General features: G+C 37.4%; 1 long non-coding RNA gene across 1 annotated transcript; it reads left to right on the top strand.

Moving 5' to 3' along the window:
- The first annotated feature begins 24,680 nt into the window (after positions 1 to 24,680).
- On the top strand, positions 24,681 to 42,689 carry LOC129635827 (uncharacterized). Its single transcript, XR_008706474.1, has 2 exons — positions 24,681 to 24,890; positions 42,327 to 42,689. It is a non-coding gene; the product is annotated as an uncharacterized LOC129635827 (long non-coding RNA).
- The last annotated feature ends 29,400 nt before the right edge of the window (positions 42,690 to 72,089 follow it).

Below are 72,089 nucleotides of genomic sequence, written 5' to 3'. Positions count from 1 at the left end.
TGCAGCCTACCAGGCTCCTCCGTCCATGGGATTTTCCAGGGAAGAGTACTGGAGTGGGGTGCCATTGCCTTCTCCACTAGGATTACTAGTTGCCAGCATTCAAATGAATCTCTTGATGAAAAGAATTACATATTGCTTTCTTCTGTCTTGGTATTTTGTTAGCTTTAAAATGATGTGTTAGGTTGGTAATTATGCAAAACATGAAAAGTGTGTTCTGTGGAGTCAAACTTCCTGAATCATACATTTTCCACTTTTTATTGGTGTCATCTTTAGCAGGAAATAGCATCTTTTATCCTCAGTATCTCTATGTGCAAATGTGGGTCTTTTTGGTATGTACGAAATTTGATGGTGGTAAGGACTAAAGATGAGAAATTATATAAAACATTTTGTAGTCTTCTCGGAGAATAAGCTATAAAACAGCATTAGATATTTTACTTATTTTGATAGAAAACAGTTAATTTAGCCTAAATTGCACAGAATTAAAATAGCCTATATTTCTAAAATATCCAAAATCTGCAAAGTGTTATCATTATTCCTTTATTTATTGTCTCAGAAAAATAAGACAGTACATGTATGAGAGTGATTGCAGGTATTATTTTGCTTAATTTTCAAATGAAAACTCAATTTTCTCAAATATTAAAGATTTATACACAAACATATGGAGGGGGGGTAGAGTTTGAGAGACCCTAAGCTGAACGAAAATAATTTTCTTTACCCAGTTAAGTGTACAAATTGGGTGTGACTTTCCACCTACTGCTTTAATGGCATTGAGCAAAGAAAATTTTTACATTAGGAAGGAAGAGAGAAAAGCCTTATTCTAAAAGAATATGAATAGTTACGTAGGATACACTTTGCTGTTTAATTATTTACAAAGTAAGAAAATTAGAGATACCAAGGGAACATTTCATGCAAAGATGGGCACAATAAAGGACAGAAATGCTATGGACTTCACAGAAGCCAAAAATATTAGGAAGAGGTGGCAAGAATACACAGAAGAACTATACAAAAAAAGATCTTCATGACCCAAATTACCATGATAGTGTGATCACTCACCTAGAGCCAGACATCCTGGAATGTGAAGTCAAGTTGGCCTTAGGAAGCATCACTACAAATAGAGTGAGTGGAGGTGATAGAATTCCAGTTTAGCTATTTCAAATCCTAAACGATGATGTTGTGAAAGTGCTACACTCAATATGCCAGGAAATTTGGAAAACTCAGCAGTGGCCACAGGACTGGAAGAGGTCAGTTTCATTCCAATCCCAAAGAAAACCAATGTCAAAGAATGTCAAACTACTGCACTATTGCACTCATCTCACTTGCCTGCAAAGTAATGCTCAAAATTCTCAAAGTCAGGCTTCAACGGTATGTGAATCGGAAACTTCCAGATGTTCAGGCTGGATTTAGAAAAGGCAGAGGAACCAGAGATCAAATTGCCAACATCCGTTGGATCATCGAAAAAGCAAGAGAGTTACAGAAAAATATATACTTCTGCTTTATTGACTACACCAAAGCTTTTGACTGTGGATCGCAAAAAGCTGTGGGAAATTCTTCAAGAGATGGGGATACTAGACCACCTTACGTGCCTCCTGAGAAATTTGTATGCATGTCAGGAAGCAACAGAACCAGACATGGAGCAACAGACTGGTTCTAAATTGGAAAAGGAGTATATCAAGGCTGTATATTGTCACCCTGCTTATTTAACTTATATGCAGAGTACATCATATGAAATGCAGGACTGGATGAAGAACAAGCTGGAATCAAGATTTCCAGGAGAAATAAATAACCTCAGATATACAGATGACACCACCCTTATGGCAGAAAATGAAAAAGTAGTAAAGAGCCTCTTGATGAAAGTGAAAGAGGAGAGTGAAAAAGTTGGCTTAATGCTCAACATTCAGAAAATTAAGATCATGGTATCCGGTCCCATCACTTCAAGGCAAATAGATGGGGAAACAATGGAAACAGTTGGAGCCTTTATTTAGGGGAGGGCTCCAAAATCACTGCAGATGGGGACTGCAGCCATGAAATTAAAAGACACTTGCTCCTTGGAAGAAAAGCTGTGACCAACCTGCTGCTGCTACTGCTGCTAAGTCACTTCAGTCGTGTCCGACTCTGTGCAACCCCATAGACAGCAGCCCACCAGGCTCCCCCGTCCCTGGGATTCTCCAGGCAAGAACACTGGAGTGGGTTGCCATTTCCTTCTCCAATGCATGAAAGTGAAAAGTGAAAGTGAAGTTGCTTTAGTCATGTCTGACCCTACCAGGCGCCTGTGTCCATGAGATTTTCCAGGTGCGAGTACTGGAGTGGGTTGCCATTGCCTTCTCCAATCTAGACAGCATATTAAAAAGCAGAGACATTACTTTGCCAATAAAGGTCCTTCTACTAAAAGCTATGGTTTTTCCAGTAGTCATGGATGGATGTGAGAATTGGACTATAAAGGAATCTGAGCATTGAAGAACTGATGCTTTTGAACTGTGGTGTTGGAGAAGACTTTTGAGAGTTCCTTGGACAGCAAGGAGATCCAACCAGTCCATCCTAAAGGAAATCAGTCCTGATTGGAAGGACTGATGCTGAAGCTAAAATTTCAGTACTTTGGCCACCTAATGAGAGCATCTGACTCATTTGAAAAGACCCTGATGATGGGAAAGATTGAAAGCAGGAGGAAAAGGGGATGACAGAGGATGAGATGGTGGGATGGCATCACTGACTCAGTGGACATGAGTTTGAGCAAGCTCTGGTAGTTGATGATGGACAGGGAAGCCTGGTGTGCTGCAGTTCATGGGGTCGCAGAGTTTGACATGTCTGAGAGACTGAACTGAAATGAAAAGCTAGGAGATATCTTAAAATAAGTACAGACAAATTTTCTCACCCAGTTTCATAGTGGAATTTTATTTAAAAAACTATCAATTATGAATTGCAAAAGTTGAAATACATTATAAGATGCATTTTAAATAATCTTACAAGCACTCTTTTTGATTCTTTATTTTTATTCCTACATCTCACAGTGTCTCACCCTATGAAAATTTGACAGAACTCCAGCTGTTCTTTGAAGGAAATAGAAGCACGTATTGGCAGAAAAAAAAAGAAAAAAAAAAGAAAAGCAGACAAAGGAATATGCAGCAAATCATAATATTGCATAATGAACATTTATGTAAGATTATATTGTTTTCATTATGCTATAGGGCGCAGAGAGTGGGTGAAAGTTAAGCACAGTCACAGTGAATTTCTTGTTTCCCCAACAACCTCTTGCTCGATTTTGGCTACTATTTATATCTGCTACTATATTAATGAATGTAGATTACACTAACTTTTCTGTTAGGTTTCATCATTTATTATGATAAAAAGCTTCATACCTTTAGCCAACTAATAATCTGGAAAGCACTTTTCCCTCAGTAAGAATATGGAGGGGTTAGTCTTCCTGTCAAAGTAGCCTTGATATTATCAGTCTTCTAATTACCTTCTTTGTCACCAGGTAAAGAATTCACTGACTGTGAATGGTAATTGACTGAAGCCTGTCATCAGGCTAATTGATTGTGGTTCAGAGTTTCTGTTTTAGTTCAGAGAAATGTATAGATAAATGATATAGATATATAGATAAATGTCTTTGAATATTCTATTGATTCATGTTACTAATAGTTTTAGGATGTGTATGTGTTTATTTCTAATATTCTTTTTGATTTGTGGTTTGAAACAAATTGGAAAAATTAGCTTTACTGTTATAATGAAGACCCAGTCTTCCTCTAGGGACTCTCCATCTCTTGCAGTCCCTGAGAATCTAAGGGACTGAGAGTCTGCATGGGACTCCCTGGGAGATCAAACTAGTCAGTCCTAGAGGAAATCAGTCTTAAAGGAAATCAACCCTGAATATTCACTGGAAGACTGATGCTGAAGCTGAAGCACCAATACTTGGTCACCTGATGCTAACAGCTGATTCACTGGAAAACACCCTGATGCAGAGAAAGATTGAGAGCAGGAGGAGAAGGGGTCAACAGAGGATGAAATGGTTGGATGGCATCATCGACTCAATGGCCATGAGTTTTGAACAAACTCTGGGTGTTAGTGAAGGACAGGGAAGCCTGTCATGCTGCATTTTATGGGGTCGCAAAGACTTAGACACAACTTAGTGACTGAACAGCAACAACAAATTAAAATATATCTCGAAACAGTTACATTTAAAAAGTCCCTCAAAGGCCATGCGCACCCCCTGTGCACCATGTTATTTCCATCAGGGCCCTGATACGTTACAACCAAAGGATGGTATGAGATGGAATCTATATAGTGTACATTACAAAAGCTTGTTTTTTCTTTGTAGATTGTACATATTTACATATATAAAATATAGAACAAATATATGTATACATATATAAAACTTATAATTTCTTCTTTTTATGCCTCAATCATGGTTTTATATTTTCATATAGGTGTAAGTATATCACTTTGGAAAGCATTCATTTAAATGGCCACAGTTGAGCTTTTCAAAGGCAAGTCCTACTATGATGGTTTATTATTAGACAATTTGGTACTCTCCCACAAATACAATTTGTAAAATAAAATATCAAGACTAGCTCATAAAAATATTTTTACCAGTATTTATTAAGTATACAAAAAATCAGAAAGATACCATTCTGTGATTTTTGTTTCTGAAGGTACTTGTTTTGGAAGAAACTTCTTAAATGAGTTGAATGAAGTTTGATTTGAAAATACCCTTTTGCTTTACTTGAAAAACACTATGGCATTCTTCACTTGTCCAAGGTCCTCTGTACTGCTTTCATAATTAAGGCCATCAATCTTGAACATTTTTATTGCTGATTGTGGTGCAGGACTGCTTGGCTAAGCCTTTGAAAAGTAAATGATTATGGAGTGGCAATTTCTGCTTTAACTTTGGTGTTTGGTTTCCACAGTCTGTTACCCATTACTGTGGATGAGAGACTTAAGAATAAAAAGTTTGGTGGTTACTGTGGGAACTTAGAAGGACACAAAGCAAGCAAAAACATAAACCAAAACTGATATTCCTAAGGTGCAAATAAGTAGACTTGTAAGAAATTATGCTCACATACTATATCTCCCATTTATTTACAGGACTGAGAACTGTCTGTTTCTCTAACTATGGCCACTTTATTAGGTTAAAAAAATACTTTTATAAATAGCACAAAAAATATTTCTACTTAGCTTCACTCTCCCAAGATACTAATCTCCTGACCACATTATCTCATTCTCACTAATAATCTCATTTCTTAATTTATAGGAAAAGAAAAATGTAGAGGAGTAAAATCTCTTCAATTTTCATACCAAAATTACCTAATACCCAAAGTACCCCCAGTCATCTTCCCTTTTCTTCTCTCACAGTGATCCCCCCAAATTGTCCTTAATTCCATCCCCTCTTCCCTTCTCAGATGCAGTAATCTTCTCTCTCACCTTTATTTCATGGGTGCTACTCCAATGCTTCTTTGATACAAATTATACTACAAGACATGTACCAGTTTGGGAAGTCCCAGTGACAGATCTGTTCAGCTGCCCCCTCTTTTTGCCGCTGAGGGTTGCTAACCCCTCTGATTATGTGGCCAGCTCAGTTCAACTCATTTCTGACACTAACAACCCATAGATAGCAACAGATTCCAGTTTAAGGACTCAGTCTTACAAGAATGCCCCCAAACCTCCCTCTGACTCCACACACACACACACACACACACACACACACACACACACACACACTCTTCAGATGCCAGTTGCAAGCCCAGATTATGATCCAAGCTTCTTACCTACTAGCTATAGAATGGTGATTCTGACAACCTTCTCCTTGGATTGGTTTAATTTGGTGGTGTAGCTTATAGAGCTCAAATAAATATTTTATTTACTAGGTCACTGATGTGTTACATAAGCATATAAACTCAAGAACAGCCAGATGGAAAAGATGCACAGAAAGAGGTATGGGGAAAGACACAGAGCTTCTTTGAGCTGTCCGAATGCATCCCTCTCCCAGATCTCCACGTGTTCACCAACCTGGAAGCTCTCCAAACCCTTTCTTTATCGGCTTCTATGGAGACTTCATAATATGGAAAAGGCAATGGCACCCCATTCCAGCACTCTTGCCTGGAAAATCCCATGGATGGAGGAGCCTGGTAGGCTGCAGTCCATGGGGTCACTAAGAGTCAGACATGACTGAGCTACTTCACTTTCACCTTTCACTTTCATGCATTGGAGAAGGAAATGGCAACCCACTCCAGTGTTCTTGCCTGGAGAATCCCAGGGACAGGGGAGCCTGGTAGGCTTCTGTCTGTGGGGTCGCACAGAGTGGGACACGACTGAAGCGACTTAGCATATAATATAGGCAAGACTAATTAAACCATTGGCCATTGGTTATCGATTCAACCTCCAGCCCCTCCCTGCTTGCTGGTGGTGTCCAGTAGGGATAGAGGGAACTGAAGTTTCCAACTCTAATCATAAGGTTCATTCTCCTGGCAACTCCATTCTTAGGTGGGGGTCACAAACTCACCTTATCAATATAACAAAAGATAGCTTTATCATTCACCTCACTTAGGAAAGGCCAAGGAATTTAGGAGTTCTGTGTTGGAAAAGGGTATAAAGACCAAATATTTATTTTTATCTTATAAATCACAGTATCACACATACAAATATTATGTGCTGTAATACAAATATGTTTGATTTTAGCAATAATGTTTTAAGTTAAAAACTGAATAAGAGGTAAATACTAAGTCAATATATATGTTTTTAACTTGTCTAATTTCTATTCTCATAAATGAGAGAGTGACATCTTTCTAGCTCTGTCTCTGAACTGAAACTGAAACTGAAATCTTGTAATATTTAGTATTCTTTTTAACCACATTTTAATAGTTTCCTCTAGTAGTTTTTCACTCACACTCCGTAATAATTGAGAAGAATGAACTGAAAAATGTTAAGTCATAAAGGTTGAAATTAAATGATTTTCTTTAATCATCCACTTTTTGGGAAAGTGGATCAGACCATCAGTTTCATTTCTGGAAAGCTGTTTAAGCACAGAAGGATGACAGCAATAGAATGAGTTTCCTTAAGTCTGTTTTACTGGTGTGAATTAATAAAATCATAATTTTTTTTCTTGTGTGAAAATATTCAACAATTTAAATGAGCCATGATTTCAATCACAAAAGTGTTCACCTGTGAACTGACTTGGAAATTTTTTCTTGATTGACACACATGGGTTCATTTTATTCATCAACTGCAAAATGAAAGAAAGAAACAAAACAGCTCTGATTACCCCAAGACTTAGACATTGAAAAGCAGTCCACTGTAATATATCCGATTGCATGAAAAAATTACTGATTTATTTTGGTTCTAATTCAAGATCATATTCCTGCTTTCAGTAATTACTGTATCAATACTTGAGGTTCTGACATTTTTGCCTTTTATTTTTTTCTCATTGTGTTTCAATATAAAGCTATTCCTGGTGAACGATGCTCTAAATAGCAGATATTCTGTATCCTTACAAATGTTGTCTCTTGTTCTTCTATTTCATAAGAAGTCTGATGTTATTGTTGGCATTTTGACTGGAATTTTTTCTCAAAATCATTTAGCAGATGTATATATAAAAGCTATGAATTTGAAGGTTGTAGCCTTTATTTTGCTGTTTTCATAGTCCTCATGTTTATTGCAACTAATTCCTATTTAAATATCTTGCCATGTAATAATGGGGATCTTCTAAAACCTCCCAAATAACTGTATTTAGATGAAAATACAAACTCCTTATAATGACCTTCAAAACCTAAATGATTTAGATCTTCCTACTGATGTCATCTTTTACCTTATATTCTCTTTTCTTGGTGTTCCAGTAACTCTTTCTTTTCTATCCCTGGACATATCAAGCTCATTCTCAAATGAGTACCATTACACAAGCAAGATGTTGATTCTTTTGGGAACATTATTTTTTAGTATATTAATGTGGACAGTACTTTCTTAGCATTAAATGATATTTATCACTATCCAGGGAGACATTTTCTGCCCAAATCAGAAATCACCTGTCTCCATTTGTGATTATCAAATGAAATGTAACTGCACGAGGGCAGAGTCCTTTTTTTCACCATTCATAATTGCATTTCTAGTTTCTAGACTCGGAGAAGGCAATGGCACCCCACTCCAGTACTCTTGCCTGGAAAACCCCATGGACGGAGGAGCCTGGTGGGCTGCAGTCCATGGGGTTGCGAAGAGTCGGACACGACTGAGCGACTTCACTTTCAATTTTCACTTTCATGTATTGGAGAAGGAAATGGCAACCCGCTCCGGTGTTCTTGCCTGGAGAATCCCAGGGACAGGAGAGCCTGGTGGGCTGCCGTCAATGGGGTTGCACAGAGTCGGACACGACTGAAGCGACTTAGCAGCAGCAGCAGCAGTTTCAAGACTAAGTCCCAGTCCAAACACATGGCAGGTTATCAGTAAGTATTCTTGAATAAATGAATATTGTATCTCTTTCCAATTTATTTAAAATAATAAAGATTTCAAAAGTAAAACTAAGGGAAATTGTAATGCCTGTTTTAATAGAACAGCTTTATCAATGGACATCATGTTGGCTGTTGATTTGGAAATTATGTACTTTTTTTCAAGTTTTCTAAAACTATCCTTGTATTTCTTGTGAACTAAACACTTTAATCTGTTATAGATAAGTGTCCATTGACTCAAGGCGACCTTCTAGGTGGTTTTCAGAAATCACTGGTCAAATAGCAACATTGAACTTTAATCCTGTCACTCTAAGAAAGTACAAGTTTTCAAAAATTTGTGGATATTATTTCTGTAAGAAAATGTTCTAAATTTCAAACATTTATTTATCAGCCAATATTAGAACACCCACCATTCATATATGTTCTTTTTTTCCCCCTTTGATAATGACCACCAGTAGTCAAGAAGAAGCAGAAAATTCACCAAAGCAAAATTATATCTTCACTGCATCATGTATATTAGAATTACCTTTTTTAGAATCTGATTTACCTTAGGATACTAGTTCACTGGTTATGTGTGATGTCACATTTAAAAAGAAAGAAAGTTTAGTTACATCACTGCCAGAGATTAGATATTTTAAACGTAGTACACAAATATAAGGGTTAAGGACATCAGACCAGAGATAGAGAAGAGAAACTGAAGGGAATCTAAGGCATATTTATATAGATGCCTCACCCTCCAGGCAACCTTCTTCACTTACTTGACTTGGTTAATCATTATTGTTGGAAGAACTCCAGAAGTACTGCCCCCGTCTGTCAAAATCCTCCCAAACTGCGGAAGAAAGTTTAGACTTTAACGTTGCTATTGACTAAGGCAGAGCTGCAAAGGAGACACAGATATAAAGAACAGATTTTTGAACTCAGTGGGAGAAGGTGAGGGTGGGATGATTTGCAAGAAAAGCATTGAAACATGTACATTACTGTATGTAAAACAGATGGCCAGTGCAAGATTGATTCATGAAGCAGGATACCCAAAGTCAGTGCTCTGGGACAACCCAGAGGGATAGAGTGAGGAGGGAAGTGGGAAGGGGCTTCAGTATGAAGGGGGAACACATATATGCCTGTGGCTGATTCATGTTGATGTATGGCAAAAGTCATCACAATATTGTAAAGTAATTATTATCCAATTAAAATTAATTAGAACATAAAAATATAGAAAGGAGAGATTATATAGAATATATAAACCATAGAAATAGTTTATTTTCACAAAATATCATCCTGAATATTGCTGTATTTAGGTTCTGAGAGTTAAATCTATTAGGCTTACTTCTCATAACTTACCCCCCCATTGCTGCTCAAGTGACACCTGAGGTTTAAATATTTTGTATAATTGCCAGCATTTCTGTTGAGAATCATTTATAGCAAACATGTTCACTCCTTCCATTAAAGTTTACACCACCGTGAGCTTGATGTACTATTGATCGGTTTTTACAGTGATTGCCAAAAATCTTTCTGCTAGAGCAATTTCCTGTAATTGCACTTGTACAAAAAGCCAGTGACATTTGGGGGTAAGGATGAGAATTAAATAGATAAAACATTTTTGAGGCTCTAAGTACTCCTGGCGATTTGATTATTAGCTGGTAACATTAATGCAAGACACTGTTTCCTGGTTTACAAAAAATTTCTATTATAAGCTTGTCTATAAAAGCAGACAGTCTGTTATTACTATTATTATTATTAAGACTATTTTGAGTAAAAATCAAAGTTGATCTACCTTTACTTCCCTGTGCTCATGATAGTGCTCCCACTGTTGACTCAATAAGCAAGATTTTTTTATATATACTGTCTAGTGAAGAATGATATAGTTGAAAATGAATCTGCTTCCTAATACTGAGTTCTAAAAGAGACTCTGGCAATGCATAAAAGAAAAGCTCTACCTAAGGAGGGGCTTCAACTTCAAGATTTAATTTTATTAAATATGTTTTTCAGCCCCATGGGCTGAGAATTTTGAAAACGTTGCCCCCCAAAATTCAGAACACAGAAAAAAGGGATAGTGTAGAATGATGTATGGAAAGAAAAGCCCTTCTTCAAAGAGGATTAAATCTAATCCAGCTGATGAGAAATGGATAGAGCTTAACCTGAGCTTCAATGTGTGTGTAAAATCTGTAGCTCCTGAATCTAGAAAGAAAATGAAAAAAAATAAATAAAAGAAACCTCCATTTATGTTTCTGGAATAGGAAATGGCAACCCATTCCAGTATTATTGCCTGGAAAATTCCATGGACAGAGGAGCCTGGCTAACTACAGTCCATGGGTTCTCAAAGAGTCAAACATAACTGAGCATGGGTCCGTTTATGTTTGGGAAACTCAGAATAGAGGAATTATCAACTCTCTTCTAAACACAGTCTCCAGAAAGATTGCCAGTGTCCTAGAGAGATCCATCGGAGAAGGCAATGGCACCCCACTCCAGTACTCTTGCCTGGAAAATCCCAAGGATGAAGGAGTCTGGTGGCCTGCGGCCTATGGGGTCGCTAGGAGTCAGACATGACTGAGCGACTTCACTTTCACTTTTTACTTTCATTCATTGGAGAAGGAAATGGCACTCCAGTATTCTTGCCTAGAGAATCCCAGGGGCGGGGGAGCCTGGTGGGCTGACGTCTGTGGGGTTGCACAGAGTTGGACACGACTGAAGTGACTTAGCAGCAGAGAGATCCATGTTCCTCAGAACTTCAGTCACTGAGCTGAGAGTCTAAATAATGGGCCTGAGAACCTCTTCAAATTTCCTGAACTTAGTAGGAATGTACACCTATCTGCACATGTACTCATAGACCTGGATAAGCTTTGGAGACAAGATTAGAAGAAAATCAAGTGAACGCTTTGGATACGAGGCCTGAGAATATAAAGACACGTGCATATTTCAGTCTGAGAAGTGTGTCGATTATCTACTGTGTTTGGCAAAGTTGTAACTGAAAAGAACATGAAGTATTTGTTCTGCCCATAATCCTGCAACTGGGAAGGGCTTGGAGGGCAGCCCTTCTCACCTGCACAGAGTAACAGCAGACGTAGCTCAGGAGACGTGGCCCTTGTCCACGAGGCTCACACACGATGCGGGTGGTTACCTGACGGCTCAGCCAGAGGCACCAGCTGGAAGATTCATGCCCTTTCCTCCTGGGACTTTGCACAGAGCTGTGTGGGCCTGGGCGTCCTCCAGTGGGAAGGTAACTGGGGTCCCAGGATGAATATTCCAAGCCTGGGTGAAAGCTAAAAGTCTTCTTATCATTTAGGCTCAGAAGTCCCTTATGTATCACTCTCCACCATTCTATTGGTCAGACTAGTCACTCAGGCCAACCCAGGTTCAAGGTGAGTTCCAACACTCAGTGAGAAAAGTATCAAAAAAAAATATGCATGACAATTTTTAATCTGCTATAGTTTTACTGGCTGGCCACAAATTCTGTTATTTACGCATGTAAAATACATTCATCGTCTCCAGAGCCTTGAAAAAGACTCATCCTATTATTTTATTGGTGTAAAGTCCAAGATCTTGTTATGTAAATAAACTGAGTCCATGTGAAGGTGAGACTGCACAATTACTATTCTTCAAGTTCTGTTCCTATTGATAAACCTATTAAATTAAATCAAGAAGTTTGACTTAGAAGCTTCTAATTTGTAAGCCTTCAACTGAATAATGTATACTTCTCTGCAAAGTCTAAGTTCAATTTGGTACAGTTTAGAAAAAAATATTTTTGTCTCATCAGATGCTACAAAATTAAATATTTCTATCAGGTTTTAATTGTGTATTCATTTAATTTTACTTTTTCCTACTATTTCCATATAAAAATAAAGGCTTCATCTTTAAATATGATGCAGGTTATCATAGAGGTAAGTGTGTATATTTGTGTGTGTATGTGTGCGTGTGTATGTGTGTGTGTGTGTGTTTGTGAGCAGTTTTGCTCTTCTTAAGGGTCATAATTTGAATATCTATTAATGTGTGTCAAACATGTCTAATTACAAAACTTCTCTTAGCTCAATTTAGGAAGCTTTTTCATCATAAATATCCAGATCCCAATAACAAGGGCAGATTTTGACATCACAAGTCTGATCTAGTCTTCCTGACGTTTTATTGTGACTTTTTAAAAGCATGCCATTTGCATTCTTCTATTGTCATGGACGGAGAAGGCAATGGCACCCCACTCCAGTACTCTTGCCTGGAAAATCCCATGGACAGAGGAGCCTGGTAGGTTGCAGTCAATGGGGTTGCTAGGAGTCGGACATGACTGAGCAACTTCACTTTCACTTTTCACTTTCATGCACTGGAGAAGGAAATGGCAACCCACTCCAGTGTTCTTGCCTGGAGAATCCCAGGGACGGGGAGCCTGGTGGGCTGCTGTTTATGGGGTTGCACAGAGTCGGACACGACTGAAGTGATTTAGCATAGCATAGCATAGCATTGTCATGGAAGTAAGTTTCTAGGACACCCTGAGCACACTTTTAAATCATGATTTTTGCTACTGACTTTTCCTTCCACACACCTGTGTCTAGGCCTTTAATTCCCTTGTACTTCATACGGATTAAAATTGTTGACCCAGTTAGTCACACTGACCTTTTTTTTTTTTTTCTTTTTTTTTTTTTCACACTGACCTTTGTATTTGCATGTGTTTGAACCAAAACTTTCAGTAATTAAGAGATTTCTACCAATTAGGTACATTCATATTTAGACTATCACTGTGTACTGACTACAGAGTTTGGAAGGCTTAGATGAATGTATGCCAATTAAACCCGAGGCTTACCTGTCTTTGCTTAAATTTGTCTTAACAATTAAGTTCTTCCAAGGAAATTATTCACAGTTGACACTTATAAAAAGATAAGATCTTATATTCTAGGATTATTATACAAACTTTACAATTTTATCACTTAAGAATAAATTTTAACATGTTTAGCTAAGTAGCAGTACAATTCTTGGTAGAGTAGCATCATTCAAAACTAACATTTTGTTTCCAAATTCAGATATCTTAAAACCCTGAATAAGAAGCAATTCAACTGGGTGTCACATCCACCGTTTCAAAGACGCCATAAGGCAGATGTATTCGTTTTTAAATTAATGCCTAATGGACGCTGTTTAAATGAACGTGAAAGGGAATAGAAAATTATCTTTTTTAATTTACAGATTCCTTGTGTTACCTGTGCATTTCACAGCGGCTCCATAGTTAATTCAAAACTGAGTCAACCACAGTATTCATCACAGCGTCTGTCTTGGCTCCACGCAGGAGTGCTGCTCTTCAAGAACCGTTTACTCCCGAACTCCCTGTAACAAGATGTAGACCCCATATCTATTGTCTTGTACTTTAAATATATATGAAGATTGTTGCTTGGTTTCTGTCTTTTCTTAGAGTAGTCATTAGCATATTAGATAGTTAGCCTGGAAAGCCCAATTTGTAAGAAAGCTAAACTTTTACAGGATAAGGACAAAATGAAATATATGGCAAACTTTTAAGATAGCTGCTACTGCTGCTGCTAAGTCACTTCAGTCGTGTCCGACTCTGTGCGACCCCATAGACAGCAGCCCACCAAGCTCCCCCGTCCCTGGGATTCTCCAGGCAAGAACACTGGAGTGGGTTGCCATTTCCTCCTCCAATGCATGAAAGTGAAAGTGAAATCGCTCAGTCATGTCCGACTCTTAGCGACCGATTGGACTATAGCCTACCACGCTCCTGTGTCCATGGGATTTTCCAGGCAAGAGTACTGGAGTTTAAGACAGCAGATAAAACATTTAGGAACATTAGTCAGGTGACGTGAAAAGTGGATAATGCAAATTGAATTATTTTATTTAAAGAATCCTCTATGCTTAATCTTGGGATTCTTGGTGAAGATCCTAAAGTTAGGTGATGGGAAAGAAAGAAAACATGGCTGTCTTTTCTCTCATAGTGTGCCAGGAACTTCTGCTATCATGGTCTTCTGTAATTGTGAAAGCTGGCCGCCTGTGAGAAGGAAGTCTGTATCAGAATATGCACTCATTGTGAACAAAGATGCTGAGAGATCATTTCTGTGCTCTGTAATTCTCAAATTTTCCCTTATCTATTGCATAAAGACTTAGTCCCAAATTTAAAAATACAGCAATGTATTATTTGATAATTAATTATTTAATTGAATTATTTATCTTGTTATGGTCTAAGACTTCATTCTTTTAATACAGAAAAAAAATTTAATTACATTGTTTGCTTATAAACTGTCACTTGAAAGTTTTTTTTTCCTTTCAATTTTCAGTTAAGCAGTTTTCTTTGAATTTATATAATTTTATTTGTCTTGAAGCCTAGGAATTCACAATAATACACGTGTTCTTAATTGGCAGCCTGCAGTTTAATTATATCAATATAATAAACCATTCCCCAAGGTGTTTTCTTGTTTATATTTGTTCTAAAATATGCATGAGCTCTCAAAGTTAATATTTGGATTAAACTTAACTGATAATTAAATGATCAGAATCAGTAATAATACATGCAATAACATAAACCACTTTGTTCCCTAACTGCAAAGAGATTATGAGACCAATTCAAGCTGTATGGATTTTATGAACTATTCAGTATTTTCATCAAGGCATTATAGCTTCCTTTATAACAAACACATTGTTAACTGATTGGAAAAGCATTATGAAGTCAGGATTTTATATGTGTGTTATAAAAAGTTGGAATTTATAATCATCAGTAATGAAGAGTTATAATACCTATCTCCTAAGAATTAGTTGGCCTCCTAAGTAAATGATTGCAGAGTGTGTCATTTTTCAAACATTAAATTATATGACCACATCTAACATTTATTCTTAGGTACATCTGAGAGTCAGGGAATTTTCATTTAATCCTCTGTTTGGAGAGTTATTTCAAAAAGCACAGAATGTGATAATATAGGACTTTTTCACTTTTATCGTTGAACTAGGTAGTGGAAAAAATGAGTTTTTGAAATGCAAAATAATTTTGAAAAAGCTGTTATACAAAATGAGAACATAAACTTAACATTTTAAAGTAAGACCTACAAGGTTAAACATAAAATAGTTGAAGCCACATACATTTTTTAGAAGTCTTGGATAAAGGACATTAAAATTTACCAAGAGCCAATAATAGGCCAAGTACTGTGCAAAGAGATACCACTTCTATGATCTGATTTAATTCAAATAAACATGCTTCAAAATAGGCAAAATATTCCACTATTGCAGGAAATGAGGCTTAGAAGTTCACGTAATTTGTCTAGATCCAAAAATAGAATAGCAGTAAGCCCAGATATTAACACAGATGTGTCTGTTTCCAACATTCATAATCTTTTCATTATACAGAAACTATTGGTCAAGAGTATAGCTCTGGAGCCACTGCCTGAATCCCAGTCTTTCATCTGCTTTCTATAAGCCCTGTAAACAAGGTGAACTACTTAACACTCACTACCTTGGCTTCCACACCTTCTGTTTGGCCATAATATGAATATTAAATGATACATTTCATGGTCCTGCAGGTTAAGACTCACACTTTCTCTGTGGAGAGACCTGATTCAATCCCTAGTCAGGGAACCTAAGATCCTGCAAGCTGTACCATGTGGCCAAAAACGCATATATAATATATTTGCAGCAATGTGTTATCTATTTGACCTGCTGTGGGGTTGTCACTCAGATAAATTTGACAAAGCAGAGATTCTAGAAGCAGTAGAAGCAGCAAAATAACCTTGCTTTCTGATAAGTTAACCTACCACAGTTCCATGGATGCTGGCAAAAAAACAAGAGATTCCTGTGCCAGAAATAAAACTATATTAATCAATCACAGCATAACAAGCAGCAGGAGCATCAAAATATTTGTACTCGATTCCCCTAACCCATGTGGCAATGTTATATATCTAGCTGAATGCTGCATACACTGGATGGGCAGTATCACAGCTGAGGAACCAAAAGCTTAAGGGATTTGTATTGTACAACAAGCCTTTTGTTATTGCCCTTGTTTAGTTATTTCAGTCATGTCCGAATGTCTGCCACCCCATGGACTGTAGCCCACTAAGCTCCTCTGTCCATGGGATTTCCCAGGCAAGAATACTGGGGAGGGTTACCATTTCCTTCTCCAGAGGATCTATCCATATTCCCCAGGGATTGACCCCATGTCTCTTGCATTGCAGGCAGATTCTTTGCCGCTGGGCCACCTAGGAAGGCCATGCTGCTAAGTCGCTTCAGTCGTGTCCAACTCTGTGCAACCCCATAGACGGCAGCCCACCAGGCTCCTCCGTCCCTGGGATTCTCCAGGCAAGAACACTGGAGTGGGTTGCCATTTCCTTCTCCAATGCATGAATGTGAAAAGTGAAAGTGAAGTCGCTCAGTCATGTCTGATTCTTCATGACCCCATGGACTGCAGCCCACCAGGCTCCTCCATCTGTGGGATTTTCTAGGCAAGAGTACTGGAGTGGGTTGCCATTGGAAGGCCATAGCAAGCCTTAAAAGAATACCTTCTTTTTGTTGCCGGGAGGCAACCAGGTACAAACAGGAACCCTGTTAATTTTTTGCATAATTATCTTATTTTTTGTAATGTCCAGAAGTATAAAATGATCCTTTTCTGGATGAAAATAATGTTGCAGCCCTGGTTATTTGGTTTCAGTTAGCAAGCTTTGTCTGGAGAAGGAAATGGCAAACCGCTCCAGTGTTCTTGCCTGGGAAATCCCATGGACAAAGGAGCCTGGCGGGCTACAGCCTGTGGAGTTGCAAGAATTGGACATGACTTAGTGTCTAAACCACCATCACCAAGCAAGATTTGTAGGCATACTAGAGGCCTGTTGTGGAGTGCCCTGACATCAGGGTAAAACATATCAACTTGTAAATCTTGACAGTAAACCTCCACATTTTGCTTGGTACCTGTCTGTGAATTATATTCACGACTAAATTTGGTTTGAATGCCCTCAATCACTCTTTGTGTCTTTAAAAAAACTGCCAACGATTAGAGTGGTAGAGAATCGGATTTTCCCTTAGAGAAACACAGAGCCTGCCCATACTTCTAACTCACAGAACTGACGAATAAATGTGTTGTTTTAAGTCTCTTAGTTTGTTGAAATTGTTATGATAGGAAAAAAACCTACAAAAGATACAAAAAGCAGGTCAGGACCAAATGTGCAGTCTGCAGGCACTACCAGTCTAAGGCAGCTGAAATGTTGCTCTCCTGGGGACACGTGAGTAAGAAATACTTGCATGGGAGGTATAACACAGGGGATTAGTGTCATTTGTTATATAGCATTTTTATGGCACTCTGACATTGATTGTTGCAAAGATAAACTATTATTATTTTCCTGCTAATAAAGAAGAAATCAAGGTAAAAGAGGTTAATCAACTAGATCAATGTTGCAGTTAGAATGTAGCAGAACTTGGACTAGGAGCTTGGTTGCTTTCCCTGACTCCTAGGTTTATGGATGCCACTCACAATGCCATGCTGCCTCCCACCTCTCTCTCTACACACACTTTCCCCTTTGGAAGATTAATATGGTAACATGAAGAAAAGTGATACTCTTTATGAGATTCTTTTAAAGAAAAATTGATTGGACTTTGCAACAAATGGAAATGATTAAGTGAATGGGAGAAGAAGAAAAAGGGATGAGTATGTGATTATGAAATACAGAGCTCTTCGTAGAGTTGAATAAGCGAGATAAAATTACACTTCTGGAAAGACGGACTTTTAAATTATGATGGATATGATTCTGCATGGGAGCCATTCATACAGTGAGTCGTAAAGACACGAAATACTGTCTCATGGGTTTTAGACATAAAAGAAGGTAAACTTCCTGCAGATAAACATGAAAGCAATTCCTTAGTATTCCCATATCGCTTTTAGCATACTTATGGTAGAAATCAATACTTCTGAGCAGTAATTACTATTTTCACTTACACAAACATAGAATGCCTATAACATTATATATATATATATATATATATATTCCTAATGTCATCATCGCAATGTTTTAGCTTTCACTTTATCTCACTAGAGCCATGGTCTTCTTAATTATTGAAGTCGCTCAGTCGTATGCGACTCTTTGTGACCCCGTGGGCTGTAGCCATGGTTCCCAACCCAGGGTTCGAACCCGGGTCTCCCACATTGCAGGCAGCCCCTTTACCGTCTGAGCCACCAGTGAAGCCCTCTAGTCTTCTTAGTTGTTTTATATCCATTTCTTCTGTCACCTACTGAAAGTTATGTTTTAAAACAAGGGTTGTATAACCTCAGTAACCTGTGGTGTTTTACGCATTTTCCATAGAACACAAGTGTCTCCCTAGTGTAGCTGTCATATCCCACTATTACCTAATATAAATAAACTATTAGGAATTTTTAACATTGTTCCAAAAATTCTTCACTCACACACAGGGATGCCTTACTTTCTGAACTCTTTTTCTACACCCATTCCCACACCATTGCTGTATTCTAAAATTTAAAATCTATATTTTATAAGTTAGACCATAAAATACCTCTGATTTGATGTCAACTGAAATACTTTCTCCTTTTTGAAGTTTTCTTCGATTACCTGAATAATAATAAAAACTGTATCTTGAATACAGTGATAACAATATTCTGGACTACTCAGGACATTCTTTCTTCTTGATTATAATTCTGTCTTGTCATAATATATGCCTTGGAAATTTCCTTAAGAAAGATCCAAATCTTATTTGTTTTTTTATCTCTTACACTAACTATAGCCTAATTCTGCACATATCATAAGCTCTCAATATTTGCTTAATTCAAATAAATTGGTAATTAGTGATATTTTCATACACAGAAATACGGTTTACTTATGACAGAGGCTGCTCAACTGAATAAGTGTGACTGAATGTACTTGAAATTATAGAAAATATATTTTGAAATTGTTTCCAAAGTGGCTACTAAATGTTAATGATTAGCACCCATTTTAATGAACAGATGGTGAGGAACAATCATTGGAGCCAGAGGGAACGAGTTTAGTGAAGATGTTTTGAAAGGATGGCAGATAGTCTCACAAAGTAATAAGATTTTTTTTTCCATTTTAGAAAAGCCTACTTTACAGTCTAGTTTCTTATTAGGCTTTCCAAGATGCCGCATTTGAATGATGCTGCAATGCAGCACTGTATAGATTACTGGTTTGACAGTTACCAGAGACAAGTTGTGGGAGCCACTATATGAAATGGGATGTCCTCTAGGTTCAGAGCAGCGTTCCAGAACTGAATTTTAGGTTTAGTGCACTTTTATATGAAGGAGTTGAATAAATAAGTCATTTAAATGCAGATGTTACCATTTTCTGTGCTGTTGGGGATTGGTGAAAAGTTACAATCTGTCTGGGGAAAGAACTTTGTGGCTTCTGGATAACTTTATTTCAGGGAAAGGACTTTATAAAAAAGGAACAATGTAACAGCTGCATTTCTTTGGGGGAGAAAAACAAGAACAAAAGGATGTGTAACTCAAATATAAATGTTGAGTCTCTTCAGAAGGTATACATAAAGCCTGATATTTAGAAATGTATGCATTTCATGATAGCATGATGATTTGTCTTTTAACTTTAGAAAAAGTGACAATGTTTAGCATTAATACCCAGAATTAAATAATTTTTGCTAGGTTTCATAGTGTAACTATAAAAAAGAAAAAAAAATTGACAGGCAGGATTTTGTTTTTAAAATAGATACCTTTAGAAAATTTTTATGTAATGTAAAAACTGACCTGAAACTGAAGAGAAATAAACATTCCTCTTTTATATATAGTATGTAGTCAAAATGTCAAATGGATAACTACAGTACTAATGTTTCTATTAAGCTCTATTTTCAAAGGAATATGAAAGGGTTTAAAAAGTTTAGAATTAAGCTTCATGTCAAATAAATTGATGTAATTGATAATTATGAGGCCTTGATAGTTATACAGAATCATAAGGGACCACTGGTTATAGACATTATATTTTGAGGTATTAACTTCTTGATATTCATAATGATTTGTTATTTCTATAGAGAAAATTTTAGGAAAATATATTTACTTGTCCTGAATAATGTCTTAGTAGACTTTAATTGCAGTACCTTGGTGGCTCAGTTAGTAAAGAATCCTCCTGACAATGCAGGAGACCCCAGTTTGATCCCTGGGTTGGGAAGATCCCCTGGAGGAGGGTATGGCAGCCCACTCCAGTATTCTTACCTGGAGAATCCTCATGGACAAAGAAGCCTGGGGAGCTACAGTCCATGGGGTTGCAAAGAGTCAGACATGATTGAGCAACTAAGCACAGCACGGACTTTTAATTAATAGATATTAAAAGAATCAGGCTTTCCTGGTAGCTCAGTTGGTAATGAATCTTCCTGCAATGTAGGAGACCCCAGTTTGATTCCTGGGTCAGGAAGATCTCCTGGAGAAGGGATAGGCTACCCACTCCAATATTCATGGGCATCCATGGTGGCTCAGATGGTAAAGAATCCACCTGCAATGCAGGAGACCTGGGTTGGATCCCTGGGATGCAAGGTCCCCTGAAGGAATGTATGGCAACCCACTCCAATATTCTTGCCTAGAGAATCCCCATGGACAAAGGAGCTGGACAGGCTACAGTTCATGTGTCACAAAGAGTCGGACATGACTGCGTGACTAAGCACACACAAAATAATTAGGAAAATAATGACATTTGACAAAAGAACAAACAATGGATATCTTGAGTTGAAATGAAAATAATGAGATTGATGGTGAACAAAGTATTGGTCAGGATCCCTTTAAAGGTAAGGAAAACTAAAACCAGTGTTGTAAGAAAAATTCTCTCCTGCAAGAAGGAACAAAGTGGGAAAATATTTTAAGAACAATGCCTAATGTGTAAACATTAACCTATCATCACAATGAAGATATAACCAATATAATACATTATACACATGAATATACAATGTTGAAATTTATAAAGTAAAAATGTTTATAAAGTAAAAATGAAACACAAGAAAATATCTAAAATAATATGATAGCTCTGTTTGTTTTTAACCCATTTCTTACAAATAAATGCAATAAGTAAAATAGGATAGAGGACCAGTTGATAAAACAAGTATTCTGATCATATACACTATAGTTGTAAGAAGTATGCTAAAAGTTGAGAACCATAGAAATGTAGTAGTCTAATGGGAGAAATATCAATAACCTCAGATATGCAGATGATACCACCCTTATGGCAGAAAGTGAAGAACTAAAGAGCCTCTTGATGAAAGTGAGAGTGAAAAATGACTGAGCAACTGAACTGAACTGAATGTAGCTCAACATTAAGAGAGCTAAATATATAAATCCCCACTAAACAACTGCAAAATTGTTACATCATTGTTCTCAAATTAAAAGTCACAATGATATACCACCATCTAGTCACTTAACTTCAGAGAAGGCAATGGCACCCCAGTACTCTTTCCAGTACTCTTGCCTGGAAAATCCCATGGACTGAGGAGCATGGTGGGCTGCAGTCCATGGGGTCGCTAAGAGTTGGACGTGACTGAGCGACTTCACTTTCATTTTCACTTTCATGCCTTGGAGAAGGAAATGGCAACCCACTCCAGTGTTCTTGCCTGGAGAATCCCAGGGACGGGGGAGCCTGGTGGGCTTCCGTCTATGGGGTCGCACAGAGTTGGACACGACTAAAGCGACATAGCAGCAGCAGCAGCAGTCGCTTAACTAACAGGGACTGATACTGTAGTCCTTAGTGTTTTCAGGGAAACAAGAAAACTGAAGCTCTCATATTTTAGTAGGATGGCTATAAAATGGGAAAAAAAAAAACTACTTTTAGTGTATACTTTATATGAAGCAGCAATTCTATTTTTAGGAGTTAAAACAAGAAAAAATGAAAACATATGTCATGTAAAGACTTTTACATAATTTTTGTTAACAGCTGTTACAGGTTGAATTGTGTCCCTTGAAAAATATGTTGGAAACCTGTGAATGTGATTCATTTAGAAATAGGGTCTTTGCAGATGAAATCAAGTTAATTGAGATGAGTTAATTGAGATGAGTCTAATCAAATATGACTGATGTCCTTATAATAAGGGAAAAATATCATGTGAAGACACAGCTGCACAGGGAGAACCACCTGAGGGCAGAGAGATTGGAATGAGGTATCTACAGGTCAGGGGATGCCCACAGATACCAGAAACCAGTAGCGTCAAAAACAGATTCTCCCAGAAGCAGCAGAGTGAGCATGGTCCCACCAACACCTTGATTTTCGACTTATAGACTCTGAATTTCTGTGATTTTGAGCCAAACTAATGTATTAGTTTGCTATGGCAGCCCTGGTGAACTAATACCTTAAACTTATGCACAGATCTGGGCTCTGGAAACAATCAAGCTGTTCATCTAGAATAAAAGGATAAAGAAACTATTGTTTCCATACAGTGGAATATTACTAAACAAGACAAATACCCAGGGGATGCATTGAAAACATTGATGAATCTCAGGAACATTGTTCAAAGGGGAAGAGGCCTCTTTAGGGGTGACCATGAGCATATATTATAAGCCTTTAGGTCTGCAATATAATAAGCTGAACAAAGGAAAATTTTAGTTAATAATGCATAAAATATTTCCAGCTATAATAATAAATAAATCAAGTGTCTTTTCCTTAATAACAATATACACTTTAAATTCAGCCTGTGATCATTGAATAACTATTGCCTATTAGAGATGGCAATGGATCATTTCCCTTACTTGTACTTAGTATAAGACAATGAGCACACTGTAATAGAGAACTATGTCAGAAAAAAAAATCTAAATATGTTGCAATAATTTATTGCCATTTAATTTTTTTTCAGTTAAAATTCAATTCTCCTTTTAAGAGCACACTTATCATTTCTCTTGAGGTTATCCAAAACAAAACAAAGGCAAAATATAAAATATAGTCTAAAACTCTGCAAATTACATAAAAATTTTAAAGGAACAAACCTGCAAAAGTTAGTATTGTAATGTGGTTGGTCATTACATTTGCACTGCAGTTCCTCTTTAAATATCAGAAAAATTTTACACAGCACTGGTTTTCATGGGAGAATTTGATATCCTCATTTTCAAAAAAACTATGCAAAGTCTTTTATTGTGTGCAGCATTGCATATTTCTTACCTATTTCTAAATGGATTTTAGTTTTTGTCTATGTACTACATTAACAACTTATGGAAGTTGAAAAACTTTTTTTGTTTGTTTTTTACTATGGGATATGCTTGGAGAATTAATGAATAATCTGTAGACAAATAGAGGTAGAAATGCAATGCCAAATGAACTTCTATCTTTGTGTATTTCAACATAAATAGGGGGATGTGTGTGTGCATAGTTGTTTCTGGGTTTTTGGTGACCCTATGGATTGTAGCCCACATTGGGATCCTCTGCCCATGGAATTTTCCAGGCAAGAATACTGGAGTGGGTTAACATTGGATGACATTGGGTTGACATTGGATGACATAGGCATAATTACTCAATATAGTATAATTTAAATTTGAATATTTATTTCTAAGGTTATTTGTAGTCTATAGGGAAACAAATGAAAATTATACCCCTACATACTTTTTAAAATTATATTTGGTCACAAAGCTTACAGCATATTAAGAGCTCTTTTTCAGTTATTTAAATATATCTTATTTTCACTACATATGAGTGGTGTACCTATAATTATTCTATCCTTAGTCCTTAAACACTTTTTCTTCCCCTTTAAAATGAAATCATTATTTACAACAGATCTTTCTTGGGGGAAAAAAAAAGGCAATTTGTATTTTGGACAAAAGTATATCTGTGCAAAAGACGTAGCCTTTAACAGATGGATTTATTTCAAGTCATTGATTTTGAGATTTTAAAGAAAGCAGCAGAAATGACTTCTTGGTAATTTTTATTGAATAGACTCCTATTAAAGATGGAAGGCATAGCAATAAATAACTGTAACCTTTGTGTAGCATGAGGTATTAAGGCCAAAAACTTCTCATGGGATTGAAGACAATTTTGGTGCTAATTATCCTTTTTTTCTTTATGAAATGTTAACTGTCTAAGAATTAATGGAACAAATCCTTTCAGCTAATCTAATGTTTCCAGAGTTATGTCATTCTTAAATGTCTCAGTTGTTCAATGATAATCAGTTCATTTGTACTGCCTTTTAAAGCCCGATGTCTTTTTCTTTTCCACCCTGAGACTCATAAGTCCTGCATGTTGAGCTGCATATTCCTCTCCCTTGCTTTTGATAAGGGGCGCTCATCCAAGGGCAAAATCTCACATTAAAATGTTGCTAAACTTTGAGATGTGACTGACACAGCATTATAAACCACCCTGATCTTTCCACTCACTTGCAGAGCCATCAATCCTCACACAAACGGACATTGAGATGAAACGTCCAGACAAGCGTGGAAAATGGCACCTTGTCACTGTCACGGCTGCGGTGACTCGATAGCCCTGAGAAAACCCGCAGTCGCAGCTTATTCCCCTGAGTACAAGTGCCCTGCATCGGGCCTGACCAAGACACAGCATTGTTTAGAATCGGAAGGATCAGGTAATTTCCTTGCTTTTCCCTTTTTAATAATAGAGGCTGCTATTTGCCACCATGATGAATGCTGTCATTTGTTGAAAAATTAGTTTCAGCTGCAAGGCTTAGTCTTGCGATCCCTTTAGCAATTTAAATGTCACCTGACAAGCACATCAAACACTTTCAGAGAATACAGAGAGTTCCACCCTGTTAGTAGGTGTAGGGTGAGCAAAGCAATCTCTAAATTTAATCTGACCCTTTAAAACAGTTTCCAAACATTTAATCCAATTTACAGAGAAGAAAGGCCATGCTTTTGTATAGTGAAACACAGATACAACTCAAATGATAGGAAAATAAGCTATGAGATTTACATGAATGAGAATTTTAAGTTCTAACAACTGCATTAGCAGAACAGTCTGGAGAAGGCAGCTTACCACTTAGTGTACAAGATGGTTGAGCCTTCCTGCTGCTATTGCTGCTGCTAAGTCGCTTCAGTCGTGAGCCTTCCTAGGACCATGAAAATCCAGAGTCTGGTTCAGAGATTTGCAGGAATATAAAAGTAAAGTTTGTTACTGCATCTGTTGAATTGTTTTATATGCTTAACTCACTTAAATGGTATTATTCACAAGAGGCGGATATAAAAACCACAGTGACAGCTTATCAATTTAATATAAAAACTAGAGCAACAATAAAAGAAGTTCATGGTCACAAAATGGAGAAATCTAGATGGAAGTAAATTATGAAGTAGTCATTTGGGGAAAAATATAAGCCAGGCAGGTAGAATTAATTGGCCTTTGGCCTGCCTGGATTATATGGTCATTGTCATCTCTTGAAATAGTTTTCTGCTAGAGGGACGTGCTTGGTCATCGTAGTAGAAATGGTTGTTAAACCTCATTCCTCAACAATAATGCTGACAAACTAGTTTTTCCCTGACATATTTTCTTTAGCTATCCACAGAATACTCCCTTCTGTATCTTGATTCTTTATTAAATTTAATATCATTATGAAATTGCAGTTTTATTTGACAAAATATGTCAGATTTCTGTTTTGCTCTTTCTGTTTTTCATTTAGGGAATAATTAGCTTCTTAGGTGAGTTCCACTAATACTCTATATAATTCTTTTCACATTTTATGGATATGATTACCAAGCATTTCTTAAAAAGAAGTACATGGCTAATTGCTTTCCTGGTGGCTCAGTGGTAAAGAGCCCCCTGCCAGTGCAGGAGACGTGGGTTCGATCCCTAGGTTGGGAAGATCCCTTGGAGAAGGAAATGGCAACCCACTGCAGTATTCTTACCTGGGGAATCCTGTGGAAAGAGGAGCCTGTACAGTCCATGGGGTGGCAGAGTCGGACATGACTTTAGAGTCTGAGCACACAGCATGGGCCAACTGTTAAATCACATGAGGTTTCTGTTTAAGATTACTCACCTTCCCTCAGTCATATTGAAAGTTTCTTCTAGTATTTGAGAGCCACTGAACTGGAGTATGTTTGTAGCCTAAAAGAAGTGAAATGCACTTGGCATTTCAAAAAATATTAAATTCCCAAATATACAAATTATATGCATTAGCTTCTCTCTCTCTCTCTTTTTTTTCCTTCTTCCCTGGTGGCGCAGACAGTAAAGAATCTGCCTACAATGTGAGAGATCTGGGTTTGACCCATGGGTTGGGAAGATCCCTTGGAGAAGGGCATGCAACCCACTTCAGTATTCTTGTCTGGAGAATTCCATGGATAGAGGAGCCTGGCGGGCTACAGTCCATGGGGTCACAAAGAGCCGGACATGACCAAGCAACTAATACACACATAGTTAAGTAACAATGTTGTTTTAGTTTCAGGTGTGTAGCAAAATGATTCAGCTATGCATAGTCATTTATCTATTCTTTTCCTAGCTTGTTCTTAAGGGAGAATTTTTAAAAGAAATATTTTGTAAAGTTTAAATTATGTAGAGAATTACTATCAAACTTCTTTGTCATTAAGTTCCTTTCAATATCAAATGCATCTTCCTGATGACATTAGCATAATGAAAGGCTTTGGGAAATCTTGGCAGATTGCTACAAATGTTAGTGAGGAGAAAGGCCTTTTGAATGTATTTTAAAAAGATAGAGTAGAAGTCTTGGCAGTAATTGACAGATGATACATCACCTCCATTCCCCTATCACCTGGGGTTTCTTTTGTTTTCTTATTTTGCTATTTGGATGTTTTATTTTTGCATTCAGAGTGAGAAACTCTTAGAAAAATATATTGAAAGGCAAAATAGTGGAGAATGATTTGTAAGGGGTCTGCAAATGTTGTCACATATGATTAAAAATCTACAAAATCTATAATTTTTCTTGTTAAGACAAAATTCTTGGCTTTTAGCACAACAGTAAATCTAACTTTAAATGCTTCTTTCAAGTTTACTTTTCCCTGCTTCCATTTACCCTGAAGTTGATAATAGGGGTGTGTTTCTGCTAACTGAAGGAGGTTTTAGACTTTCCCTGTTCTTATTCATGGCAGTCCTCTCTTTCCAAGTGCCAGGTTGAACATTCCTCTTTCTCTGAAGGCTCCCTCGATGCCTTTTCTATGCGTTCCCTACATTTATAGGCACTAAAGTTTTCTATTAACACATGTCCTTAGTCACTCATGTCCACCTCTTTGCAATACAACGCACTGTAGCCCACCAGGCTCCTCTGTCCATGCAGATTCTCCAGGCAAAAATACTGGAGTGTGTTTCCATGCCCTCATTCAGGGTATCTTTCAAACCCAGGGATCTAACCCAGGTCTCCCCCATTGCAGATGGATTCTTTACCAACCTAGCCACCAGGGAAGCCCAAGAATACTGGAGGGGGTAGCCTATCCCTCCTCCAGGGGATCTTCCCAACCTCCTGCATTGCAGACAGATTCTTTACCAACTGAGCTTCCAGAGAAGCCCAGCAGTTTTTTCATTATATAACAGTAACTTGTATAAATAACCTAACTTTCTCAGTTGAGTACCGATATCCCTTTAGGTATTTGAAAGTGTCATTTACTCTTACTTCACTAAGAGTAAGAGTGAACGTGAAATGACTAGTGAAATACAATGTCTGCACCTGGCCACTGTTCAATAATTCTTTGGTGTAGTAAGGAATGGGCTTCCCTGGTGGACCAGTGGGAAAAGAATCCATGGGCAATGCAGGAGCCCCAGGAGATGTGGATTTGATCCCTAGGTTGGGAAGATCCCCTGGAGAAGGTCATGCAACCCACTCCAATATTCTTGTTTGGAGAATCCCACGGGTAGAGAAGCCTGGCAGGCTACAGTCAACAGGATTGCAAAGAGTCAGACATGACTGAAGCGACTTCGTGCACACGCACGTAGTAAGGAATAATTAGATGAAGGGATAACAACATGAAGACTATATCTCTTCAGAGCCTTCACTTAAAATTCAGTCTTTATCTCCAGTGCTTGTGAACAATTTAATTTCCAAAAAATTAATTTAATTTCGTATTTTAATGAGTATGTGCAAATGCATTCTGCTTTCTCATCTTTTTCTGCCTGAAATGGTTTATCTTCCTTACCTACTGTGACTATATAAAACTTATAGAATAGCAATAGATTTGATAGACATAGCAATATCCTGATAAACATCACTGTCTATTTTCCTTAACTTTTGCAACTTACCAAGGAAGGAAAGATGTTGTTGCTTTGTGGATATGTTCTATGAGTGAGTTTTGGACCTACTAGTGTTTTTTGTTTTTTGTTTTCTCAAATCTACTGTATACCACATCTTTCTGCAGAATTTCACCTTTTTAATAGTTTCCAGCCCCTTTCCCCCGGGTTTATTCTTCTTATCCCAGTTTTTCTCCTGTTATCTGTCCCTCTGTTCCGGCCAATGGTCTGCCACTTGACTGCTGCTTTGAACTGTGCCATTTCACATGTGACTCCAGTCCATCCTGGCCAGGAACTGAAGGCCCACCCTAAACTTGGACTCTCTTTTCCTCATTATCCAGAGCCCTGTCACCAAAAAGCAAGCACTTTCCTACAAGTCCAGCCCCATCCAACCTGGGAGAGAGAATCACACATTCAGGTTACTATGAAAATAAAGTGTTACCCTTACTTGAGTGCCAGCTGTGCCTCAGAATTGATGTAGACACTGGGGAAGCAAAATGAGGAAAACTTTCAGGAAGACCACGCTCTTGGAACTTAGAGTCTAGTCTGGGGAGAGCAGAGCAAAGAACAAAAATATAAATAAATAAATATTAATTGTTATAAATTGTATGGAGAATATATGGCAAAATATAATGCATGATTTGGGGAGGAGACATGACACATATGAAAATTTTGAAACACCTCATTGATGAAACTCTGAACAGAAGGAAGAGGTTCCAGATGGGTAAGACAGCAAATCCGAAGACTTTAAAGTGGGTATCATCTAGAAAAGGAGAAAATGCAAGGGTGTTTAACAGAAGCCCATGCCCTGGGTCTTCTGAGATTCCACTCTGCTGTAGCTGAGCCCTTGCTCAGTGAGTGCTTGTTTAAATTTCTCAGCGGCAGTATCATTACAGACGCACGGCCACTGCTTCTGGAAGCGTTCACCCCATATTCACGTAACCGGATTGCCCATGCTGTGTGTAAATCCCAAACTCTCCTTGTTCAGACCGAGTCTTGTGGTTTCCATTCCAAGTACATCAACTACAGCCAGAGGGCATCCAGATGCACTTTCGGCACCAAGACTATGCTTCCTTTTGCACTCATGTTCACATATTTGTGTTTATTTGCACACAGAAACATATATTTTAACAAGTTCAAATGCTCTTTTCATTTGTCCATATTGCTACAATCTCTCTAAATTTTAGAGGTTATGTAATTTCATCTATCTGTGTAAATATACCTGTCTATTGTATGTAATCAGATGAGATGGAATCAGGATGAGGTGAGCTGAGTTCTGATGTGTAGACTGTTAATTATATTTTATATACAGGTTAGTTAAGTAAAACCAAGATGTCATTTAAACTCATGAGGTTGTTAAGAGGAATAAAACACATATGTTGCAGTGTTTGATGTGGCTGTTTTAATACCTGCTCCTTTAGTTATGGTAAATCAGGGTTTATCTATTAAAAATGCAAAGAATTCTGTGATCTGACTCCTGGAACTAATGTATATGGCGATTAAATTTGGAAAGAATTTGCTGTACCTGTGACTATGTATTAGTTATGAATGGGCTGATCAAACATTCTAATTCTTTTACTTAAATAAGGAGAAAGAGTTTAAATATGGTAAGGCATTATCTTATTCACTTCTAGTTGTTACTCAAAAAAATAATTGCCTAATACACATATCATGGAAAAATGGTGATGTTTTAAAATATGCTTCCAAAAATTATCTTAATTTGACAGAAAAAACCACCAGGAATCAAAACTAGGTCTAGAGAACATATTAACACTTTTAAAAGTGTCTTATGATTTAAGGTTGGTTTAACTGGATAGCATTATCTAAAAGTCCTCAAATATGATTGATGGAAACATTAAAGAAGTCTTTCATCTCAAACTTCAAATAGAAATGGTACATTGAAAAAAAGGTAGGCCATGTAGCCTTCCCTACGGAGTCAGAAATCCTTAATACTTTGAGACCTTAACTTCACAAATTATTTAATAAAGTCTGTAACACAACACTCCTAATATTTGTATAATTGCATACTCTCAGTAAAGGGCTCTGTCTTCAGGCTTGTGATGTTCAGACTTACATGTCTTTAAACACATACTAGTTTTGAACACACAATCCTAACATTACCTGACCTCAGTAAGGTAATGGTTTTTCTCACCACCTAGAAGCCTTTATTAATCCCATCAAGAAAGGTAGTAATTAAGTGAGCACCCAAGAATGCAGTCTCTTGGGTGACTTTTGCTCACCAAATGAAAAGTGCTCACCAATGATATTAAATATAGAAGCAAATCTGCATTAGAAACTGAACAATATTTGCAGTCAAGCAGAGACTTGTTAAGGGAAAATGCCTTTGCCAGATTCTACATAGAGGAAGTGACTGCCTAAACATTTTTCTCTGCGTTGCATTAACTAACCCAAAGAGAAAACCACTTGACTCCTTGGACAAGGATGATATTCATGTTGGAAATCTACATTTTTAAAGACATATACAAAAACTCTATGTTTGCCCCCCTCCCCTTTCTGTAAGGTAAAGGGAATTTTCAATGTATGTAGAAATCCTAAATAGATCTTATAATAACAATTGTATAATATTAAGTTAAACATTCATTTTCTTTGCACTGGCTCATAGAAGGAATGAATGTGTTCACATCATTATTGGCTACCTAAGAAAGATGATGTTTTTCCATTTAATTAGTAACAGCTGAAATCAGCATATGTTCTTTATGTAATAAGTTACATAAAATCCACCCCTGTTTTGGGTAAGACAATTGCCCCAGTAGGCTGGAGAATGACATGATAGTATAATATTCCACCATGCACATAGAGTTTTCTCAACTAAGATTTGTTAAATAATGACTCTACCAAACTGAATACTAGATACTGCAGAAATTATCATAAAGCTGATAAAGTTCACAGAGTCCATGGATTTTAACTCTTCTGGTATTAAATGGGCTTGACTCCCCCTTGGGCTGGTTTTTGTAAATTTAGCTTACAAAAGAAAAATCAGGAAGTTTATTGACTGCATAGATTCTTTTTGTTTTATATCTTGTTCATATCTTCCATGTAACATCACAGGAGATAATCATTAATTTGATAAATATTAATTAAAAATCTCCTATAAGCAAAAAAAGAAAGAGAAAAATAAAATGATTCAAAAAATATTTTTTCAAAGAGCCAGCAATTTTAGCATGAGAAGTAAAGCATATATAATTTAAATACAAAGAAGAAAACAAAGTTTTATATATATAGTATTTACTGTTGTTGGAATTTAGAGGACTAAATCATTCCAGTTATAGAAGTCAAGGTAAGTCTCACAAACTTTAATGTTAAACAAGATACCTAATATATATAGATAGGGGTGTGTGTGTGTGTGTGTGTGTGTCTGTGTGTATATCTTCAAAGTATTTATGCCTTCTGAACAAAAAAGCCTATATTTTCTTTCATTTTACTAAAACTGTCTATTTATTTTACTACATTTGGGAAAGCATTCTTGCCAGTAGGATATAGTGTTTTTATGACTTTGGGGTTATTCTTTGTATTTTTAGGTTTTCCAGTTCAACTTGACCAGCATAATTCAAATAGCCACTTTGGAATGTAGACTGCTTAAGCCAAGGAATGTCCCACATACTGTGGTTATATAATGTAATTATTATTAATCAATTAGCAAATATTAATATGATATCATAGTTGATGCTATATACTAAAAAAGTCACGTTTATAAAATGCCTTTTATATAACAAGCACCATTCTCCTTTCTTGAAATAAAATGGTTTAAAATTAATTATAGGATTAAAACCCCTTGTTTGGCAACCCACTCCAGTATTCTTGCCTGGAAAATGCCATGGATGGAGAAGCCTGGTAGGCTACAGTCCATGGGGGTCACAAAAGAGTCAGACATGACTGAACGACTTCACTTTCACTTTCTTTCACTTTCAAGCGGGACTTATGGTAAAGCTCATCCTATCTCATAACTGCAATGTCTTCATTTGACCTACTCCTACTTACTTTTCAAAACACTATAAGTCACCTCTTCCAAAACGTTTTTCCTTACATTACCCAATGCCTATGGGAATGATACACCTTTTCTAACATAGCTGGGGGCTTGACACTTTCCTTGTGTTCATCATATTTGTACTGTATTATCAGAACTGACCAACTTATTCTGTCTTGAATTAGCTTTAGGATGACATGGTCAAGTTACTTAAAGGTTATTAGCTTCAGTACTCTCTTCTTCCACATGGATACAGTAAGAATAATCACTCAAATTGTACATAGTTATTGTGAGGATTACACAAGCTAATTGTGTAGGACTTATCACAGAGTCTGATGATATTAAAGAATCAATAAATACTCCAGCATGAATATATGGTGAATGAAGGAATTCTGAGGGACTCAGTTCATTCTTCGTTACTGGGCTCAATTCCTGCCTCCTTCGTTTCTGTTCATTACGAAGCTTATTGAGTCCCTATCCTCTGAGAACCAATTCTGCTTCTTCATTGAGCACAGTCTGAGACCCAGAATAGTATTTCTAAATTAACTCCATGCACTTTACTGGTGGCAGTCAATCTAATGCAGAGAAAGTTTCATGTTCGGATATTCATTAGCTATTTACAACCAGAAATGATCACCAGGGGAACAATGGTTTGATCTCTTGATTTGATTATTTAGTATTTCTATGTTTCAGGTTCTGTAGCTGTATTTTATAAACATTTCCTTAATCTTCACAACAATCATGTGGTACTTATTTCTAGACCAAAACAAAACTAAAGTGAGGCTCAGAGAGATAAAATGATTTTTATAAGATCACTCAATTAGAGGTTTGAAACTAGCCTGAATTCAAAAGTCCACTAAGCCACATGTTTCATGGTCTCATTTGTTTTTCATTCTCTATTTTCCCCACCCAGAATGTTTCAAAAATATTTTGGGGATTATATGCTAGATATTTTGAAAAAACTCAGCAGGTAATTAAAATAGTGCCTGAAAATATTCCAACACACTGAGACCATAGTGAGCAACATTAGAGGGGGTTGTTTTGTTTTACATAGAAGGAAAAATAAATGTTAATTACTTTGGAGTTTCTATGAAAGAGGCATTCAGTTTGTTTTTCTTTGGTACAAACCATTGTCAATATGTTACTCAAGCAAGGCTCAAAATTAGGAAGCATGAAGTGTTTCCCATTCCTGTTTCTAGGGCTTATACAAATGACAGAACTGGTCAACCAGTCTCTTCAAGCCAAATCTGATGCTTAGTGGAGTTCATGTCTCCATGACCTCTTTTCTACAAAACTTTTCACTTGCCATAAATTGTAGACAACCATACAATTCTTATGATAAATGCAGTTTACTACCTAAAAATTACCCTTGTCAATAATGTTCAACCAACATTGATATGTGTCAACATTGAGCTATAAAAGAGAGATTTAGAAGCCTCCCTGTCTGTCTGTATATCTATCTAAGATGTCTGCATGTATTTTTTGAAATACAATATACATATATACTTCAAAATATTTTAAAATATATTCTCCTTTTAGTTCAGTTCAGTCGCTCAGTCGTGTCCGATTCTTCATGACCCCAGGAACTGCAGCACGACAGGCCTCCCTGTCCATCACCAACTCCCAGAGTCCACCCAAAACAATGTCCACCAAGTCAATGATGCCATCCAACTGTTTCATCCTCTGTCGTCTCCTTCTCCGCCTGCCCTAATCTTTCCAAGCATCAGGGGCTTTTCCAATGAGTCAGCTCTTTGCATCAGGTGGCCAAAGTATTGGAGTTTCAGCTTCAACATCAGTCCTTCCAATGAACACCCAGGACTGATCTCCTTTAGGATGGACTGGTTGGATCTCCTTGCAGTCCAAGGGACTCTCAAGAGTCTTTTCCAACACCACAGTTCAAAAGGATCAATTCTTCAGTGCTCAGCTTTCTTCCCAGTCCAACTCTCACATCCATACACTACCACTGGAAAAACTATAGCCTTGACTAGACAGACCTTTGTTGGCAAAGTAATGTCTCTGCTTTTGAATATGCTATCTAGGTTGGTCATAACTTTCCTTCCAAGGAGTAAGCGTCTTTTAATTTCATGGCTGCAGTCACCATCTGCAGTGATTTGGGAGCCCATAAAAATAAAGTCAGCCACTGTTTCCACTGTTTTCCCATCTATCTGCCATGAAGTGATGGGACTGGATGCCATGATCTTAGTTTTCTGAATGTTGGGCTTTAAGCCAACTTTTTCACTCTCCTCTTTCACTTTCATCAAGAGGCTTTTTAGTTCTTCACTTTCTGCCATAAGGGTGGTGTCATCTGCATATCTGAGGTTACTGATATTTCTCCCAGCAATGTTGATTCCATCCTGTGCTTCCTCCAGCCCAGCATTTCTCATGATGTACTCTGCATATAAGTTAAATAAGCAGGGTGACAACATACAGCCTTTACGTACTCCTTTTCCTATTTCGAACCAGTCTGTTGTTCCATATCCAATTCTAACTGTTGCTTCCTGACCTGCATACAGGTTTCTCAAGAGGCAGGTCAGCTGCTCTGGTATTCTCATCTCTTTCAGAATTTTCCACAGTTTATTGTGATCCACACAGTCAAAGGCTTTGGCATAGTCAATAAAGCAGAAATAGATGTTTTTCTGTAACTCTCTTGCTTTTTCAATGATCCAGCGGATGTTGGCTATTTGATCTCTGGTTCCTCTGCCTTTTCTAAAACCAGCTTGAACATCAGGAAGTTCATGGTTCACATATTGCTGAAGCCTGGCTTGGAGAATTTTGAGCATTACTTTACTAGCGTGTGAGATGAGTGCAATTGTGTGGTAGTTTGAGCATTCTTTGGCATTGCCTTCCTTTGGGATTGGAATGAAGACTGACCTTTTCCAGTCCTGTGGCCACTGCTGAGTTTTCCAAATTTTCTGGCATATTGAGTGCAGCACTAATCTACAAATAATGACAATTAAGTTGTTACCATTCTACCGTATATGGTTTAGATAAACAGTTTAGTGTTGTTTGTTTAGTTGTTAAGTCGTGTCTGTCTCTGCTATCCTCTGTCTATGGGATTTCCCAAGCAGGAGTACTGGAGTGGGTTGCCATTTCTTCTCCAGGGGATCTTCCCAACCCAGGGATTGAACCTGTGTCTCCTGCACTGGTAGGTGGGTTTTTTTTTGTTTTTTGTTTTTTTTTTTACCACTGAGGCACCAGGGAAGCCCTTAGATGAAAGAAGGACAAATTATTGTGACTATATTGCTGATATATGTAGCTGTGAATTAAGTGATAAGTGACTGATGACAAGCAGAATTTACACGAAATTGGAATAGAAATTTATTTAGCAGAATTCTCATTTCCTTTTCTCATTCATTACCTGGATATACTGGGAGGCTTGTTCCATTCATGAAGAGTGTACTACTATGGACAGCACAGACATGATCACATTAAAAGTATTGGAACAGGATTTCTTGTACCATTGCTTTCAATGGGATAATTTAATTTGAATTTATTTACCTTCTTGGTAGTTTGGTATGTGTGTGTGTGTGTGTGTGTGTGTGTGTGTGTGTATATATATATAGTATCCTATTTACTGAGCAGAAGCAAGTAATGTGTGTGGTATTTTGCACCCTTTTATACACGTCCAGATCTATGGCTTTTATTTATTTCTTCTCTGCAGTTTTCAATGGGAAGGTAGCAACTGGTTACCCCAGATAAAGTATTTTAAATTACTATTTGAAGATATTTCTTCCTATATTATTGAGCTACAATATTTTATTCTCATTATACTCTGTGGTGATTTCTTATGATCATATATATTCTCTTTCGAGCTAAGCTTTGAAGGCAAGCTGTCAAACAGTGATAGTCTGGCCTGTGCTTTGAGCTTTTCCTGTGTATACAGACGAGTCACCCCTCAGAGTTGCACATTTACTGCCATCTAGTGATTGAATCGGAGAAGGCAATGGCACCACACTCCAGTACTTTTGCCTAGAAAATCCCATGGACGGAGGAGCCTGGTAGGCTGCAGTTCATGGGGTCGCTAGAGTCGGACACGACTGAGAGACTTCACTTTCCCTTTTCACTTTCCTGCATTGGAGAAGGAAATGGCAACCCACTCTAGTGTTCTTGCCTGGAGAATCCCAGGGACGGGAAGCCTGGTTGGCTGTCACCTATGGGGTCGCACAGAGTCGGACACGACTGAAGCGACGCAGCAGCAGCAGCAGCAGTGATTGAATAATAAATATATCCTGCGTGCTTAAGTTACTATTGTTTTATTTTTTACCATAGTGACATCCTGCGTGCTTAAGTTACTATTGTTTTATTTTTTACCATAGTGACACTGAACCAAAGAATGATAAAAAATGTGAACTGAGTAGTCATGCAGACTAATGCAAGAAGAAACTCAGGAGCTTGGAGAATAAATTTCCATCACCATTATGGGTTTGAGTCAGGATTTGACATCTTTTCTACTTATATCCAATGGCACCCCACTCCAGTACTCTTGCCTGGAAAATCCCATGGACGGAGGGGCCTGGTGGGCTGCAGTCCATGGGGTCGCTTGGAGTCGGACATGACTGAGCGACTTCACTTTCCCTTTTCACTTTCATGCATTGGAGAAGGAAATGGCAACCCACTCCAGTGTTCTTGCCTGGAGAATCCCAGGGATGGCGGAGCCTGGTGGGGTCTCACAGAGTCGGACACAACTGAAGCGACTTAGCAGCAGCAGCAGCTACTTATATCCTATCCAGTGTTCCTTTTTACCCCACTGATCTCATCGTCTGACTTGATCATGTTGTCTTTTCCTTAGCTATTTCACTTCAAAAGATTTAGCGTTAAAATGCTATTTTCCATGTCGCTGCTCTAGTGTCTAGAAAATTATGGGGACTTTTCAATTATGAAGCAACAGCCAAAATGACAAGATTTTATTGACTGAGTTTATATATTGAAAACAGACATTTCTCCAAAGAAGACATACAGATGGCTAACAAACACATGAAAAGATGCTCAACATCACTCATTATCAGAGAAATGCAAATCAAAACCACAATAAGGTACCATTTCACACCAGTCAGAATGGCTGCAATCCAAAAGGCTACAAGCAATAAATGCTGGAGAGGGTGTGGAGAAAAGGGAACCCTCTTACACTGTTGGTGGGAATGCAAACTAGTACAGCCACTATGGAGAATAGTGTGGAGATTCCTTAAAAAACTGGAAACTGAACTTCCATACTGCCCAGCAATCCCACTGAATTGAAAGAGACACGTGTACCCCAATGTTCATTGCAGCACTGTTTATAATAGCCTGGACATGGAAGCAACCTAGATGTCCATCAGCAGATGAATGGATAAGAGAGCTGTGGTACATATACACAATGGAGTATTACTCAGCCATTAAAAAGAATACATTTGAATCAGTTGTAATGAGGTGGATGAAACTGGAGCCTATTATACAGAGTGAAGTAAGTAAGCCAGAAAGAAAAACACCAATACAGTATACTAACGCATATATATGGAATTTAGAAAGATGGTAACGATAACCCTGTATGCGAGACAGCAAAAGAGACAGATGTATAGAACAGTCTTTTGGACTCTGTGGGAGAGGGCGAGGGTGGGATGATTTGGGAGAATGGCATTGAAACATGTATAATATCGTATATGAAACGAATCGCCAGTCCAAGTTCGATGCATGATACTGGTTGCTTGGGGCTGCTGCACTGGGACGACCCAGAGGGATGGCACGGGGAGGGAGGAAGGAGTGGGGTTCAGGATGGGGAACATGTGTACACCTGTGGCAGATTCATGTTGATGTAGGGCAAAACCAATACAATATTGTAAAGTAATTAACCTCCAATTAAAATAAATAAATTTATATTAAAAAAATAAAATAACCTCAGTAAATATTTCAAATATGTGTTTTAAAAGGGGTAAATTATAGTGGTGAGAATGACTCTATGTTGACAAATTTCATTGCTTAGAAATCTTAAGCTACTTCAGTAGGATTTTCATTTTTTAATGAACATATTATTCTTACACTGTTTTGGTAAGCAATTTTCTTAGATACAAGGCTTAAGTCTATATTTATTGCTGAAAAAATCTGATATATACAGTTTGCAGCAGACATCTTTAATAAAATATTTAAAAGTGAAATAAGTAAGCAATACGTTTAATTCATATGTAAATGGATATTGACCAAAAAGGCAAATTTAAATTATGTTGTTTAGAAGACCAGACATAACATTTTAAAATTCGGTTGTTTTTCAGAATTGAATAAGCACAACAACTCTTGTTCCTAAGTCCTGCTTAAGTGTCTCAAATTTATTTACCTTTTTCTGTAAACCTGAAGATATACATCTAATATATATTTGAAAAATGCATACCCATGGAATTTATCTAATTGCCCCAACCTTTTTTTTTTTCCCCCAAGTAATCTGACTTGGTATCTGAAAATAAGAAAATAGCAGCAAATTTTGGAGTATCTGCCTCATTGGGGGAAAAAAAAACAAAACCTGGTACCTTGAGGTAGCAATTTTTGGGCTTTTTTTCCCCCAAAACTGACTGAGGTAATTTTGTTGTTTATCATACAGCTCTTAGATGAAGTGCAGCTGATGTCACATTTCATTGAGTTCGTTCACAGAATCTGCCACAGGCAAAGCAGCAACATAAATGTAGTAGCGAGTCTCAGAGTCTGTGTGGACTTGAATAAACTGGAGATTTCAATACGTTCAGTAGATCTGGAGTAGAGTTCAATAGTCTGGGTTTTTAGTTAGTTTCTTAAATCAATTTTGAGAACAATTATTACGTTTCTTTTTCTAATTCCTCCATCAACTGTCTATCCTGAACCTTCTTGTGGCTTCCACATCTCAGGGGAAGAGAACTAAGCATAATTCTTTTTTTTTTTTTCTTCATAGAAGAGAATTAAACATAATTTTAATTTTTAAGCACAGAAGATACTTAAATATAATTTTAATGTTTAAGCAAAAACTGTGGTGTTAGGGGCTAAAAAATACCAGAAATTATTGCATGAGAAGAAGCTGCAAAGCCAGACTGAAAAAAAATGATATTCAAGACTATGACCTCAGAGGCGAGGGTGGGATGATTTGAGAAACTAGCATTGCAACATACACTTGACCATATGCAAAATAGATGACCAGTGAAAATTTGATGCATGGAGCAGGGCACCCAAAGCTGGTGCTCAGGGACAACCCAGAGGGATAGGGTGAGAAGGGAGATGGGAGGGGGGCTCAGGAATGGGGGTCACATGTACACCTATGGCCAACATCATGTTGATGTTTGGCAAAAAACCATCACCATACCGTAAAGCAATTATCCTCAAATTAAGAACAATCAATTACTTTTAAAAAAAGACATGACCTCAGGATCCAAGCCGACTGGCATCACACCTGACCTCTGAAGCTCAGCTGCTGTGTGACATTGTGCGGGTGTGTCAATGGTCAGCTTCCTCAAATGGAAGTGCCCCTCAGAAAGGTCCAGGGCATTAAATACGTTACTATGTGTAAGGTCTCCAGGCACACCGTTTTCCTCAGAGTATAATGGCATTTTACTAATGTAATTAATATGTTAAAGTAATGAATTAACACTTCATCGATATTTATTTCTTATAATTAAGCTGAAAGAGGTTTCTGATGTAAACCAGTTCGTTTGAGTTTTGAGTCTACTGGAGTAGACTCACCTTTGGGCCTGCCTTCTGGGAACTGTGTGTGTCCTGTCCTCTCGAAGCTGCTACAGACTCTGAATTTAACAGATCAGGCAGTGACTGTGCTCAGTTCCAAAGTCCTTATGGTGACTAGTGTGGGATGTTATAGTATGTATTAGCTGGTTTTCTATAATTACATTTAATGTGATAATTTACCTAAAATGATTAAATGAGTAACAATATTTGTAAGCTACGTTTTTGTTTTCCTATTCAGTGTTTATAGACATAGCAAACATACATATAAGTGTATGTACATATGTTTAGTACATACCGCAAAATAGTAGCTTTAATATTCTGGATAATTCGAGATCTCAAAGATATCCAATCACCTTTAGAAGGTTTACATTGCCAGTAATTGTAGTATGTCCCTTGACTCTATTTCTGAACACTCAACCTACTTAAATGCCATATTCAAATAATTGGGATGTTTTGCCAATAGTCCATTAGTTTTGAAGTATATGAACCTAATGTTACAAGTACAAAAATCAATATGCTCCTGTTTCCATTCTGTTACTTTACAAAATATATATATTTTTGAGAAAAGCACCATGGTTTGCAGATCATATAAACTCAACAATTAATTGAGTTCAATAAAACTGATAACTATGAACTTAGAAAAGTTTTAAAGTAAAATCTCAAAACATAAATATCAAATAACTGTAGAAACTAAAACATGAGCACACTCTTATGCTGATTCGTACTACCATGGTTATCACAGACAACTGGGGGCCTCAACAAAGCCATGCTTTCTCCTTCTTTCCTGATGACAGAACCTGAATTTTGCTTATATGTTCTTCCATCGGTTCTGTGAACGTTGGCCTCGTCCCTAGTTTCATAGGATGCGTGTGTGAGTGCTAAGTCAGTTCAGTCCTGTCCAACTCTGTACAACCCCACAGACGGTAGCCTGCCAGGCTCCTCTGTCCATGGAATTCCCCAGGCAAGAAGCCTGGAGTGGGTCACCATGCCCTCTTCCAGGGGACCTTCCTGACACAGGGATCCTACCCACATTGGTCGTCTTGTGTTTTGGCAGGTGGGTTCTTTACCACTAGCGCCGCCTGGGAAGTCCAGTTTCATAGGATAAATACTGATTATTCTAAGCTAGTATAGGTGAAAATGTTTGAAAAATGGTCTCTGGCAGTTGGTGCATAGAGAGGTGATATCTGAGCTACTGTAGCCATGCTGTGATGCATACTTCCACCAGCAAAACCTGGGTCTTTTGATGATGATGGTGGTGATACTCCAGCTGGTGCTCCTGCCACTGCTGCTGAGCCACGGTTTAATCAAATTCTGCAACTGGATCTTGTGCAGCTTCTTCTGAGAGATACTAAATATCTTTAGTTTTTGAAAAAAAAAACTTTGTTATACTAGTCACGTTTTCTCCTAAAACTCAGGCTCATTGATTTTTGTCCATATACTTTATTTAGTTGGGTAATTATTAACAAAATGAAATTTGGTAAAATCATGAAAGCACCAGTAACTCATATCTGGCAATCCCTAGTCCATATCAAAATGAGATTTAAATATTTCTTAAAACATATAGAAAAGTGCTAGATACAACGGTGTGGTTTTAAATTATTATATACTTAGAGAGGGATTTTCCTGCTGGCTCAATGGTAAAAGAATCTGCCTGTCCATGCAGGAGACATGGATTCCATCCCTGGGTTGGGAAGATCCTTTGGAGAAGGAAATGGTAACCCACTCCAGTATTCTTGCCTGGGAATATCCCATGGACAGAGGAGCCTGGCTGGCTACAGTCTATGGGGTCACAAATAGTCAGGCATGAATTAGTGACTAAACAACAACAACAAATAATTAGAGAATGTGAATTACCTAATCCTGAGGGACCAAGTGCTGCTATCATTTTTTTAATATTATCATTTTAATTGTGCTCAGTGCAGATCATGTGAAAATTATGTGTTTCTACCTTTACCCAATTATTTTCTCCTTCACAGGATCACTTTAATTTTAGTTTCATGGTAATCAGCCATGGATATATTAGTTTAAAACAAACAAAACATGTCATGGGAGTTACTACAGATGGTTTGCAGGTAGAAAATATAAAAATTCATCATAACCAAACATTTCATCTTGTGGTGGGTAGAAAAATGGCCACCCCAAAGATGTTCATGTTTTAACCCATAGAATCTATGACTCTGTTAGGTTACAGAGCAAAAGATAATTAAAATTATAAACAACTAAACTTAAGATAGTAATATTTTCCTGGATGATCTGGATGACCCTATTATACCCACAAGAGCCCTTGCAAATGAAAGAAGAGGTGGAAGAGGGAGAACCAGAGAGATGGCAGCATGGAAAAGACTAACTTTGAAGATGGAGAAAGAAATCCATCAGTCAAAGAGAGCAGGAATCCTCTAGAAGTGGAAAAAGGCAGGAAAATGGATTTTCCTCTGAACACCTAGAAATACAGCCCAGCAAGAACCTTGATTTTAAAACACTGAGAGCTGTGTTAAACATGTGAACTCCGGAACTGTAAGATAATAAATGCTGTTGTTCAGTTGCCAAGTCATGTCCGACTCTTTGTGACCCCATGGACTGCACACACCAGGCTCCTCTGTTCTCCACTATCTCCCTGAGTTTGCTCAAATGTGTGTTCATTGAGTTAGTGATGCTATCCAACCATACCATCCTCTGTCTCCCCCTTCTTTTGCCTTCACTCTTTCCCATTAGTCTTTTCCAATGAGTTGTCTCTTCTCATCAGGTGGCCAAAGAGAGCTACAGCTTCAGCATCAGTCTTTGCAATAAATATTCAGGGTTAATCTCCTTTAGGATTGACTAGTTTGATCTCCTGCTGTCCAAGAGACTCTCAAAAATTCAAGGGAAGTCCAGGAAAGCCCAACTGAGCACATACATTTGTGGTAATTTATTTATAACTCAGTCAAATCATATGTTTGATGAAAAATTGTTGTGATAGAGAAGCTATAGTGTTTATAAGGTATCTTTTCTATATTTATTATGTGAAACATTTTAGTGACTTGCAAAATTAAAATCATAAGCCAAATCATGAAGATGGAAGCTATTTCATGAAAAACTGAGAAGAAATATTTTTGACACTACTGACAGATTTTTTTAAAAAGGCAAATAGGATATAAGTGCTTATAATGACAACATGTAACACATTTTGGTTGTTTGTAATTTGTAACCCATTTGTAATAGTGTTTTTGTAAAGACACACCTCTTGAAATGTGTCTACAAACCACAAGTACTTCACATTGTTAATTTTATTTTATAAAGGAAAAAGTTTTCCCATGCTTTTTTTTCTCTCATATTTAATTTTGTAAAACCTTTACTTTTTTAAAGAATATCTATGTGTGCCATCTAGTTTTCCACAGAGATTTATCTCAATATTTTTTGAAAATCTCTTTACATTATATTATAGTAGTTACTGATAGCCTTTAACTTGTATACATTTTCTGAGAGTACACAAAATATGAGAACATTTTTTTAGTAACCAATTAAATATGTCTACTAACATGCATATTTCCCCAATGTATTCACTATGTAATTAGTGTTCAGGTCATGTAGAAAATAAGCCATTTAATTTCTGTGACTATTAAGCATGAAAACATTGATAAGATGATATTTAGAACCATAAATCACATGAATAATTTTCTTTAGAAGAAGAGAGAAAGCCAAACACATTAAAATTGTAACTTGTATAATTTTAAAAATAACTTTTGAATTCCATTTACAAAATTGAAAATACTGACCCCCTATAATAGGAAGTTAATCACTATACATTAATATTTTCTGTGGATCAGTGAAAATAGTCTCAAATATGTAAAATCTCCACTAGCTTAAAATTACAAACATGAAAAATATTTTAGCAGTTTCGATTTTCAGCAATATAAAGGTAGTTTAATGAAAATTATGAATATATATACACAGCATTGTCACTCTAAATGTATATCTATTTGTTGTTACACACCTTAGTATTTTACAAATGCAAAAGTAGAGACATGAAGTGAACAGTTCACATTTGTGACTGAACAACCCATCATGATAATTCACTTTCTTTTCTCTGAAGCTTCATTTTATTGTCTCATTGATGAGTGGTAAATTATGATATGATACAAATGCGTTTAAAACAATGTAGGACAACACTTTCTTCTACTCTGTCTTAACTTGTAATTGTTAAAATTATTCTTTAGCTTCTGGCTAGCACTTCCTCTTCTGTCAAGTCCTTTTGAGTCTCAACCTGAAAAATGTTTCCTGTTTACTGAGTTTTTCTGCAAAATACATCACAAATATTGCTTCACTGACATCTCATTAATTCTTAAGTTTGGTAAATTAAAACGTTTTCGGTATGTCGGAAATTAAAGGTTTGCAATGCCATTTTGTTTTGGTTATAATTTCCTTATTGTATGCTAATTAATAAATAGCACATCTTTATAAATTATGGATTCTCTAATTACCTCTGTCTTTATTTATAACATCTTTATTCATATGGTCCATTCGATCTGCACAAGTTTCTCTCTTTAAATCGCAATATTGAAACAACTCAAAATGTCTAACTAATATATAAAAGGAGGATATTTGTCCCATGAGTTAAATGGGTCGTCTGAATCTCTATTACAAAAAAATCACTCCTATCTTTTCCAGGAAAATTATCTTTGACTGAGATTTGAGTACTGATCATTGTAGTCAGTTCCTTGTCTTTTGGAAATGGGAAATTCCATACTAAGAGCTATTACTGGTCTTATGTGAGAACGTGACCAAACTATTTTGTTTCCCAGAGGAAAAAAATCTGTGTAAATAAGAGGCTTCTTAGAAGATTTGTCTATTCCCTATATTCTTCTACATCTGGTATGTTTTAGTTTGGTAAATGACATTTGCAGCAAGATTTCCAACATTTTGCTAAGTGGAAAAATGACTTTAAAAATTTAAAGCAAAATTTTGTGAGATCAACAAAGCTGTGAGGCAGAACAAAACAACATATTGACAATTAAATGTGTTTCAGTTTTAGAATCGTTCTAGTTTATCCACTCAGCATTGAAGAAATATGATTCTCGGAGTAGAAGACGTTGTTCCTTAGATTTTCTGGAACTGAAAATCTTACAATATTAATTTTCTTGACATCTGCTAAAACTTCATCCTCTCTACTATTTCTTAACAGTTTTGCTGAGTTGTGGTGTTAATTAAAGCAGAAACAGAAACCTTGTGTGACAAAAGACAGAAATTGAAATGGTGACTATACACCAAGCAATTCAAGCTGCTGCTGCTGCTAAGTCACTTCAGTTGTGTCTGACTCTGTGCAACCTCACCAGGCTCCTCTGTCCCTGGGATTCTCCAGGCAAGAACACTGGAGTGGGTTGCCATTTATTTCTCCAATGCATGAAAGGAAAAGTGAAAGTGAAGTCATTCAGTCGTGTCCGACTCTTAGCGACCCCATGGACTGCAGTCTACCAGGCTCCTCTGTCCATGGGAGTTTCCAGGCGAGAGTACTGGAGTGGGGTGCCATTGCCTCCTCTGGATCTGCTCAAGAAGTTAGAGAAAAATGTAAATTTTTTAGATACGTTCACTTCTCTTCCAAAGTGATAAAATAATCAAATTTATTTTTTTATTTATGAAAGAAAACATACAAGCAGAAATAAGCCCCACACAAATTTGAAAGTGATGACTATTTCATGTTATTTTACATGTGTGTATTCCCTGGTGACTCAGTGGTAAAGAACTCACCTACAAATGCAGGCTTCCCTGGTAGCTCAGTCAGTAAAGAATCTGCCTGCAATTCAGGAGACCCAGGTTTGATCCCTGCGTCAGGAAGATCCCCTGGAGAAGGAAATGGCAACCCACTGCAGTATTCTTCCCTGGGAAATCCCACGGATGAGGAGCCTGGAGGGCCACAGTCCATGGGGTCACAAGAGTTGGACACAACTTAGCGACTAAATCACCACCAACGCAGGAGACACGGGTTCAATCAAGGGATTGGGAAGATCCCCTGGAGAAGGAAATTACAATCCATTCCAGCATTCTTGCCTGGAGAATCCCCCTGGACAGAGGAGCCTGATGGGCTACAGTCCATGGGGTTGCAGAGTTGGACACTTCTGAGCGATTAAGTACAGTATTGTTTCTTGGAGAATTCCATGGAGACAGGAGCCTGGCAGGCTGTAGTCCATGAGGCCACAAAAGAGTCAGACATGGAGACTAAACAACCATGTGTTTTCATCCACATACATCTGTCTTTCTCCATCTCTTTCTCTCTGTCTCTGTATGTGAAAGTGAAGTCGCTCAGTCATGTCCGACTCTTTGCCACCCCATGGACTGCAGCCTATCAGGCTCCTCCATCCATGGGATTTTCCGGGCAAGAGTGCTGGAATGGATTGCCATTTCCTCATTCATATGTATATATGTATAAAAGCTCTAATATGGATAACTGACTTCGACTTTCACATAATACAAATAATTTTTATTGTTGATATATTGCATTTTAGAAGTAATTAATATAAAAATATTGACATATTTTGGACAGCACTGGTAATTTTAACCAAAAAACATCATGTGTAAATAGATACAGTATATTAAAAAAAAACAACAGAAGGCCAACAGACAAGAGAAGATAAAATAGTAACATCAGAAAATTGGCATTAATTAAAATTCTACTTCTAAAGGAAAATATATTTAAGTAGCACATGGCCATTTATCTAATAAATCACCCGTATGTATTCATTGTGGTTCCATAAGTGAGTTTGCTAAGTGTTGTTATATATGCTCAGTATACCAGCCCCTCATTATTTATTCAATGCTGGCTGAGACCCATTAGTCCAAAAGCCCACCTCCAAGAAACTCCAATTTTTACACATCCAGTTATTTCAAAATGAGCCCAAACAGGCAAATGTTTTGACACTTAAAACCTGACTGCTTTTCACATAATGGGAAATCTCACCCAATATCTGTAAGGCACTGATAAAATAAGGCTTTGTGGTTACAAGGGGTCTAAGCTGCACCGCATTTCAGTTTTCAAACTGAGACCCAAAGACTCCCAGCCAAGCTGCTGCTGAGGGGTGTCACCTAGACAGCCGAGTCTCCTTTTCAGTTTTTCAATCTCCCTCTCCCCTGGAAGGTCCCTGCCCTCCTCTCTTTTTGAGTAGCATAGACCACTCCTCCCAACCAGTGCTCCCTCCTCTGAACTGACTCCAGCTCTGAGTGACACCCCCTCCACACACACACACGCACACAATTGTAAAGGCATCACCCAGTAAAGCTTGTGTGTGCTGCTGTGAACTTGTCCTGTTTTACTAGACTCTCCAATGTCAATGTCAAAAGCCAGATGTTTATAATTTTTTGCTTGGATCATTTTTAGTGCTTTTAATTCTACCATTCCTTAGCTATCCTTATTATCATTTAGTAAGAGATTTTTCTCTGAAACACTGTAATATTCAGACTTTTAACTTGATGTCTCATATTTTGAAAAGCCAAAGCCTTTTAAAACCTACCTTCTTATTAATTTCACAGCATCTTATACTACTTTGGTTACTTAGCTTTGAATTCTCAGTTTTAATACAATATCTAGAACATATTTTAAATAAATACTTGGTGTAAGGATGAATAGTTATAATTGTGAATAAAAACTTTGTATTTTTTAGGCTTGACATCATGGTAATACATATGTGTGAGGAGCTGAGATGTGGCTTTTTACTAAGAACATTCTCCTGATAAATATTAGGACATATATTCCTTTGCTCTTACGAAAATCACATGCTCTTTTAAAGGTTTTGGATTCTATTTAATCAAGCATAAACAAAGCATAAAAAAAGGAGTGAATAACTGTCTGAAACAGCATGGAACTCTTTGCATTGGGCAATTGAGAAAGATGCTTCATTGCTATTAAATAAACACAGCAATGCTATAAAATGAAATAAAACTGAATTAGATAAAAATAATTATAATGTATGATAGAAGGAAGGAAAATGGAAAATTATAAGAGAGATAAAATAACTCAGTTTCCTCATGGCCCATGAGTAATTCAATCTTACAAAAAAAATGAAGGTCAGATATCTAAATACACCTGATGATTCTTGAGTGGCAAGAAGATTTATTCACGCTCAAGAAAGCCCCCAAAGATAAGCCTCTTTCTTAGGGAATGGCTTAGGAAACTTGAAAAGATTTGGACACCGAGAGGGCAATGAGGGAACAGGAAGAGATACCACTTCTGGACAGGTGCTGAGTTATTGTGATTCAGACTTATATATTCAATATGTTTATACATATATGCATGCATATAGTATGCATATAATTTATTTATATTCATGAAAACTGTAGTGCTGCTAATTATAGAGGTTTACGTTACTGGGAATCTGAAAGAATGTATCATCAACCCCTAGGAATAACGTAACATCTGCTGCTGCTGCTGCTAAGTCGCTTCAGTCGTGTCCGACTCTGTGGGACCCCATAGATGGCAGCCCACCAGGCTCCCCTGTCCCTGGGATTCTCCAGGCAAGAACACTGGAGTGGGTTACCATTTCCTTCCCCAATGCATGAAAGTGAAAAGTGAAAGTGAAGTTGCTCAGTCATGTCCGACCTCAGCGACTCCATGGACTGCAGCCTTCCAGGCTCCTCCATCCATGGGATTTTCCAGGCAAGAGTACTGGAGTGGGGTGCCATTGCCTTCTCCATAACGTAACATCTAGTCCCTCTTATAATACCAGACAAAAAGCAAAATAATCACAACAATCCTTAATACAAATTCTCTTGGACAACTAAAAAGTTTTTAAAATGTTTGTATTTGGGGAGGACATTGAATATAATGGCACCATAAGCAGCAAACCCACCAAACATGAGTTCCTTATAAGATAATAAAGCCCAGAGGGTTCAGTCCTGCAGAATACCATAATTTTTGAAAGCATCATCATTTAGGTAAGCCCTGATGAGCTTCTAAGGCCAGCAGTTTGCATGTGGGGGTTTGGGCATCATTCTGCCTCCCTCAGTTGTGGGCTCTTTTTTCCTTCCTCTTGTCTACAGCACTAAAATTTTAGAAAATTTGTTTATATTGTGTAGTTTTGAGCAAAAATAAGGTTTTATACCAAAAATATGTTATCTAAAAATGGCATATATGTATTTATATACATATAATATATATATTTAATGCATTTCATCTAGATTTTAAATTATTCTTGCTCTTGGTAGAATCTATTCCATGTAGTGTCAGTTGCTCATTTGTGTCTGACTCTGCGATCCCATGAATGTAGCCCGCCAGGCACCCCTGTCTATGAAATTCTCCAGGTAAGAATACTGGAGTGGGTAACCATTCTCTTCAACAGCTGAAATTTGACTGAAGGCAAATCTGTACTTCGTCTCTTCTCTTCTTGAAGGAAAGACAGATTGAAGTTGTTTCAGTATTTGGGGATCCCAGGTCTCCTGTGTATGTGATCACTGGTTGGTTGCTTGATGATAAGGTTTACAAATGTCCTCTCTTTTGTCACAGGACTGCATGTTTGGTGTCCTTGCTCTGACCCCTTAGTGGCCCAGAGTCCCATTAGCACCTATTTTTCTATTGAATGACTGTGTGTCTGGTTAGAAATGGAGCTTTAGATTTCATATTCTTTAATAAGAGGATTGCCATAAAATTAAATGGCATCTTTGAAGACCACTCTATAATCCTGAACAAAGGTAAACCTTGGTCAAGTAAGCAAGGAAAATAGTTAATCAAAACTAATAAAAAGCTTGAAAATTATTAGATGAATAAACAATATTGCCTCCATTTAATTTAGAACCTTGGAGCTAGTTTGCAAACATAATGAAATAGCTAAAGTTTCTAATGTACTTTTGTACTTTACATGAGCAATGCATATTTGTTAATAATTTTCATTCTTTTGGGACTTCCCTGGTCATCCAGTGGTTAGAGACCACACTTCCACTGTAGGAGGCCCAGTTGAATCTCTGGCCAGGGGAACTAAGACCCCTCATGCCATACTATGTGGCCAAAAACCATTTAAAAATGATAATCTTTCTTTTAAAATAATAAAAGCAGTCTTATATACTTCATCTAGATTTTAAATCATTCTTCCTCTTGGTAAAATCTCCTATTGCATACAGGGTCAGTCACTCAGTCATGTCAGGTTCTTTGCCATCCCATGGGCTGTAGCCTGCCAGGCTCCCCTGTCCATGGACTTCTCCAGCAAGAATACTGCAGTGGGTAGCCATTCCCTTCTCCAAGGGATCTTCCTGACTCAGGGATTGAACCCAGATCTCCTGAATCGCAGGCAGATTCTTTACTGTCTGAGTCACCAATTGTTGTTCAGTCGCTCAGTCATGTCCTACTCTTTGCAATTCCATGGGCTGTAGCCTGCCAGTCATCTGACCCTGTAACCAACCATCTTACCCTCTATCGTCCCCTTCTTCTCCTGCCTTTAATTTTCTCAGCATCAAGGTCTTTTCTAATGAGTCAACTGTTTACATCAGGTAGCCAAAGTATTGGAGCTTCAGCATCAGTCCTTCCAATGAATATTCAGGATTGATTTCCTTTAGCTACCAGGGATTTCTATTAATGGGTATCATGGCAAAATTGAGGAAATGAAGTTAGTCACCCATGACACAAAATATATAGAGCCTTGACGCCTAAAGTGATGTTCTCAATTGTTTTGCTCTCTAAGAGTTCACACTTCCAATCATTATTGATAAATAATTTAAAAACAAAGGAAGCAAACACCCTTCTTGATGTTTTTAAACAATATCTGGTTAATAGGCATAAACTAGATTATCTCAAAAATTAATTGGTAACTTTTTTCTAACTGGTGTTGGTTTATAGTTAGTTTTTATAAATATATATTAGTTTCTTTGTGTGTCAATTTCCATAATAACAAAAACCTTTGCATTATGCATTTTCTGTACATGCTTTTTTAAAGCATGTGTTGAATAATTTTGGCGTTACTATAAAAGAGCCTTGGTTTCTGATCTTATTTTTAAAAAATTTTTTTTAAAGCCATCTTTCTCGTATCAAAAATCCCTCATCGCACTGCAGATGAGCCATGAATCTTCACTGTCTCACTGATTTTAAATGATATGCTGTCACTTAGACAATGATTGCCTCAGCTCTGTCATCAACTATGCATGGCATTTACAATTATTGCACACTTTGTACGAAAATAAAAGAGTTGTCACAGAAATTTTAAAATGAAAATATGTATGCCGAATTATTATTATTTTGTGTGTGTGTGTGAGAGAGAAAACGTTGCTAATAGTTACAGTAAGAGTCTGATCTGGGCTTATTTCGGCCTTCTGGGTATAGAGTTTTTTGTTGTTTTTTCTTCCCCAGAATTTATTTCAGCTCCAGATTTATGTATCCCATTGTCTCCTTGATGTACTCACTTTACAGTCTATAGGGGAGATTTTGGAATTTGACACGGATTGGGCACCCCCTGGTGAGAGCAGACAAAGCTGAGAAAAATCACCACGTTCAAACAACTGAAGTGAGCCTTGGAGATGTGACAATTCCCCCTCAGTTGTATAAGTAGGAGATGGTATGTGTGCCCTGCCCAGGTCCGCACCACAGGCTGGCATGCCCATCCCCCTCCCAGCTATCAGCCTTGCAGGTAATAGCCCCCAAAGCGCTCCCCCACCCTGAAGAAATGCCAGGGCTTATATATAACAGAAGATCCATCTTGTTGGAAGGATTTAATTGCTATTCCTATTTCTCTGATATATATAAAATACTTATCATATTGTCTATTTTTCCTTTGATGGCTTTTGGCAGTTTATGTCTTTCAGGAAACTTGTTCCATCTCATCTAAATATAAATTTGTGTAGGCATAGAGATTTTTATACTATTCCTTTAATCTTTCCAGGGGCTTCCCTGGTGGCTCAGATGGTAAAGAACCTGCCTGCAATGCAGAAGACTCGGATTCAATCCCTGAGTCGGGAAGATCCCCTGGGGAAGGGCATGGCAACCCACTCCAGTATTCTTGTCTGGAGAATTCCATAGACAAAGGAACCTGCCATGGTACAGTCCATGGGGTTTCAAAGAGTCAGACACAACTGAGTGACTTAACACTTTAACTTCACTTTTAATCTTTCATGTCCATGGGAAAGGTAGTGATGACTCTTTTTTCATTTCTGATTTTGGTAATTTTTTTAAAAACTACTTTTTTGGTTGGTCTGACTAGAATTTAATCAATTTTATTGATACTTTCAAAGAATCCACTTTGATTTCAATCATTTTTCTCTATTGTTTCTCTGTTTGCTTTTTAAAATATGTAAACACTTATTTTATTTTGCACTTTAGTGAGTTATAATCAGAAAACTTGTAATATGTTTAAACATCTTAATTTGATATACAGATAACATTGTGTAATGATTCTCACAATCAGATTAATTAACACATCCATCACCTCACATAGTTATGTTTGGGGAAGGGTGTGTATGTAAGAATGCTTCAAATCCATTCTCTTAGCACTTTTCAAATATAGTCTCTGTGCTACACATGAGATCCTCATAATGGATCCATCTTATAACTGGACATCTGCATCTTTTGATGAATCTCTCCTCATCACCGCCAACCTCAGTCCCTGCAATCACCACTATACTCTGTTTCAATGAGTTCAATGTGGTTTTTTTGTGTGTTTATGTTCCACATATTACCATACAGTGTGTCTTTCTCTGGCTTGTTTCTGATATATTCTCTAAGGATTTTTGTTTCCTTCTTCTGCTTGCTTTCTGTTTAACTGTTCATCTTTCTCTAGTTTAATAAGGTAGAAGTTTAGATATGACTTTTACTTCATTCTATTTTTTTTCTTATATGTGCCTCTAATGCTGTTTGTTTTCCCTTAAGAACTGTTTATCAGCATTGCACAAATTTTGATGTTACATTTTTATTTTAACTCAGTTCAATTTTTATAAATTGCCATTTGAGACCATGTGTTTTGTAAAAGTATATTATTTACTTTCCAAAACTTTCCCTAGTTATCTTTCTGTTATTCATTTCCAGAGCAATTCCACTGTGGTCTAAGAACATACTTCTTATGATTTAAAAAAAAAAAATTGTTGAGACGTATTCTGTGGCCCAGAATATAACCTGTCTCCATGAATGTTGCACTGTGTGCTTAAGAATGATTTGTTTTCTTAAGAATGAATTGTTGTATTTCTCTGATATACAACAATTCATTCTTAAGAAAACAAATCATTCTATCAGAGAAATGCAAATCAAAACCACTATGAGGTACCATTTCACACCAGTCAGAATGGCTGCGATCCAAAAGTCTACAAGTAATAAATGCTGGAGAGGGTGTGGAGAAAAGGGAACCTTCTTACACTGTTGGTGGGAATGCAAACTAGTACAGCCACTATGGAGAACAGTGTGGAGATTCCTTAAAAAACTGGAAATAGACATGCCTTATGATCCAGCAATCCCACTGCTGGGCATACACACTGAGAAAACCAGAAGGGAAAGAGACACGAGTACCCCAATGTTCATCGCAGCACTGTTTATAATAGCCAGGACATGGAAGCAACCTAGATGTCCATCAGCAGATGAATGGATAAGAAAGCTGTGGTACATATACACAATGGAGTATTACTCAGCCATTAAAAAGAATACATTTGAATCAGTTCTAATGAGGTGGATGAAACTGGAGCCTATTATACAGAGTGAAGTAAGCCAGAAAGAAAAACACCAATACAGTATACTAACGCATATATATGGAATTTAGAAAGATGGTAACAATAACCCTGTGTACGAGACAGCAAAAGAGACACTGATGTATAGAACAGTCTTATGGACTCTGTGGGAGAGGGAGAGGGTGGGAAGATTTGGGAGAATGGCATTGAAACATGTAAAATATCATGTATGAAATGAGTTGCCAGTCCAGGTTCGATGCACGATACTGGATGCTTGGGGCTGGTGCACTGGGATGACCCAGAGGGATGGAATGGGGAGGGAGGAGGGAGGAGGGTTCAGGATGGGGAACACATGTAAACCTGTGGCGGATTCATTTTGATATTTGGCAAATCTAATACAGTTATGTAAAGTTTAAAAATAAAATAAAATTTAAAAAAATAATAAAAAAAAAAAAAGAATGAATTGTTGTATGTTGCTGTCGATTGATATTTTGTATAAAAGTCCATTTGCGTATGTGTGTTTGACACTTGTTCTTACTTTTGTTATAGCTTTTTAGATGAACCACTTAGTCAATTTTGCGATATTTTTGGCCATTGCTACTTCAGACATTTCTTCTGCACTATTTTCTGTCTGCTCCCTTTAATGTTCCTTGTATGGTGTTATACTTTTTGAAATTTCCCAGAAATTAAGCATTTTTTTCTTTGCTCTTTTTCCCCTTTGCATTTCCGTTTAGGATATTTCCCATGGACATATCTTCAAATTCACTGTTCTTTGCTTGATCATGTCACGCTGGAGGACAGCCTTCATTTCAGTTACAGAGTTTTGACTTCTACCAGTTCCTTAAATGGCAATCCACTCCAGTACTATTGCCTGGAGAATCCCATGGACAGAGGAGCCTGGTAGGCTACAGTCCACAGGGTCACAAAGGGTCGGACACGACTGAGAGACTTCACTTTCACTTTCACTTTAGTCTTTAAGTTTATATTGCCTGTATGTTCTTGTATGTTATTTACTTTCTTCTTCAGACTACTTGATACATTAAAAAATAATTATTCTAATTCCTTATCTGATCTTTCTAACATCTGTGTCATACCTGAGTCTAAGCCGGATGTTTAGTTTGTGTGCTTATGACCATTATCTCCTTATCTTTGGTTATATCTTGTAATTTTAAGTTCAAGGTGAGGCCTTCCTTCTAGGAAAGAGCCTGTGTGTTACAGGTCTTTTCATGTTCAGTTCAGTTCAGTCACTCAGTCATGTCTGACGCTTTGCAACTCCCTGAACCACAGCAGGCCAGGCCTCCCCATCTATCACCAACTCCCAGAGTCTACCCAAAGTCATGTCCATTGAGTTGGTGCTGCCATCCAACCATCTCATCCTATACCATCCCCTTCTCCTCCTGCCCTCAATCTTTCCTAGCATCAGGGTCTTTTCCAATGAGTCAGCGCTTCACATCAGGTGGCCACAGTATTGGAACTTCAACTTCAGCATCAGTCCTTCCAATGAACACTAGGGACTGATTTCCATTAGGATGGACTGGTTGGATCTCCTTGCTGTCCAAGGGACTCTCGGGAGTCTTTCCAACACCACAGTTAACCCACTGTTATTGAACTGGAGCCTGTGATGTGATGGTAGGGGTAGTGGATTAGAGTATTCAATAACAATCTGATTAATTATCAGTCTCTTAGTTGCGTTGTCTTTGCTGGTGACTTGATGAGTTTTTCTCTCTCTTCTTCCCTCATATAATTTTGTGTCACTTACACCCTACTCCTTTAGCTGGCTGCAGTATTATTAGTTTATATTATTAAAGTCTCAACCCCAGGTTAATAGGTTGTTGTCACACTTACAAGGGGCAGGAAGGATGAAAGAGGCTGGAATGGAGAGATGTTCTGTACAGCCATCTGGAATGAAGTTTCAGAACACGCTTCAGTAAGTCTGGTGAATTATTTTTTCCTGGAGCATAGGCTTTTGCTGTGAAGACAGCTCTGGGTATATTTACAACTATTTTTCCTTTTCTCCGTGGGGCCTCAAAGGGAATTTTTCCATGTGGGGTGTATGAAGGGAAAGCTCAGGGAAATGTGGTGGCTCCCGTAAGACTGTTTCTCTAGGAATTTCCTACTTTAGCACTAGTCCACAATCAGCCTCCACCCCTTTGTCAAAATTACCACTTATGTTTTCCCAGCAGTTTATAGCTCCAGGGGTTTCCAACTCAGATAAGCAGATTTCAGCTGCTAGATCACCATGAGTGTACGTGCTTCTCCAGATTTCAGGGTGGCTGTCTGCCTTCCAAACTCATTTCTGTGATGGGTAAAAGAAAATTCATTCATGTTTAGTTTGTCCTGCTGTTGCTGGTTTTCATAATGGGAGAGACAGCCTCCCAGATCTTTACGTGCAGTTACTGAAATCAGAAGTCTTGAGCTGTTTTTCAAGCTGAGCAGTTCTCTTTTTGGAAGACATGACCATTCAACAGAATCCTGGAGAGTCTGTGTTGATTCTTCAATTCGGTGTTTTCAGAGCCTCCACACTCTAAATACATCTGCCATCACTCTGTATTTGGAACCACCCGCCCGGAGGAGCGGTACAGCTTCTGCCACAGCTTGAAGCTTTTCCACTGCCTTCCCTTTTCCTGCTACCTTTTTGTAAATGGCAGTTTCCTGAGTTTTTGAAAAAGTGAATCAAAGTTCTATTCCCAAGTGCACTGTGTGCTGCTTCCAAAATGTTTGAAGTGCCAGCAAACTCTGTGCCTTGTTATTACTTGTAGAAGGCATGAGGTACAGCATCTAAAGTTTTATAAAGAAGTGATGTGCTAGCATGCCTTGGGGAAGCTAAGATCCTGAATACTTCACCAAATATGGGTCTTATCTCCTACCCCTGCATTCATGTGTCTTTCTCGCTCATTCCTGTCTGCCAGGAATTTGCTTCTTGTCATCAATGTATTCCCTGGAAGAGTACATGGCAACCCACTCCAGTATGGACAGAGGAGCCTGGCAAGCTACAGTCCATGGGTCACAAAGAGCCAGACACAGCTGAAGTGACTTAGCATGTACATGCACATCAGTATATTAACTAGCATAGTGTTCTTCCTACTGCTACTGCTGCTAAGTCGCATCAGTCGTGTCCGACTCTGTGTGACCCCATAGATGGCAGCCCACCAGGCTCCCCGTTCCTGGGAGTCTCCAGGCAAGAATACTGGAGTGGGTTGCCATTTCCTTCTCCAATGCATGAACGTGAAAAGTGAAAGTGAAGTCGCTTAGTCGTGTCCGACTCCTAGGGACCCCATGGACTGCAGCCTACCAGGCCCCTCTGTCCACGGGATTTTCCAGGCAAGAGTACTGGAGTGGGTTGCCATTGCCTTCTCCAAGTGTTCTTCCTAAGGTCTACATAATTAAAATCCCTTATACCATATGATAATAGAAAGTAGAACAAAGTATCCCTGAGTCCAGAGAGCAAAGATTTTCTTCTCAGCTTGCTTTTGATCTTCATGTGCACTAAGAAGAAAATATTTACTAAATTCTGCCAGGTGTCTGAAGCCATGCTTCTCTGCTCTCATGAGCATAAAGCATCCAGGACAGCAAGTGCCATTGAGTTATGACCTGTTTACGCTTATCATCGTGCACAGCCATTGAGCAGGATCCATCTGTTTCTACAGTGTCCAAAGAGGTAAATTAAACAGGGGAAGATAGAAGCCTCTCTCACTACATTTTTCAAATATTCGAAGGTGCACTAATTTCTGTGACTTTACTTCTGACTTAATGTCACTGGTGTACGTGTGTGTATTAGGTGGTGGGTAAGGGGAGGGAAGCATTTAATGGGCTTTCACTTGATGTTTTGCAAGATAATGCCCTTATTTCACAGGCCAGGGAACCGGTGGGAGGCTTCCATCAGGTTAAGTGTATCTATCCCATTATACTTTGAAAATAAAATAACTGTAAGGTAGTTTCTTATTGCTACTGTAACTTAATTTGCATCTTAAAACAAAAACAAAGTTATTATTTTACATTTCTGGAGGTTAGAAATTCAAGTGGGTCTTATTAAGTCCAAAATTAAGGTGCTGACATTAAGATGAGTTCCTTTCTGAAGTTTCTGGGTAAATTTTTTTTTCTTGCCTTTCTAGCCTCTGGAAATTTCTTCCTTCATTCATTATGTGGCTCTTATGAAGCAGAGACATTGCATTTCCAGCCAAGTTTCATATAGTTAAAGCTATGGTTTTTCCAGTGGTCATGTATGAAAGTGAGAGTTGGACCATAAAGAAGGCTGAATGCCAAAGAATTGATGCTTTTGAACTGTGGTGTTGGAGAAGACTCTTGAGAGTCCCTTGGACTGCAAGGATATTCAACAAGTCCATCCTAAAGGAAATCAGTTCTGAATATTCATTGAAACGACTCATGCTAAAGCTGAAGCTCCAATATTTTGGCCACCTGATGCTAAAAGCCAACTCATTAGAAAAGACCCTGATGCTGGGAAAGATTGAAGGCAGGAGGAGAAGGGGATGACAGAGGATGAGATGTTTCAGTGGCATCACCAATTCAATGGACATGAATTTGAGCAAGCTCTGGGAGATGGTGAAGGACAGGAAAGCCTGGTGTGCTGCAGTTCATGGGGTCAAAAAGAGTTGGACACAACTGAGTGACTGAACAACAACAATGTCAGTTTTAACTCTGCTTCCATTCCTTTAACTCTGCCTCTTCTGCTTCATCTTTTCCTTATAAGGACTCTTTGAATTACATTGATTGCTCTCTAATAAACCAGGATAATCTCACTATTGAGAGGCTTTACTTTGATCACATCAAATAAGTCCTGCTTGCCATGTGGGGTAAGGCTCCACAAGTTCCAGAGATTAGAACAAGGACTTTTGGAAAGGGGCATTATTTTGCCTACCCCATGGTAGGTAGTTACACTGAACCTATAAGATTCACTGAACTGTGCCCAAACTCTGTTTATCTCCTGGCTTTTTTTTACTTCCACTCTCATTATAAAACCATGATGGAATTTTAGGTCTCTAAGTGTCAACTCCACATCAGTCCCTGCAAGCAGCAGACCTTGACAATCTGGGAAGCCTCCTCTCCTCAGTGACTTCTACCTTGGTGAACAACTTTAGAAACTCTTTGGGAAGGAATGCACACTGAATATATTTATTATGGTTTTGCGGCCTCTCACCTCAAGCTGCTGTGGCCTTTTCTTCATTCTGGGTCAGTGAACTTGATTTAAATCTGAAACTGGGTAAGAGGTCATCATTCTTCATTGTAGTGGCTGACTCATTAACCTGTCTGCCAGCTTCTGTTTTTTTGTTTTCTTGTATAAATCACGCAACACTGTCATTAGCCATTTATCTATCTGAACGCTAGTGACTTCAAGACCAATCAACTACTGCTATAAATTGTTGCAGGTCAAGAGATCCTGCTTCCCACTCAGGCCTGGATGGTCATTTTGAAATGATGTCCACCTTATCTGTACTGTTACCTGATGCATTTCCTCTCTGTCCTTCTGGTGCAGGGCCAGAGGGCATCTTTCCCGCTACTATTTTTGAGCCTACTTCTGGGACAGAATATCTGGCATACTGAGGAAAACTAGTCCTAAACTTCTTAGGACTCCTGGTGAGTTCCTCAACAGTGTATCGGTTTTTGCCTTAATAAAAATAGGGGGTTCTCTGGGCCATCCAAATAAGTGTATCAGATAGTGGGTTCTCAGGCCAAATATGATAAATCAAGCCCTACAGTCCCAATTCATGAAGTTGAATGCTCCCTTATTGGACACTGATGTAGGACAGCTCTGATTTTTCTGTTTGGTTTAATAAGGACTCTCCCTGGATCCATGTTTTAAGTGCCATCCAGCAACCCTTTGTCCCATCCACAGGTATCTTTGCCAGAATTTTCATGAGCGACCACTTGTCCTCTTCCTCCTCCTTCTCCTCTTTATTTTTTTTAACTGCATATTTTTACTGTTGTTCAACTGGTAAGTCATGTTCAGTCAATAAGTCGTATCTCACTCTTTGCTACCCAAAGGACAGCAGCATGCGAGGCTTCCTTGTTTTTCACTATCTCCTGGAGTTTGCTCAAACTTATGTCAATTGAGTCAATGATGCCATCCAACCATCTCATCCTCTGTCATCCCCTTCTCCTCCTATCTTCAGTCTTTCCCAGTATCAAGATATTTTCCAATGAGTCATCTCTTCATATCAGGTGGCCACAGAATTGGAGCTTCAGCTTCAGCATCAGTCCTTCCAATGAATATTCAGGATTGATTTCCTTTAGGATTGACTGGTTTGATTTCCTTTATGTAGTCCTTAATTCTACATTCCATGTATGTTCCCATAAATCCTGCTTGCTTATGGAAGATAGTTCCAGACATTTCTCTGGTGATAAGGTTGTATCTTCCCAGAGCAGGTTTTATTTTTCTCTGCTTTGGCTAAACTAAGTTATAAGTACTGACTCTAGCAACAAGGGACAAAAACTGATGGATTTTGAGAAATCATTTAGAGAGCACCTGCTTTAAGTGAGAGTGTGTGGTCCATAGACAAGGGATGTCTGTGCTTCTATGACAAGGAGAAAGCAAATATTTCAGGGAAATTTGGGATTTCAACATGTTCAGCATCAAACTGTCCTGTAAGTTGTAGATGTAGGAGGCAATTTTGTAAGCCTCTAACTGGATTCTGTGTAGAAACAAGAGAAAATCACACAGTATTATACAAAAATACATTTTAATATAGATTAATAAAAAATAAATAGCAGTTGGAGAAAAGTTATTTTGAAGAAAGGGAAAATATTCCAGTGATTGAGAGATGTATACAGCTAATGTATCATTAATTGGAAATAATTTAGCATCATTTACTCCATCTTAAAAATAAACACTTCAATCCATATATCTTGTAAAAACTGAAATAGTCTTCTAATAAATCTTAGAGGAGATCTGGTGTTAAAGATGTACAGAAAAGTGAATAGATATTAAGCTTAATTCTAAAATTTCCAAGATGGACATTAGATGAATTTAAACGTATTTAAGTGTTCTAATTGACACAATTAAGAAACATCTTTTTTGAAAGGATATAAAAGGACTGGGATGGAAGAATCTCTCTTCTCTAAAATAATATTATTTAGAAATAATTCAATAAAAATATTTTCATTTTGTTAGTTCAACTACTGTAGAGAGAACTTTAGTCATCACATTTGTTTCCAGTGCATTTAAAGATTGAAAATTTTGTAAGAAATTTGAGCAAAGAGAGTCACAAAAGTATTTTAAAATTAATTTATTTATTTTAATTGGAGGCTAATTACTTTATAACATTGTAGTGGGTTTTGCCATACATTGACATGAATCAGCCATGAGTGTACATGTGTTCCCCATCCCAAACCCCCTTCCCACCTCCCTCCCCATCCCATCCCTCTGGGTCATCCCAGTGCACCAGCCCTGAGCACCCTGTCTCATGCATTGAACCTGGGCTGGTGTTCTGTTTCACATATGATAATATACATGTTTCAGTGCTATTCTCTCAAATCATCCCACCCTTGAGTTAGGCAAACACAATTAGCAATATCTTGAGAATGCTATGGACTTTTGCAAATGGTGATAGACAAGAAGGACAAAAAATGCTTGGTTACTAATGTATTGATCTTCATATTCCCTCTTCTTTCTTTTTTTATGCTTTTTTACATTTTTTTTAGTTTTATATCTGCATCAAACTTTTAAAATGTCTTGGATTTTGTAATAGACAAATTTCATTAAAATTTTCAACCCATGTATTGTACTGTTATATTTAGTAATGTATTTATATGCAGTCAAATATAATAATTTAACAAGTGTTAGTTTCAAAAGTTCCTAGCAGAAGAGCATAAAATGCAAGAGGCTTATTAGCCACCAGTCATCATATAATCATCAACACTTTCAGCCCTATTTTAATTACTAAATAATGAGTAATTCTTGGCTATTTTTCTTGTCTATTGTAAATAACCAGTGATACCAAAGTTCAACAAACAAAAAATCTGAAGCAATCATCATCATAATGCCTGCATATCCAGGGTGTTAATTTTCATGACCAAGATATTTAATTTGCATTATTATGGACTGGAATACCTAAGAAAGAACTGAGGAAATTTGGCTAATTTGATTAAATTCAGTTATAAAATTTTTAAAATCGTCCAAAATTTTTTTTTTTTTTTTTTTTTTTAGACTTTACATAACTGTATTAGTTTTGCCAACTATCACAATGAATCCACCACAGGTATACACGTGTTCCCCATTCTGAACCCTCCTCCCTCCTCCCTCCCCATTCCCTCCCTCTGGGTCGTCCCAGTGCACCAGCCCCAAGCATCCAGTATCGTGCATCGAACCTGGACTGGCAACTCATTTCATACATGATATTTTACATGTTTCAATGCCATTCTCCCAAATCTTCCTACCCTCTCCCTCTCCCACAGAGTCCATAAGACTGTTCTATACATCAGTGTCTCTTTTGCTGTCTCGTACACAGGGTTATTGTTACCATCTTTCTAAATTCCATATATATGCGTTAGTATACTGTATTGGTGTTTTTCTTTCTGGCTTACTTCACTCTGTATAATAGGCTCCAGTTTCATCCACCTCATTAGAACTGATTCAAATGTATTCTTTTTAATGGCTGAGTAATACTCCATTGTGTATATGTACCACAGCTTTCTTATCCATTCATCTGCTGATAGACATCTAGGTTGCTTCCATGTCTTGGCTATTATAAACAGTGCTGCGATGAACATTGGGGTACTCGTGTCTCTTTCCCTTCTGGTTTCCTCAGTGTGTATGCCCAGCAGTGGAATTGCTGGATCATAAGGCAGGTCTATTTCCAGTTTTTTAAGGAATCTCCAAAAATCGTCCAAAATTTTAATCAAAGCACTGCCAGTAGTAGCCAACCATATTTTAAGTCAGATTATTCTCTCCTCTCCCTTTCAGTCTGTGATAACAGTATTTATTTTAATATCTCTCTCAAAATCATCTTGCATTTTCATACTTTCATTTGTTGAAAGAGCATTGCCTGGTGGGCTACAGTCCAGGGGGTCACAAAGAGCCAGACACAACTGAGCGACTAAGCATCCAGGTAAGTGCTTTGACAATGACTTATTTAAATCTATTGTTCTCAGAAGAGATTTTAAATGATTTTAATGATCTGTATTGAGCTACAACTAAGCAAGCTAACTGTGTGTTAATTTGTCCTGTTGTAATATAGCTTTGCAAACTTGAGTGATATAGTATAAATCAGGAATGTGTATTGCAGGCTGAAGGCATATAAAAGTCTGCAATCTAAGATTTATTAATATTTTTGATCTTTAATAAAAGAAAGAGTAAACAAGTTATTATTCTGTATGCTGTTAACAAATGTCAGATTTAACAAAGGAAACATAGATGCTTGGGAGGATTTTCCTGATTTCTGTCTTCATCATTCTTTTTTTCTGCTTCCTCTTTCTCCATATTTTTCCTAATCATCATTGCATTTGAAGACTCTGCCTCTGATTTTTGTCTGTTTTTCCTAGATTTTCTTTCTGTGTGATATTTCACACATGAAGAATTCAAGTAGCATTTCTTGCATGATGAATTATACATTTACATATCTGGTTCTCTTAGGCTTTAAATCCATATATCTACTAATGTGGTACAAGCTCTTTCCTGTTATTTCAGAAATACTTTAGAAATCTCCTGGTTTTTTTTATTCAGCTATTACCCTTAAAACTCTTTCATAAATCTTAATGTCCTTCCATTTGAATAGTTATCGCCACAAAGCATTTAACAGCCTGCACAATCTACCTCCAACCAGTCACTGAAAATTGTCTCTCATGATTCTCTCTCAACCTAACATGCTGGCCAAACTGTATACATTCATCTATGTCTCAGATACATTTTACTTCAACTTCTTATTTAGGATGTTAATACTTAAGACTTAATCTTATTTCTCTCACTTCTCATCTATATTTTAAGACACTGACAATATTTAAAAAAAATGTAAATCTTTCCCTGATAATTTTGCTGAATAAAGTTCACTCTCTTTTAATCTCAAAGTCTCGAACTTGACTTTGTGCAAACTTAATGTGATTTCCTACAATTTGTTTTGCTTCATCTTTTTTCTCTAACACAGAAGTAGCAATTACAGAAGTGAATCCTCTTTTGGCATTCGATAGAGACTTCATGCTTTTCTTTTTATTAACAGATTAAGAAAAATGATTCTGAATTGGGCTTGGGTAATTTCTATAGTACATTCATGACAGTAGAAATGTACATATATAGAGTTTGAGGTACTATGTATTTGAGCACAAAAGTCCATTTTTATGTAATTTCTTTTAATCTTTAGAACTTACAGAATTTTAAATGTTCTAATAATTAGGCATACGTAAAGTTAAGACAGAGAAGGCAATGGCACCCCACTCCAGTACTCTTGCCTGGAAAATCCCATGGGCAGAGGAGCCTGGTGGGCTACAGTCCATGGGGTCGCTAGGAGTCGGACACAACTGAACGACTTCACTTTGACTTTTCACTTTCATGCATTGGAGGAGGAAATGGCAACCCACTCCAGTGTTCTTGCCTGGAGAATCCCATGGACAGAGGAGCCTGGTGGGCTGTTGTCTATGGGGTCGCACAGAGTCGGACACGACTGAAGCGACTTAGCAGCAGCAGCAGCAAAGTTAAGACATCTGAATCTGTAGGAGAAGTTAGAATGTGTTAAAGTAGAAAATACAACAAGAATCCATGTTTAAAGTGTGCAGTTTGATTAGTTTTGGCATACCTAACCACTAGCACAATCCGATTTTGAAATATTTAGTGTCTGTGTGAGTGTGAGTGCTAAATGGTTGTTGTTGCTGAAACACAGAAAAGCAGGCCAAACACTGAATGCATAAGCTCTTGTCCGCTGCTGTGAAGGAGGGTGAGCCCAAGATACACCAATTAGGTTCCTTGCTGTTTTTGAACATATTTTCTGTTTGCTCACAGCCAAACTTTTGTTTATCCTGTTCCCTCTGACAGATCCTTCTACCACAATACCCAACTGCCAAAATGCCCTCTATTTGTCAATGTCTAAATCAAATCCAAACTTAGTCCCTGGAGCCCTTCTTCATGTCCTCACCAAGAAGTTCTATCAGCCAGCTTTGAAATCCCATGGTGCACTAGCTTATGTCCTTTTGTTTGTTTGTTTATTTTGGAAAATTTACAAAATACTGTTTTCCACGGCCATAGTAGATTCATGGTGCCTTTTAAAAGTAGAATATATTTAGTAATTAGACACAAAAGAATAGCTAATTATATTTATATGTAATACTTTTTAATGTAAATGAATGTGTGGGTCAATGTATCAGTCAACTTGGCTGTCTTAGCAAAATACTACAGGCTGGTTCGCTTAAATTCAGCAGACATTTATTTTCTCATAGGTCTGGAGGCTGAAAGTTCATGTTCAAGTTGACAGCAAATTTTGTTTCTGATGATCCCTCTCTTCCTAGTTTGTAGACAGCCACCTTCTGGCTGTGACCTCACAAGGCCTCTTCTCTACATACAGAGAAAACTTTGGTGTCTCTTCTTGTTATAAGGGTTGCTTGTGCACTCAGTTGCTTCAGTCTTGTCCAACTCTTTGCTACCCCATGGACTGTAGACTGCCAGGCTCCTCTGTCCATGGGATTCTCTAGACAAGAATACTGGAGTGGGTGCCATGCCATCCTCCAGGAGATCTTCCCAACCCAGGGTCTGGGTCTCTTGTCTCCTGTTTGGGCAGGCAGGTTCTTCAACACTGCTAACCACCTGGGAAGCCCCTGTTCTTAAGAATTGGGGCTTCACACCAATGGCTTCGTTTGACCGTAATTACCTCTATAAAGACCCTGTCTCCAAATATAATTATATTGGGAGTTATGGGTTTAACATTTGAGCTGGAGAGAGGGGCACAATTCAGCTCATAATAATTAGCAAAAGATTCACCTCACCATGTCTTTTGTTTTTTTTTTTGTTTTGTTTGTTTTTTAACATAGGATAGTTTAATATAAAACTGTGAATACATAAGTTATAATTTCTGATAATGTGCCTTTCATTTTGTATTTTTTTTACATTTTATTTATTTATTTATTTATTTTAATTTTATTTTATTTTTAAACTTTACATAATTGTATTAGTTTTGCCAAATAGAATTTAAATTATTTATTTTTGGCGGTGCTGGGTCTTTGTTGTTGCTCAGGCTTTTCTCTAGTCATGACGAGCAGACGCCACTGTGTCCTTGCTGTGTGTGGACTTCTCACTGTGGTAGCTTCTCCTGTTGCAGAGCTTCTCTTTAGGCACACAGGCTTCAGTAGTTGCGACTCCCAGGCTCTAGAGAACAGGCTCAGTAGCTGTGGCTCCTGGGCTTACTTGCTCCTCAGCATGTGAGATCTTCCTGGATCAGGGATCGAACCTGTGTCTCCTGCATTGGTAGGTGGGATTTTTACCACTGAGCCACCAGGGAAGCCTGACCATGTACTTTTATTTTTGATTCATGGATGCATATTTTAACAACTTTCTAAGCAAAGAGTCATCAAACCAGAACAATCTTCCTTTTGTTTACAGCATTATCTAGGGCTTTAATGTAACAAATTTTTGTGACTGTGCTTTGTAGTAGGTACTGGTCTACTATATGTCACATCTATTAATACTTAACATCTTAGCTGAGACCCCTAATAATTAGGACATGTCCTGTGGAATCTAGAAAGGTAGATAGAGGCAATATTGGTATTCAGAACAGAATTTCTTGAGCTAAAGGAAATTCTAAGTCTATCCCTATAGTTTGACTTGATAGTATGAGAATACCAAAGTTAACAGTACAATAGCCTGAAGTAAGTTGATATATCTTTTATTTTGCATTGCAGATAATTTGTTGCTGTTGTTCACTTGCTAAGTCCTGTCTTGTCCCACTCTTTGCGCCTCCGTAGACTGCAGCATGCCAGACTACAGATAACTACTGCTTCTTTAAATGTCATTAGGTATTTCTGAAGTTACTTTGCATATCCATAAAAATGGTCTTTCATTTTTTTAATGAAAATTCTAGAAAATAAGGAAATAGGTATAACATCCCCCACCCCCTCAAATAGGTGAAAGTGAAGAGTGAAAAAGCTGGCTTGAAACTCAACACTAAAAGAAAAACAAAGCTAAGATATGGCATCTGGTCCCACCACTTCGTGGCAAATAAAAGGGGAAAAAGTGGAAGCAGTGACAGACTTTATTTTCTTGGGCTCCAAAATCACTACAGATGGTGACTGAAGCCATGAAATTAAAAGACACTTGCTCCTTGAAAGGAAAGCTATGAGAAACCTAGACAGCATATAAAAAAGCAGAGACATCTGTTTACTGACAGAAGTCATTCCAGTCAAACCTATGGTTACTGAGCAAACTCTGGGAGATAGTGAAGGACCAGGGAGCCTGGTATGCTGCAGTCCATGAGTTACAAATAGTCAGACATGACTTAGAGAGTCAACAAGGACCAAAAATGCCTCAGATAATTATCTGGAATATTTATGTAAAAATACAGATACACTGTTACATAAATGAAATTCAATTTATTTTGGATGGGGTAGTTTAGATAAATTCTAATTTCTCAAGCACCAATGTATTTATCCTTACTCACCAATGCTAAAATTGAAAACATGCAGTACATCTGAGTCCATTCATTCCACGGATATGTTTTAATACAAAGGAAGTGAGTCTATCAATATGTTTAAAAGACTAGTACAAAGTCCTATCATCTGGATAATAGTAGTTCCCTAAGTCAAAGCAACCAGGTTCACAGTCTTTAAATGTTTTAAATTCATTGCATTCATCACATGTGATTAGTGGAGTCTCTCAACTGATTCCTCATCTGAAAATTATTGATCTAAGATACTTTCTATTAGAAACCTTTTTTCTTTCTCTCTTACCTATTGTCTTCATAAGTTCAATGAGGACAATAACTCTGTTTTATTCTCTACTGTATTCTCCAGACTAGTGCTAGAACAGTGTAAGGAGTCAGTGATGATTTGCTGAATGAATAAATTAGTCAGTAATTGGCTGGCTATGGTTTCTATGGTCAGTTCAAATACAAATACAGCTTGATTTAGTAATTTTCAGGTTATTTCAAGTCAATTATAAACACTTAATAGGATAAAGAAAGGAACTTTTGTTAATAAATTATAAGAATTGCTCTTCTAAAGAAATTTCCATAGCAAAATAATTATTTATTTAAAGTTGATAAAAAGGCAATCAAAAAGAGTATCCAGGTTAGAAAATATACATATTATTATAAAATTTTATCTATATTAAAATAATAGTTATAAGTCTAAAATGTGAGTTTTTTTTAAAATCAGTGACAAATGTGAAAAATTATGAGCTGAACAGTAATGAATATATGGTTATATGCATACAGCCCAAGTGGATGCATTTATATTTAAATATGCACAAGAACTGAGATAAAAGTAGTGGTCAAATGCAAATGTCCACTAAGATACCATAAAGTAATATTAGAGAATAATGATCTGTAAAAGTCATGTTCTTCAGAATATTTTTATGAGTTCTACTTATACATCTAGGACATAAGAATTAGTTATTTTATTAAACATAGCAACTAGTCATCCATGAAGTTTGTAAAAGGAACTGAAAGCATTGTGAATGACAGTATTCAAGAACTTGAAGGCAAAGTAGGCTACTTTTTATAATTAAATGTTTTCTGAAGTACTCAGTGATATTGATAGACTAGCAAAAATGCAAGCAACTGAATGATTATGTTTGGTAGAACAGCAGTAGTGTAATAAATACATGAGGCATTTGGAAAAGAATGATATCTTGGTTTTATAAAATAAATCATAAGTGTACATTTCTACATCTTCGTTAGTGGTGATAAGGAAATTATTCAGGGTGCCTTCTGTGGTGCTGGAGACCATCAAAATTCCACCTGCAGCAACTGCCAATTTTAAGATGACTACAAGTACAACCATCTGTAAGTCTCCCTTAATTTACCTTTTATAGATATTATACTATAATTATCTTAAACTGGTATATGATGTAAAAATTACTTTTTTCCCCTTTTATCTCCCAGCTTCTAATACTACTTCCTCCTAAAAAGAACCACAAATAAATCCTTATATGCCCACTGCTTTTTACACAACTAGAATCCAGCTTGGAGAAAGAAATGGCAACCCACTCCAGTGTTCTTGCCTGGAGAATCCCATGGACGAAGAAGCCTGGTTGGCTGCAGTCCATGGGGTCGCACAGAGTCGGACACGACTGAAGCGACTTGGCAGCAGAATCCAGCTTAGCCTTACTATCCATTAAAATTTAAACTGGGGCTAATATATTTTATACAGCTTGACACTGAGTTCATTTCAGTCGCTCAGTCGTGTCTGACTCTTTGCAGCCCCATGGACTGTAGCACCTCAGGCTTCCCTGTCCATCACCAACTCCCAGAGCTTACTCAAACTCATGTCTATAGAGTTGGTGGTGTCATCCAACCATCTCATCCTCTATCATCCCCTTCTCCCACCTTCAATCTTGCCCAGCATCAGGGTATTTTCCAATGAGTCAGTTTTTCGCATCAGGTGGTCAAAATATTGGAGCTTCAGGTTCAGCATCAGTCCTTCCAATGAATATTCAGGACTGATTTCCTTTAGGATGGACTGGTCAGATCTCCTTGCAGTCCAAGAGAATCTCAAGAGTCTTCTCCAACACCACAGTTCAAAAGCATTAATTCTTCAGTGCTCAGCTTTCTTTATAGTCCAGTTCTCAAATCCATACATGACTACTGGAAAATCCATAGGTTTGACTAGACCGACCTTTGTCAGCAAAGTAATGTCTTTGATTTTTTATAAGCTGTCTAGGTCAGTCATAGCTTTTCTTTCAAGGAACAAGCGTCTTTTAATTTCATGGCTTCAGTCACCATCTGCTGTGTTTCATGACAGCAGTTAACCATCTTCCCCCCAAAATAAAGTCTGTCACTGTTTCCATTGTTTCCCCATGTATTTGCCATGAAGTGATGGGACTGGATGCCATGATCTTAGTTTTCTGAATGTTGAGTTTTAAGCCAGCTTTATCACTCTCCTCTTTCACTTTCTTCAAGAGGCTCTTTAGTTCTTCACTGTCTGCCATAAGAGCGGTATCATCTGCATATCTGAGGTTATTGATATTTCTCCTGGCAATCTTGATTCCAGTTTGTGCTTCATCCAGCCCAGCATTTCACATAATGTACTCTGCATATAAGTTATGTATAAATTTAAGAATTTATACAGCTTGACATTGTCCCAGATAATTACATTTCTTATTAAAGCTTTGCAGATGGGGTGAAATCTGTTTGAAGTTGTTATGTTTCATCACTTCTTGATTTTATAGTGAATAAAGCACTGACATTGGTGGTAAATATTTTGTGATGATATAGAAAGGACTGCATTTCGTTATGTTGCTAGGAGATTTAGTGTTGAATTTTATTGAAAGTTTTTTCTACATTTTTTGAAATGGCCATGCCATTGTTCTCTTTACCAATAATTCAGAAAATTTAATTAGTGAATATTTTAATGTTTTATCACTTTGAAATTCCTCAGGTGGAATATTTGTCCAGCATGTTAATTTCATGATGAGTAAGAGTATATTGCGAGGATTTTATTGACTCTTTTTTTTCTGCATGTTCATAAATGAAATGAGTACACACACACAGACACAAAATATGTGTATATAAATTTCTTAAATGCAATTTTTATATATGTGCATTGATACCTGTATAATCATATATATATTCATGAAAATTAGAGCTCTGCTTTTTATGCATGAGGAGCATCTCTGTTTGAATACAGCATGTTTTCTAAAAAATGTAACTATTGTAGCATTTTATACCATTTCCACTTGAAACTCTCACTAGTTAATTCCCCAAATCTATGTATTTACTAAAATGAGACATAATGTCTCTATAATCAATAAATGGATTTCTTTGGAATAGAAGAACCAGATAAAATTCTAAGCTTAATGACTGTAAAAGAACACGAGTTTTATGCACTTAAAATGGGAATACAGAAAGTCTTAGGAAGGCAAAAGCAGCAACAGTTGTCAAAAAGGAATATTCAAAAAATAAATTTTAAAGAATGATTAGGACTGCATAAAGCAAACATCTGAATATAACTTATTTCCTGACTTTCAGTATATTGTAAAAATGCAGACTGCTGTTTTAATAGAATTTATGTAAGTATACAAAGGGTAACTTCTGATTATTTTTAATACCAAATATAAATTGAAAAGAATGGTCCGATGATGTGGTGATGTGCTCTATAGTGTTCTGCTCAGCTTTAAAAGATTTTGCCAAACAGTTTTCCAAAGTGGTTTTACCAATTCACAATTTCATCAGCTCTGTATCCATACTAAAGCTTGGCATTTTTTAATGACTTGAAAATAATTTAACCGTACTGATGGATGTGAAATATCACACTCTCTATCACATTGTGATTTTAATTTTAGTTACCCGATTGCTAACGGATTCAAGTACATTTTCCTATGTTCATTGATAAGGCAAAGGGAGTCTATCTCCCTAACAAAGATGTGGATTTCCCAAAACTAAGAAATATATATATTTTTTCTTTTCTTTCTTCTTTTTTTTTTCATTTTTCCCCCATGATCAGTACCTACTAAAGTGCCTGGCTCAGAATCCATATTAAATAAAAATTATATGACTCACTGAATAAAAATAATTTGTGTCAGAGTAGGGATTCACTGGTAGTTCAGCTGGTAAAGAATCCACCTGCAATGCAGGAGACCTGGGTTTGATCCCTGGGTTGGGAAGATCCCCTGGAGAAGGGAACAGATACCCATTCCAATATTCTGGCCTGGAGAATTCCATGGACTATCCATGGAGTCACAAAGAGTTGGACATGACTGAGCGACTTTCACTTTCACTTTCAAAGACTATATATAGACACTAGCTACTGTGGGAAGAGCCAGAAGATCAAGTAAAAATATCTGTTAAATGTTTTTTTGAAGTTTGGGATCATGTTTGTCTCATATCACAAATGTCGTATTTAATATCACCTTGCTGAAGATTTCCTATTTATAATACCAATATTTTCCATTATTTATTATTATAGACATATATGCTAATTTTGGATATTTCTATCCTCAATACAAAACATTTGTTCACCTTTGAGTCTGTTTCTTCATTCTGTTTAACAAGATTTTTCCATTAACTTTCATGAAAAAGGTCATTTAATATATTTAATATAACTAATTAAAGTTGCCTCTGTAGTGTGAATATCAAAGCAACCACTTTGATTTCAAATAAACCCTGGGACTGTTAATCCTCAAAGCCTCTCTTCTATCCCTATGCTTGATTATCTATAGTACATACTGATGATCCTCATTTATCTGGCTGTCCATCTATCATCTACTCA

The sequence above is a fragment of the Bubalus kerabau genome, chromosome 21 (genome assembly GCF_029407905.1).
Source record: "Bubalus kerabau isolate K-KA32 ecotype Philippines breed swamp buffalo chromosome 21, PCC_UOA_SB_1v2, whole genome shotgun sequence".
NCBI classification, from domain to species: Eukaryota; Metazoa; Chordata; class Mammalia; order Artiodactyla; family Bovidae; genus Bubalus; species Bubalus kerabau.
Note: the sequence above shows the minus strand (reverse complement) of the source record. Positions and strands in the feature narration are given on the sequence as shown.